We start from the raw sequence: 70,792 nt of genomic DNA on the forward strand, positions 1-70,792 counted from the left end.
CCAGCAAGGGAGTCACAAAAACACTGAACTTCAGCTAAGAGATGCCCTTCACCTTATAGACTGGAATAGGATCTTCAGTAATAGGAGCACGGATAGAAAATGGGAAATTTTCAAAACAGTCCTACATAGTCACTGTAGAAGGTCCATACCTTATGGGAATAAAAGGGCTAGGAATAGGAGGAAGCCAATGTGGCTACATAAGGACGTCAAGAGGGCAATGAAAAACAAAAAAAGGGCTTTCGGTAAACTTAAAGAAGAAGGCAGCGAGGAAGCGCTAATATCTTATAGGGAAAAAAACAAAATCTGTAAGAAACAAATAAGAATAGCAAAAGAGGAGACAGAGAGACTAATTGCCAAGGAAAGTAAAACGAATCCCAAACTGTTCTGTAACTCTATAAACAGTAAAAGGAGTAAAACTGATGGCGTTGGCCCATTGAAAAATAACCTGGGTAAAATCATAGAGGGCGATGAGGGTAAAGCGAACCTACTCAATAGCTTCTTCTCCACTGTTCTCACAAAAGAAAACTATTTATCGGAGGAAATGCAGAGTGATAAAGTAAACCCTCCGCTAAATATCACCCACCTAACCCAGGAGGAAGTTCAGAAACGCCTAAATAATATCAAAATAGACAAGTCACCAGGCCCAGATGACATACACCCCCGGGTACTAAAAGAATTAAGTAATGTGATAGACAGGCCGCTGTATCTTATATTCAAGCACTCTTTATGGACAGGGACTGTCCCACTAGACTGGCGCCAAGCAAATGTGGCACCAATATTCAAAAAGGGGTCTAAAAGTGACCCTGGGAACTATAGAGCAGTCAGCTTAACGTCTGCTGTGGGTAAATTGTTTGAAGGATTTCTTAGAGATGCTATTGTAGAATATCTTAATGATAATAACTGTCTAACTCCATATCAACATGGATTCATGAGGGATCGCTCCTGATGGCCTTCTACGAGGAGGTGAGCTCACAGCTGGACCGGGGAGAGTCAGTGGATGTTGTAGACCTTGACTTCTCCAAAGCGTTTGATACCGTGCCACACAAAAGGTTGGTCGATAAAATGAGAATGCTTGGTCTGGGGGATAATGTGTGCAAGTGGGTAAATAGCTGGCTGAGTGATAGAAAGCAGAGGGTGGTTATCAATGGAGTAAGCTCAGGGGGTGTCAGGGTTACTAGCGGGGGGCCTCAAGGGTCTGTCTTGGGCCCTATATTATTTAATATATTTATTAATGATCTAGTGGAAGGGTTACATAGTAAAATAGCAATATTTGCAGATGATACTAAACTTTGTAAAGTAGTTAATACAGATGAGGATAGGGCACAGCTACAGGAGGATTTAGATAAATTGGGGAGTTGGGCCAAAAAATGGCAAATGGGGTTCAATGCCGATAAATGTAAGGTCATGCACATGGGAAAGAAAAACAGCAGTCACCCATACATATTAAATGGGAAACCATTGGGGAAATCTGACATGGAGAAGGACCTGGGCGTCTTGGTTAATAGCAAATTAAATTGGAGTGCCCAGTGTCAGGCAGCAGCTACGAAGGCAAATAGAGTCATGGCATGCATCAGAAGAGGAATAGGGGCATATGATGAGAACATTGTTCTTCCTCTGTATAAAGCGCTGGTAAGGCCGCACTTAGAATATTGTGCACAGTTCTGGGCTCCGGGGCTCAGGAAAGACATATTGGAGCTAGAGAGGGTACAAAGGAGGGCGACTAAGGTAATAAAGGGAATGGAGGGGCTAGAATACCCAGAGAGGTTGTCAAAATTAGGCCTATTTACATTGGAAAAGAGAAGGCTTAGGGGAGACCTCCTAAACATGTATAAATACATCAGGGGGCAGTACAGAGATCTCTCCCATGACCTGTTTATACCAAGGATGGTGACAAAGACGAGGGGGCACACTATGCGTCTGGAGGAAAGGAGGTTCCTGCACCAGCATAGAAGGGGATTCTTTACGGTCAGAGCCGTGAGACTCTGGAACTCTCTGGGAGAGGAAGTGGTGATGTCCAACTCACTTAATGAGTTCAAGAGAGGCCTGGACGCCTTTCTTGAGAACAATAAAATTACATCTTATGCTTAGTGATAGTTAATTAATCCAGGGATTTAATCTTACTGCCAGATTGGTGTCGGGAAGTGAATTTTTCCTCAATGATGTAAATTGGCCTCTACCGCATGGTACAGGAATAGCGGAATAGCTGCAGTGCACAAGAAATAGGCTGAACTGGATGGACGCTTGTCTTTTTTCGGCCTTATAAACTATGTAACTATGAAGGAAGAGATGAAGACTTAGTATATAAAAGTGTACAATACAGAAATAAAACTGGTACATGGTGCAAAAGAATGAGTGGGAAAGGGGAAATTTGGAGGACAAAAACTGCTCGGGGAGAATGTGATTGATGAACCGTGGTCTTCCATATTACTATTGTCCTGTCCATCATCCAGAGCTGAGATCCCCAATACATGGTGATGTGACCTGTCATTGGGGTGCATGTGGTGGACACATTGCTATGGAGGAGTGTATGGGTGACATATGGATGGAGGGTATTGCGGTGTAGATGGGAGACCCTATTATGTGGGTGTTTGGTGGTCTCCGCAGTAATATTCGGGCTGTGCCCTGTGTTTCTGGATCCTGCAGGGAGCACAGCGTTGGTTTGTAGTTTTTGGCATTGAGGTTTGTGCACAGGAACAGACACATCTGCCGAGGGGAGGGATGTGCCCCAGGAAATTAGGAGGGGAGATGAGAAATGAAACTGAGTGCAGGCACATGTGACGGAGACAGATCCCATCATCAGCCAGAGAGGAGACCACCAGACAGAGAAGGTAAGAGACCCCACTACAGGTGGCCAAAATATGTCACCAGACCAAGAGGTTACAGTCCATCAGTTATATTACACGTCTGTATATCATAGATCAGACTCCTGTATATTACACACCTGGACAAGATTGGTGGTCCCTTCTGGTAAAGTAAGGACACCCCCACTAGTCACTGAAGTAACGGGACACTGACAGAAGTGATTGTCAATGTGACTTTCCTGACTATCAATAACCAGGATCAGACTTTGCGTTTTTGCTTTCTGACACTCGGCAGCACATTTCTCTCCAGATTGCCAGGATAGTCCTGAGATTTCATTGTACCCTGCACAGATTCAGGACCCCTGTGCCAGATGCAGCAGAGCCCCCCAGAACGTAACCATATGTGTGACCAATATTAGAGGAGAGCACCAGCTACATGTGACGCGCCCCCTGGGCCATATTCTTTAGGGGGAATATCCGGAGCCGGATCAGATGGGGGTTGTAGTCTTCCGAGTGGCTGTGACCCGGTCCGTGCCCAGGGTGTCAAACTCAGTTGTATGTGGCAGTCCTACAGATGTTATAAAGTTCTTTATTGTCGACTACGCCACCCGTTGTATTGCGGTCACTATGGCCGCCGCTGCAGCAGGGTCCACTGAGGCTGATGGTGTAGGTGCAGCTTTTGGTGGTATAACCCCCAACGGGTGGGGTATAGCCTCAGGGGGTCAGGTGCAGAGGATGGGGGTTGTGGTGGTGCAGCATAGATGTTAAAGGAAGACAGAGTCGGGTTGTGCAGTTTAGGGTATTTACTCACTGCTGATGTTCCGGTCACTCCAGCTTCAAGTGACCTCCCGAGCCGTGCTGCATCCACCAGGTCCTGGATCCAGCCAACCCCCAAGCGAGTCCGGAGCGTGACCCTGAGCTCTCCTTCTGTCCTTTCTCTGGCCGTCCCCACTATTGATCCACCCAGGTCCAGCTCCCTCGGGCCTTCTGTTGGGTGACCCTTGGCCTTGGGTTCCCTGACCCTCCACGTGGTATGCCTTCGTGGTGGATGTGGTGGGTGGCCGTGGCAGACGCTGCCCACGGCCTCCGGTCTCTGGCTGGGGTGTGTTTTTGCCCCCACCAGCTTGGGTTCCGGTACCCTAATGCCGACTCTTCACCCGGGGATTGGATTTGGGGTCTCAGAGTCCTCTCTTCTGTTTCCCCCTCTGGGTCTCTCTGGCTTTCTCCTCTCTCTCTCTCTTGGGCTGCTCTGCTCCTCTGCTTCTTACTCTGACAGACTGACCCTGTTCTTTGATGGTGCCCACCTTATATACACCCTCTATGTGTGAGCTCAGGTGACCAGCACCCAATGAGCTCCTATCTTTACCCAGGCTGCTCCCCCTATCTGCCCCTACACTACTTGGGATGTACCACCCCCCTCCCACTCCAGCCAGGAACAGACTCGGTCGTACCTGCACATTTCTAAGTGGGAGTACCGTCGGCCTGTTCCTCGGAAATGGGATGTGTGTAGTGCATGCAGCCTACCGAGCTCAGTTCCACACTCCATCCTTACCCGGGAGTGGAATATCACACCTCTGGATTGAGGTGCAATACCCCTGTAGCAGCCGAATCCTCAGGGTGCTACATTCCCCCCTGGTAAATCACAGCACGTCCTCGGGCTGTAAGACATAACATCCACAAACATACATTTTTTTTTCATAAACATAAACATAATAAAACATCATATAAAACTTTTCATATAATCATTCTCGTCGCCTCAGGCTCCTCCTCCGGTCACTGTGCAACGTGTGACCGGGTAAAGTGCGACAGTCTCTCTGGAAAACTGGTTTTCCTATAAAACCGGTAGGGGGCGCTTTAGGACGCGCAACTATATACAGGGATATGGCCGCTCTCAGTCCTCGGCCAGTGGGATTTAGGGGTTAAACGGGTAACAGTTCACACTTGCTGGTCCCAACGGGGACTATTTTTAGCAACAGCAACAGTTTCAGTTTCAGTTTATGGTGCCCCGACGGGCAACTATATACAGCTCCTGCTTCGCTGTACTTAACGACGGCGTCCTCCTGCTCTTTCTTTATTGTTACCTTTGGCTCTAGTTTCAGACCCGTCCGGGTCCTCTTGTTCTTCCTCCTCACACCGCAGCTCTTCCTCCGTCAGACGATGCACATGGAGGGCGTAGGGTCCTTTGGCACACTTGTGCCGGGTGAAGGTGACCTCGTCCCCGATGTAAAGGTCACGACCTCTGTGTCCCTCCGGTAGGTGGGACTCAACGTCTCTCCTGGTCACGAAGACGTCGCCTAGGGTGCGGTGGTCTCGGATGAAGCCCCACCCATGCTGCATATTAAACTTTATCACAGTCCCGGTGGTGCGGGGACTATGCGCTGCACGGGGGTCTCTCCTGGCCCGGCTCTTCTGCTCCGCGCTCCTTACTTGAGCTTGCTGTTCCCGGACCCGCCTCTCTCTCCGCTCCCTCTCAAAGTCCTCGAGCTGTTGGCGGCAGCACTCAGCACGCTCCGCTGCAGCTGCCCGAGTCTCTTGAGTGAACCCCATGAGATCTTCTCCGGTGGGGTCCCACTCGAACTGCGCTTCTGCTAGCGGGGGCGAGATCCTCTTTACGGGCTTTGGAGCCGGGATCAGGGGTTCATCCAGGGGTCTCTCTCTCCGGAGTCGGGGATGGTGGAACTCCGGTGGCCATATAAATGGCTGCCCATCCGGGCACGTATGCTGGGCGTACAGGTCCTCTCCCAGATGCGGCACTTTAGGTCTTATGGGCGCGGTGGTGTTAGCGCCCGGGTTGCCCGGGCCTTGCGGCCAGGCCTGGGGTATCTGGAAGGTGAAGGGCACCGTAAGGACGGCGGCGCCCTGGGCTACTTGGCCCTGCGACCAGGCCGGGGGCTCCGAGGAGGTAGGGGGCGCTGTTGGTATTGCGGCGCCCGGGGGTACTAGGCCTTGCGACCAGGCTGGTGGTACTTCCTGCTTGGTCACGCCCGGGGTCGAGGCGTGTGACGTCACAGGGGTCGCGGCTCCCGTTTGAGGCCTAGTCTGCGGCGGTGACGTTGCAGCGATGGGCACGGCAGGATAGACTTCGGGCTCTGCGACGGGGAGCTGGGGCAGGTTCGCGGTTTCCCGGTTTGGGGTATAGACGTCCCCTTTACCTGCCTCCACTCGTTCGGCTCCCTTCTCGGCGCCGTCTCCGGCCTTCAGTCCTCCCGCGCCATCCTCAGAGGCGGTCGGTCTCCTCGTCTTGGGTGGCGTGCTCCGCTGACAGGTCTCGGTCTGCTGGGCCATCTCACGGCTCCACTCCGCCAACGTCTCTCGCTGCACCCGGGCCATCCTCCTTGCGAGGCCCTCCAGAGCGGTCTGCGCACACTCCCGGTCTCGGGGGAGCTGTGCTAGGACCTCCACTAGGCCTAGTGGGGTCGTTGTTTCCAGCAGGCTCCTGACCAACGGGTCGGTGCTGCTCTGCTCTCCCTCCTCTGTTTCTAGCAGGCTCCTGGCCAACGGGCCGGTGCTGCTCTGCTTTCTCGCCATCTCCGGGTAAGCTCCTCCGATATTCTTCTCCCGGCTTCTTGCCTCCGGGTGCGCTCGCTCTAGACTGCTCCAGGCGGCACCCATCTTTGTTCTCTCCTTTCGTCTCCTCCCACCTCGAGGGCGGTCCCGGGGCCACTTGGTGATTGTCAGCTCCAGGGGCTGTTCTTTCACGCTGACAGACACCTCTAGCATCACAGTCTCTGTTGGTGGGGGCGGTTTCCACTTTTGGCGCCATTTTCGGTCCTGGCCCACGATGGGAGGTGGCCTCTCGCCACCCTCTGGCACGCCCATAATGGCGTCCGCTCTTCCAAGGCGGGAAACCTTTGGAAATGGCGGGAATCGTCTCCCAGTGGCGGGAAACTCTGCAGATGGCGGGAAAAAGCTGTTAATGGCGGACAACCGGCGGGAATCGACCTGTGATGGAGTCCGATGGCATGGACCCTCCGGAACCGACAGGAGACTTCTTTTTGAGGTAAACTCGTTCTTTTCTTCAGGCACGCAGTACCCGGGTGTTGCGGGCACGTAATCCTGCCGACTACGCCAAAGTTGACGCGCCCCCTGGGCCATATTCTTTAGGGGGAATATCCGGAGCCGGATCAGATGGGAGTTGTAGTCTTCCGAGTGGCTGTGACCCGGTCCGTGCCCAGGGTGTCAAACTCAGTTGTATGTGGCAGTCCTACAGATGTTATAAAGTTCTTTATTGTCGACTACGCCACCCGTTGTATTGCGGTCACTATGGCCGCCGCTGCAGCAGGGTCCGCTGAGGCTGATGGTGTAGGTGCAGCTTTTGGTGGTATAACCCCCAACGGGTGGGGTATAGCCTCAGGGGGTCAGGTGCAGAGGATGGGGGTTGTGGTGGTGCAGCATAGATGTTAAAGGAAGACAGAGTCGGGTTGTGCAGTTTAGGGTATTTACTCACTGCTGATGTTCCGGTCACTCCAGCTTCAAGTGACCTCCCTAGCCGTGCTGCTTCCACCAGGTCCTGGATCCAGCCAACCCCCAAACAAGTCCGGAGCGTGACCCTGAGCTCTCCTTCTGTCCTTTCTCTGGCCGTCCCCACTATTGATCCACCCAGGTCCAGCTCCCTCGGGCCTTCTGTTGGGAGACCCTTGGCCTTGGGTTCCCTGACCCTCCACGTGGTATGCCTTCGGGGTGGATGTGGTGGGTGGCCGTGGCAGACGCTGCCCACGGCCTCCGGTCTCTGGCTGGGGTGTGTTTTTGCCCCCACCAGCTTGGGTTCCGGTACCCTAATGCCGACTCTTCACCCGTGGATTGGATTTGGGGTCTCAGAGTCCTCTCTTCTGTTTCCCCCTCTGGGTCTCTCTGGCTTTCTCCTCTCTCTCTCTCTTGGGCTGCTCTGCTCCTCTGCTTCTTACTCTGACAGACTGACCCTGTTCTTTGATGGTGCCCACCTTATATACACCCTCTATGTGTGAGCTCAGGTGACCAGCACCCAATGAGCTCCTATCTTTACCCAGGCTGCTCCCCCTATCTGCCCCTACACTACTTGGGATGTACCACCCCCCTCCCACTCCAGCCAGGAACAGACTCGGTCGTACCTGCACATTTCTAAGTGGGAGTACCGTCGGCCTGTTCCTCGGAAATGGGATGTGTGTAGTGCATGCAGCCTACCGAGCTCAGTTCCACACTCCATCCTTACCCGGGAGTGGAATATCACACCTCTGGATTGAGGTGCAATACCCCTGTAGCAGCCGAATCCTCAGGGTGCTACACATGAACATTGTGTCGCAGCCGTGTGACGGCTCCTGTAATGTGCCGGCTGGTGAGTGGGATGCTGGCAGCGTTCACACCTGCAGTTCATGTATTATTTATGTGTTTTTACGTTTGTTTCCCTGTGAATCGTATATTCTATATTCATTGGTTTTCTATGGGAAGGACAATATTCTCCTGTACTTTATGTGGCTGCCGCTTGCAATAAGCTTTGCTTCTGCACATCCAATATGACTGCAGGCTGCCAAGCATGGCAGATGATCAGTATGGTTGCTGGATTCATTGTGCGCTGTTTCGCACATGTCCTTCGCCCATCCGCATGCCAAGGTTTGCCTTCGGCGTCATGGCCCACGATCTTTGGTCACTCTCCAGTGACGTTGGCGTCTTGTCGCACCAGGGAACATGCACATCGCAGCGCCCGGGATGATGTCGTGCCAAAGGGATAAGTACACACCGCTGCATTTGTGGCACCTCTGAGGGTTCGGTCGCCACAAGGGGGGATACTGCAGCCTGTCAGCAGGTGTAGTGTCTCCTCACCCAGGTAAGGACAGTGCACTGGTCAGGACCCTGAATCTACATTCAACACTACACACTCCTGACCTATGGGAGGCAAGTATGCACCATAGTGCTGCCTCAGCAGGATCACAAGTGAGGGGAACCAAAAGTTAGGGGAACCAAGTAGTGGGTGAAGGGTAGAACACAGTTTTAGTTTACACACATAGTTTAATATATAATAGCCAGCCATCTTAAGCACAAGGTTCTTGGATTGTGGTCTTTGCAGCTGGCAGTGGCCTTGTGTAGGAGCCTGCAGTGTGCTGAAGATGCACGGTCCTCGTGCTCTGACCTTGACACGAGGAGCGGGAAGGAGTTAACAGTGTCTCTACCCCGGTCAAGTTCCCTTGGTTAAGAAGGTCGGGAGCTATAGTGACAGCTCCACAAGCAAAAGGATCCCAGGGAGCACAGACGGAGCGTTGTACGCCACCTGTACTCTCCATTCTGGCCTAGTCAGAGGGATTCCTGCTGCAAGAGGGGTACCGGCCCCCGACATCTGACTTTGTTACTTCATGTCCCAGTCAGAAAAGCCCGGAGGCTTAGTGGATCCCGGGAGGGATACAGACAGAGCGGCCTATGCCACCTGTACCCCTCTACCTGCATTTATCCAGTGGGACCCGGCCTTTGCACGCACACACACAGGAGAGGTTCGAAGGGGACTGCTAGGAACACTCGGAGGGTCCTGATCGAAGTACCTGAATTCCTTGGGTGCGCTGAGCCCTCATCCCTGGTGGCCACAGTGATCCGTGAGGAGCAGGGAGAAGCCTTGCCGCTGCTTAAAAGAACTGTGAGTAAAAGACCTGGAAGACTATCCCTATGGCCTCTGATTCCTTCATTTGTGCACTGCACCACACAGCACCCGAGTGACCCAGGACTACTCTCCTCATCCTCCTGTTACATCTGCCCTGAGGCCCAGCTCCGCCTGTGGGGAGTTATAACATCGCCTGCTGCCACTACATTAAGCCTCAGAGGACTGCTAGCAGCGCTGGTGGCGCATCACCAGACACCACAGGTGGCGTAGTCGATAAATACCACTCCACCCTGAAAGCCCTTACATCCTTTTAAATGTGACGGCCCTGGGCACAGAACGGGTCTAGGCCACGACTGCATCCCTTCAACATCTGACCCAGCTCCGAGTACCCCCCATCTTCCCAGGGCAAGACTGCGAGCGTCACACATTTACATTATTTACACCATTTTGCTCATTCCCTGACCGCACCACCTGAGGAAGCGGATGCGAAACGCACATTGGAGGTGAGGAGCAGTGGTGGCGGGTACATCTATGCTCAGGACACAAGCCTCATTGCTTGGAGTAACTACTGTGACTGTTAGATTTTGGGGGGAGCAATAAACATTTGAGTATCTGTCACTGGTACAACAACGATATTTGGGTACAACCTTGAAGTCACTCTCCCTAATATTGGTTGTACTTATAAGGATTATTACTTCTCTGCACATCTGGTACATTTGTTTTTCCCCTTTTTTGATCTCATGTAATTGACGCGCCCCCTGGGCCGTGGGGTACCCGGTGCCGGGCGGGTAGATGCTGGGGGATGTCACAGTGGCGGTGACCCGGACCGTGACCCAGGGCGGTCAACAAAAAGGGGTTATTGATAGGGGATATATAGTGATTGTATAAAGTTCGGGACGCCACCTGTTGTATGCGACTAAGGGAGCCGCCGCTGCGGAGCAGTCCTCTGAAGCTGGTGTAGCACCCTGAGGATTCGGCTGCTACAGGGGTATTGCACCTCAATCCAGAGGTGTGATATTCCACTCCCGGGTAAGGATGGAGTGTGGAACTGAGCTCAGATAGACTGCATGCACTACATACATCCCATTTCAGAGGAGCAGACCGACGGTACTCCCACTTAGAAATGTGCAGGTACAACCGAGCCTGTTCCTGGCTGGAGTGGGAGGGGGGTGGTACATCCCATGTAGTGTAGGGGCAGATAGGGGGAGCAGTCTGGGTAAAGTTAGGAGCTCATTGGGTGCTGGTCACCTGAGCTCACACATAGAGGGTGTATATAAGGTGGGCACCAACTAGAATCAGGGTCAGACGCAGAGAGTCAGTCAGATGCAGAGAACAAGTCAGATGCAGAGGAGCAGACAGCAAGCAGAGAGAGGAAGTCAGCCTGCAGCAAGGGAGAAGAGAGACCCTGAGTGAGAGAGGAGCAGAGAAGGAGTACCCAGAGGGGAAAACAGAGAGGACCCAAGAACCCAAATTAAAGCACCGGGTGAGGAGTCAGCATCAGGGTACCGGAACCCAAGCTGGTGGGGGCAAAAACAATCCCTAGCCAGAGACCGGAGATCGTGGGCAGCGTTTGCCACGGTCACCCACCACATTCACCCCGAAGGCACACCACATGAAGGGTCAGGGAACCCAGGGCCAAGGGTGTCCCAACAGAAGGCCCGAGGGAGCTGGACCTAGGTGAATCACTGGTGGGGACGGCTGAAGAAAGGACAGAGGGAGAGCTCAGGGCCACGCTCCGGACTTGTTTGGGGGTTGGCTGGATCCAGGACCTGGTGGACGCAGCACGGCTCGGGTGGTCACTAGCAGCTGGAGTGACCAGTACAACATCTGCAGTAAGTAAACACCCTTAACTGCACAACCCGAGTCTGTCTTCATTGCCGGCTGCACCGCACCACCACAACCCCCATCCTCTGCGCCTGTCCCCTCTGAGGCTATACCCCTCCCGTTGGGGGTGATCCCACCAAGCTGCGCATCCACCATCAGCCTCAGCGGACCCTGCTGCAGCGGCGGCCACAGTGACCGCATCACAACGGGTGGCGTAGTCGACACAAAAGAACTTTAGTAACATCTGTAAAGCTGCCACATAACACTGAGCTTGACGCCCTGGGCACGGGACCGGGTCACAGCCGCTCGGAGACTACAACCCCCCATCTGATCCGGTGCCGGGTATTCCCCTCAAAAAGGAATATGTCCCAGGGGGCGCGTCAACTTTGGCGTAGTCGGCAGGATTACGTGCCCGCAACACCCGGGTACTGCGTGCCTGAAGAAAAGTGCAAGTTTACCTCAGAAAGAAGTCTCCCGCCGGTTCCGGAGGGTCCACGCCATCGGACTCCATCACCAGTCGTTTCCCGCCGATTGTCCGCCATTTCCAGCTTGTTCCCGCCATCTGCAGAGTTTCCCGCCACTGGGCGACGCTTCCCGCCAAAACCGCAGATTTCCTGCCTTGGAAGAGCAGCGGACGCCATTATGGGCGTGCCAAAGGAGGGCAAGAGGCCACCTCCCATCGTGGGCCGGGACAGAAAATGGCGCCAAAAGTGGAAACCGCCCCCACCAACAGAGACTGTGATGCTGGAGGTGTCTGTCAGCGTGAAAGAACTACCCCTGGAGCTGACAGTCACCGAGTTGCCCCGGGACCGCCCTCTAAGTGGGAGGAGACGAAAGAGAAGAGAAAAGATGGGTGTCGCTTGGAGCAGTCTGGAGCGAGCGCACCCGGAGGCAGGAAGCCTGGAGAGGAGCAGCAGAAAAGCTCACCCGGAGATGGAGAGAAAGCAGAACAGCACCGGCCCGCTGGCCAGGAGTCTGCTAGAGACCGAGGAAGGAGGGCAGAGCAGCACCGGCCCGCTGGCCAGGAGCCTGCCGAGAGCAGAGCAGAGCAGCACCGACCCGATGGTCAGGAGCCTGCTAGAGTCCACAACCCCGCTAGGTCTAGCGGAGATCCTTGCACAGCTCCCCCGAGACCGGGAGTGTGCGCAGACTGCCCTGGAGGGCCTCGCACGGAGGATGGCCCGGGTACAGCGGGAGATACTGGCGGAGTGGAGCCGGGAGATGGCTCAGCACGCAGAGACCAGTCAGCGGAGCACGCTACCCTGGAAGAGGAAGCAGACCGCCTCTGAGGATGGCGCGGGAGGACCCAAGGCCGGAGACGGCGCCGAGGAGGGAGCCGAACGCATGGAGGCAGGTAAAGGGGACGCCTATACCCCAAGCCGTGACACCGCTCACCTGCCCCAGCTCCCCGTCGCAGAGCCCGAAAGTCCCCCTGCTGTGCCCGTAGCCGCCACGTCACCGCAATGGACTAGGCCCCGACCGGAAGCCGCCGCAGCGACCCCTGTGACGTCACGCGCCTCGACCCGGAGCGTGACAAAGCAGGAAATACCACCAGCCTGGTCGCAAGGCCTAGTACCCCCGGGCGCCGCATCACCAACAGCGCCCCCTACCTCCGCGGAGCCTCCGGCCTGGCCGCAAGGCCAGGTAGCCCAGGGTGCCGCCGTTCTTACGGTGCCCTTCACCTTCCAGATACCCCAGGCCTGGCCGCAAGGCCCGGGCAACCCGGGCGCTAACACCACCGCGCCCATCACAAGAGGACCCGGACGGGTCTGAAGTTACCACCAGCTATAAGCAAAGAGCAGGAGGAAGACGCCGTTGAGTGCGGCAGAGCAGGAGCTGTAAATAAGTTACCCAATGGGGGTATAAAGAAACTGAAACTGTTGCTGCTAAAATAGTCCCCGTTGGGACCAGCTGTGTGAACTGTTTACCCGTTATTCCCATAATCCCACTGACCGAGGACTGAGAGCGGTCATTCCTCCCCAATACCTGGCCGAGGACTGAGAGCGGCCATACCCCTGTATATAGTAGCGCGTCCTAAAGCGCCCCCTACCGGTTTTATAGAAAACCAGATTTTCTAAGAGACTGTCGCACTTTTCCCGGACACACGGTGCACAGTGTCCGGAGGAGGAACCAGAGACAAGAGAAGTCTACGAGAATGTTTATATAAAAAAGTTTTATATATATAATGTTTTATATGTTTTATATGTTTATATGAAAAATTTTGTATGTTTTGGTGTTATTTATGTCTTTACAGCCCGAGGACGTGCTGTGATTTACCAGGGGGGAATGTAGCACCCTGAGGATTCGGCTGCTACAGGGGTATTGCACCTCAATCCAGAGGTGTGATATTCCACTCCCGGGTAAGGATGGAGTGTGGAACTGAGCTCAGATAGACTGCATGCACTACATACATCCCATTTCAGAGGAGCAGGCCGACGGTACTCCCACTTAGAAATGTGCAGGTACAACCGAGCCTGTTCCTGGCTGGAGTGGGAGGGGGGTGGTACATCCCATGTAGTGTAGGGGCAGATAGGGGGAGCAGTCTGGGTAAAGTTAGGAGCTCATTGGGTGCTGGTCACCTGAGCTCACACATAGAGGGTGTATATAAGGTGGGCACCAACTAGAATCAGGGTCAGACGCAGAGAGTCAGTCAGATGCAGAGAACAAGTCAGATGCAGAGGAGCAGACAGCAAGCAGAGAGAGGAAGTCAGCCTGCAGCAAGGGAGAAGAGAGACCCTGAGTGAGAGAGGAGCAGAGAAGGAGTACCCAGAGGGGAAAACAGAGAGGACCCAAGAACCCAAATTAAAGCACCGGGTGAGGAGTCAGCATCAGGGTACCGGAACCCAAGCTGGTGGGGGCAAAAACAATCCCTAGCCAGAGACCGGAGATCGTGGGCAGCGTTTGCCACGGTCACCCACCACATTCACCCCGAAGGCACACCACATGAAGGGTCAGGGAACCCAGGGCCAAGGGTGTCCCAACAGAAGGCCCGCGGGAGCTGGACCTAGGTGAATCACTGGTGGGGACGGCTGAAGAAAGGACAGAGGGAGAGCTCAGGGCCACGCTCCGGACTTGTTTGGGGGTTGGCTGGATCCAGGACCTGGTGGACGCAGCACGGCTCGGGTGGTCACTAGCAGCTGGAGTGACCAGTACAACATCTGCAGTAAGTAAACACCCTTAACTGCACAACCCGAGTCTGTCTTCATTGCCGGCTGCACCGCACCACCACAACCCCCATCCTCTGCGCCTGTCCCCTCTGAGGCTATACCCCTCCCGTTGGGGGTGATCCCACCAAGCTGCGCATCCACCATCAGCCTCAGCGGACCCTGCTGCAGCGGCGGCCACAGTGACCGCATCACAACGGGTGGCGTAGTCGACACAAAAGAACTTTAGTAACATCTGTAAAGCTGCCACATAACACTGAGCTTGACGCCCTGGGCACGGGACCGGGTCACAGCCGCTCGGAGACTACAACCCCCCATCTGATCCGGTGCCGGGTATTCCCCTCAAAAAGGAATATGTCCCAGGGGGCGCGTCACTGGTGTTACTGCAGCAGGGATGGTGTGGCTCTCCACAGGAAGAGCTAGCTGTAGGTGATGTTGCAGGTTGTGCTGGGCGTTGTAGTGCAGGGGTTGATGGCGCAGCAAGAAACACAGAGACAAGATAGTGCAGTCCCAGGGTCTTTACTGGTGGTGATTAGACAAGCCTGGACTAGGGTACTGGCTAGCAATGGAAGTCCGATCAGCCAGGAAGCAAGTAAAGAATCCTCCTTGTCAGGTGAAGTTGGAGGCCTTCCCTTTCCACTAATCTCTCTGGCCCTGCTGCTTGTAGCGGTGCGGTGGCCCTCGTCCCTGAGTGCAACATTTCTGTGCTCACCCGTATGTCAGGCAGCTCGGGCCTTGCTAGCGGGTCTCTCCCACGTGACGGTGCTGGGCCCTGTGGTGCTGCTGAGCCTCCGGGCGTCTGATGGGGCCAGGAGACCTGCAGTCTCCTGCCCTCTGGTTTCTGCGGCTGGGCCTTCAGTGCCCCCACAGTCTCGGACTCCGGTGTCTGGTTCTTCTGTGCGGTACTTCTGGGGTGAGCTGCCGTGCAGCTCCACTCCCCAGCTCCTCTCTCTTCGACGTCCTCGCTTCAACTCCTCACACTAAGGCTAACTAACCCCGCCCCCAGATCCCAGTTGCCAAGCAGAGGAGCTCCCCTTGCTGGTCTGGAGCCAGGAAAGTGTTGCATGTTTAGTATCCCTGACTAGGGGATCCCTGCTTGCTTCCAGGCATGGAATTACCTCTTTTGAGGGAGGCAATGCCACTGTGGCAACCGGACCCCTGGGGTGCCACATTCCCCCCTAGTTAATTTCAGTACTCCCGGACTGAGGATACCTTTTCAAAATTAACAAATAACAATAACAGTTCACATTACAAACTCGTTACGTTTTTTTACCAAAACATTATAAAACTCTTTTCACTTGTATAAACACATCTTTGACACATAAAACATTTTTCTCATAAACATTCTTCATATTAAACATTTGTTAACAGGTTACAGCATGATCTGCAACCAGGTGTCCATTCTTCAGCATGGTGCAAACTAGCAAACACGAACATGAGGTCATTGTTGTACATTTATAAAACCAATAAGGGGCACTTTAAGAAGTGCAACTATTTACAAGATCAGTTCTTTGGTTATTCACCATCCATAACCTGACAGTTTTTGTACCCTTTCCGGGTAACTGGGTAACACACTCTCTCAACTTTTCAAACTTGCAGTGTCTCTGCTGCACCCTTCCGGGCAACTATATACAGTCCACAGTCCCCTCTACTGTGCTTAGTAGTAGTGCTCCCTCCGGGGATGCTCTTGTCCACTGTAGGCTGGCTCAGCCGGGTCTTCAGCGCTGTAGGGTGAGGAACTGCTCCCTTTCCCCACCCAGTGGACATTCAGGGCATACCAGCCCCGTTCACCTCGGTGTCTTGTGTAGGTGACATAATCACCCGGATACAGGTTTCGGTCCGGGTGACCTTCTTTTAGGTGGGACTCCACGTCCCTCCGGTTCACGAAGAGGTCGGTATCGGAATGCGGGTCCTGGATGAAGCCCCAACCTCCTTCCGGGTTAAATTTTACAATGACCCCTTCCGTACGGGGACCAGATGCAGCTCTGCTGATTCTGCGGGCTCGGGCCTTCTCCTCCATGTTGCGGGCCTCCAGTTTCTCCCACCGCACCCGCCGGATGTGCAGCTCTTTCTCAAGCTGTTCCAGTTCCCTCCTACAGTGCTCCTTTCTGCGGGCCGCCGCTGCCCTGGTTTCCTGGGAAAACCCCATGAGATCTTCCCCGAGGTTGTCCCACTCATACTCCTCTAGCTCACCGCGGGAGTCGGCAGGGGGCTGGGGAGCTGGCAGGAGTGGGGGCCGCTGGTCCTCCACCTCCGCAGACCAATCCCAGGGCCGGCGTTTGCACATCCACTCGAGCGTCGGAGGAGGCGGTTCCTGCAAGGGGCCCAGGAGCGGACCGGTGTTGCTGGTGCCCGGAGCTGACTGTTCCAGAACCGGAAGGACATCTTGTGCGGGCGCGCCTGGAGACAGGTATCCGGGGAGGAGGGTCTGTAATGGATCCACGCCTCCCATGCCCCGGGGCAGAGGGCCTTGCTGGGGTGTCAGGAGCGGGACGGCATTAGTAGCGCCCGGGGATAGGTGTCCTGGGAGGAGGGTCCAGAATGGGTCCTCGCTTTCCGTGGCCGGGGGCAGAGGGCCTTGCTGGGGTGTCAGGAGCGGGCCGGTATTAGTAGCGCCCGGGGTCGGTGGTTCCACCAGGGGGCCCAGGAGCAGGTCAGCAGCTCTAGCGCTCGGGACAGGGAGACTCCTCTTACCTGCTGCTGTGGCCGCTCTTGCGCTGCACTCTGCCTCCTGGCGCTGGTCCGGATCCGCTAAGGCTGGGGCGCTGCCTGCGCTTGGCAGCGGTGCTTGCTGCCGGCTCGCCAGCCTTTCCACCATTTCTTTCTTCCAGCTGGTGATAGCATCTTGCTGGGCCCTCTCCATCCTCCGGTTCAGGTCTTCCATCCCGACGCGGAGGAACTCCGAATCCTCCTGGGACACCCTGGCAATTAACTCCTCCAGGGTGAGGGGTGCCTCCGGTGGTAACAGGCCGCTGGCAGGGATTCCGGTTTCTCTTGACTCCATCTTCCCTGCCGGGTATGGTCCGTCTGGAAGGATCCAGACCACACCCCGTCTCCTAGTTTTATTCTTTCCTCTTCCCTTTTTGGGGCGGTCCCATGTCTGCTTGTTGTCGGTCACACCTGGGGGCATCTCCTCCAGACTGATGGACAGGTTCAGGTTCATGGCCACAGTTGCAGTGGGTGGGCCGCGCTTTTGGCGCCGTTCTGGGACCTGGCCCACGATGGGAGGTGACCTTTTGTTGTTGTCTGGCTCGCACATAATGGCGCCCGTTCTTCTGGGGCGGGCGCCACATTCAGTAGTTAAACACAGTCCTTAGGCGCACAATACCTGGTGATAACGGGTGGGTTACATATCCTGTTCGTGACACCAAAGATGACGCGCCCCCTGGGTCGTGGGGTACCCGGTGCCGGGCCGGTAGATGCTGGGGGAATGTCACAGTGGCGGTGACCCGGTCCGTGACCCAGGGCAGTCAATAAAAGGGGTTATGTATAGGGGATTTAGAGAGTTTTTATAGAGTTCGTGACGCCACCTGTGGAATGCGGCTAAGGGGAGCCGCCGCTGCGGAGCAGTCATCTGGAGCTGGTGTTACTGCAGCAGGGATGGTGTGGCTCTCCACAGGAAGAGCTAGCTCCAGGGCAGTGTAGGTGATGTTGCAGGTTGTGGACTAGGGTACTGGTTAGAAGTGGAAGCCCGGGCAGCCTGGAAGCAAGTAAAGAATCCTCCTTGTCAGGTGAAGTTGGAGGCCTTCCCTTTCCACTAATCTCTCTGGCCCTGCTACTTGCAGCTGTGCTGTACCCCTCGTCCCTGAGTGCAACGTTTCTGTGCTCACCCGTATGGCTGGCAGCTTGGGCCTTGCTAGCGCGTCGCTCCCTCGTGATGGTGCTGGGCCCTGTGGTGCTGCTGAGCCTCCGGGTGTCTGATGGGGCCAGGAGACCTGCAGTCTCCTGCCCTCCGGTTTCTGCGGCGCCCAGCCGCCCAGTGCCCCACAGCCTCGGACTCCGGTGTCCGGTTCTTCTGTGCGGTACTTCTGGGGTGAGCTGCCGTGCAGCTCCAGTCCCCAGCTCCTCTCTCCTCGACGTCCTCGCTTCAACTCCTCACACTAAGACTAACTAACCCCGCCCCCAGATCCCAGTTGCCAAAGGGAGGAGCTCCCCTTGCTGGTCTAGAGCCGGGAAAGTGTTGCATGTTTAGTATACCTGATTAGGGGACCCCTGCTTGCTTCCAGGCATGGCATTACCTCTTTTGAGGGAGGCAATGCCACTGTGGCAACCAGGCCCCTGGGGTGCCACATAATTATCTCTATATTGGAGTCTTTTCGTGTTTATGTTTTTTATTGTAGCTTTTTTTAATAAATAACATTTCTGTCTGTTCTTAGAATTTATTATTTGGCCCAGATCATCCCCGACCTCCTCCATATGTCACAGCAGAGCCACCCTAGATCATCCCCGAGCTCCTCCATGTGTTACAGCAGAGCCACCCCAGATCATCCCCGAGCTCCTCCATATGTCACAGCAGAGCCACCCCAGATCATCCCCGAGCTCCTCCATGTGTTACAGCAGAGCCACTCCAGATCATCCCCGAGCTCCTCCATGTGTCACAGCAGAGCCACCCCAGATCATCCCCGAGCTCCTCCATGTGTCACAGCAGAGCCGATCCAGATCATCCCCAAGCTCCTCCATGTGTCACAGCAGAGCCGCCCCAGATCATCCCCGAGCTCCTCCATGTGTCACAGCAGAGCCGCCCCAGATCATCCCCGAGCTCCTCCATGTGTCACAGCAGAGCCGCCCCAGATCATCCCCGAGCTCCTCCATGTGTCACAGCAGAGCCGCCCCAGATCATCCCCGAGCTCCTCCATGTGTCACAGCTGAACCGCCCCAGATAATCCCGGAGCTCCTCCATGTGTCACAGGAGAGCCGCCCCAGATCATCCCCGAGCTCCTCCATGTATCACAGCAGAGCCGATCCAGATCATCCCGGAGCTCCTCCATGTGTTACAGCAGAGCCACTCCAGATCATCCCCGAGCTCCTCCATGTGTCACAGCAGAGCCACCCCAGATCATCCCCGAGCTCCTCCATGTGTCACAGCAGAGCCGATCCAGATCATCCCCAAGCTCCTCCATGTGTCACAGCAGAGCCGCCCCAGATCATCCCCGAGCTCCTCCATGTGTCACAGCAGAGCCGCCCCAGATCATCCCCGAGCTCCTCCATGTGTCACAGCAGAGCCGCCCCAGATCATCCCCGAGCTCCTCCATGTGTCACAGCAGAGCCGCCCCAGATCATCCCCGAGCTCCTCCATGTGTCACAGCTGAACCGCCCCAGATCATCCCGGAGCTCCTCCATGTGTCACAGGAGAGCCGCCCCAGATCATCCCCGAGCTCCTCCATGTATCACAGCAGAGCCGATCCAGATCATCCCGGAGCTCCTCCATGTGTCACAGCAGAGCCGCCCCAGATCATCCCGGAGCTCCTCCATGTGTCACAGCAGAGCCGCCCCAGATTATCCCCGAGCTCCTCCATGTGTCACAGCAGAGTCGCCGCAGATCATCCCTGAGCTCCTCCATGTGTCACAGCAGTGCCGCCCCAGATCATTCCCAAGTTCCTCCATGTGTCACAGCAGAGCCGCCCCAGATCATCCCCGAGCTCCTCCATGTGTCACAGCAGAGCCGCCCCAGATCATCCCCAAGTTTCTCCTTGTGTCACACCAGAGCCGCCCCAGACCATCCCCGAGCTCCTCCATGTGTCACAGCAGAGCCGCCCCTGATCATCCCCAAGCTCCACCATGTATCACAGCAGAGCCGCCCCAGGACATCCCCGAGCTACTCCATGTGTCACAGCAGAGCCGCCCCAGATCATCCCCGAGCTCCTCCATGTGTCACAGCAGAGCCGCCCCAGATCATCCCGGAGCTCCTCCATGTTTCACAGCAGAGCCGCCCCAGATCATCCCGGAGCTCCTCCATGTGTCACAGCAGAGCCGCCCCAGATCATCCCCGAGCTCCTCCATGTGTCACAGCAGAGCCACCCCAGATCATCCCCGAGCTCCTCCATGTGTCACAGCAGAGCCGATCCAGATCATCCCCGAGCTCCTCCATGTGTCACAGCAGAGCCGCCCCAGGACATCCCCGAGCTCCTCCATGTGTCACAGCGGAGCTTCCCCAGATCATCCCGGAGCTCCTCCATGTGTCACAGCAGAGCCGCCCCAGATCATCCCCGAGCTCCTCCATGTATCACAGCAGAGCCGATTCAGATCATCCCCGAGCTCCTCCATGTGTCACAGATGAACCGCCCCAGATCATCCCCGAGCTCCTCCATGTGTCACAGCAGATCCGCCCCAGATCATCCCCGAGCTCCTCCATGTATCACAGAAGAGCCACCCCAGATCATCCCCGAGCTCCTCCATGTGTCACAGCAGAGCCACCCCAGATCATCCCTGAGCTCCTCCATGTGTCACAGCAGAGCCACCCCAGATAATCCCCGAGCTCCTCCATGTGTCACAGCAGAACCGCCCCAGATCATCCCCGAGCTCCTCCATGTATCACAGCAGAACCGCCCCAGATCATCCCCGAGCTCCTCCATGTATCACAGCAGAGCCGCCCCAGATCATCCCCGACTTCCTCCATGTGTCACAGCAGAGCCACCCCAGATCATCCCCGAGCTCCTCCATGTGTCACAGCAGAACCGCCCCAGATCATCCCCGAGCTCCTCCATGTATCACAGCAGAGCCGCCCCAGATCATCCCCGACTTCCTCCATGTGTCACAGCAGAGCCACCCCAGATCATCCCCAAGCTCCACCATGTATCACAGCAGAGCCGCCCCAGATCATCCCCGAGCTCCTCCATGTGTCACAGCAGAGCCACCCCAGATCATCCCCGAGCTCCTCCATGTGTCACAGCAGAGCCACCCCAGATCATCCCCGAGCTCCTCCATGTGTCACAGCAGAGCCGCCCCAGATCATCCCCGAGCTCCTCCATGTGTCACAGCAGAGCCACCCAAGATCATCCCCGAGCTCCTCCATGTGTCACAGCAGAGCCGCCCCTGATCATCCCCAAGCTCCACCATGTATCACAGCAGAACCGCCCCAGATCATCCCCGAGCTCCTCCATGTGTCACAGCAGAGCCACCCCAGATCATCCCCGAGCTCCTCCATGTGTCACAGCAGAGCCGCCCCAGATCATCCCCGAGCTCCTCCATGTGTCACAGCAGAACTGCCCCAGATCATCCCCAAGCTCCTCCATGTCACAGCAGAGCCGCCCCAGATCATCCCCGAGCTCCTCCATGTGTCACAGCAGAGCTGCCCCAGATCATCCCCGAGCTCCTCCATGTGTCACAGCAGAACTGCCCCAGATCATCCCCAAGCTCCTCCATGTCACAGCAGAGCCGCCCCAGATCATCCCCGAGCTCCTCCATGTGTCACAGCAGAGCTGCCCCAGAACATCCCCGAGCTCCTCCATGTGTCACAGCAGAGCCGCCCCATATCATCCCCGAGCTCCTCCATGTGTCACAGCAGAGCCGCCCCAGAACATCCCCGAGCTCCACAATGTGTCACAGCAGAGCCGCCCCAGATCATCCCCGAGCTCCTCCATGTGTCACAGCAGAGCCGCCCCAGATCATCCCCGAGCTCCTCCATATGTCACAGCAGAGCCGCCCCTGAACATCCCCGAGCTCCTCCATGTGTCACAGCAGGTGGTGTTGCTACTCCCTCCCTGGGCGATGGAGTTACTCGGAGCCGGGTCTCTGTAAGGTGGTGGTGGGGATGCAGTCGTGGCCTTGACCCATTCTGTGCCCAGGGCTGTCGCATAAAAATAATGGGCTTTTAGATGTGTATGATCTATTACGCCACCTGTGGTTCCTGGTGATTGCCACCAGCGCTGCAACAGTCCTCTGAGGCGGGTGTCGTGGCAGCTTAGCTGGTACTACTCCCCACAGGCGGAGCAGAGCCTCAGGGCAGTGAGGAAGATCAGGGGAGTAGTAGTCGGTGCTGTGTCGCACTGAAATAAGTAGCCGGAGGCGGTAGATGAAGTCATCCAAGCTTTACTCACGATGTTATAGCATCAGCTGCAAAGTTTCTCTTTGCTCCTCATGGCGCGCTGCGGCCACCAGGAAGGGGGTCCAGCACTTCCCAGGTATTTCAGGAGCACCGGTCAGGACCCCGCCGGGGTGTTCCTAGTTTCTCCCACTAAGTCCTCTCCTGTCCGTAAGTGGTGTAAGGCTGGGTCTCCCACTGGTTATACACAGGTTTAAGGGTACAGGTGGCGACTCCGCTCCGTCCGCTGAGCCTCCGGGCTTTTCTGACTGAGACGTAAAGTGACAAAGTCAGATATCGGGGGCCGGTCCCCTCTTGCGGCAGGAGTCCCTCTGGCTGGGCCAGAGTGAGGTATACAGGTGGTGACTCCGCTCCGTCCGTATCCCCCTGGGATCCTTTTGCCTGTGGATCTCCTCTGCTTCTCTCCTGGGCCTTCTTGGCTGGACTTTGACCAGAGACAGAGCTGGCTGTAACTCAACTCTGCCCCAATCCCCGTCTCAAGGCCTGAAACCGGGAATCGTGGACCCTCAGCCGACCGCAGCCTTATGCTGACTCGCCTTCCTCAGGAACCACGACTAAAGACCAGGTTATAAAGATGGCCACTCTATATATATATTTTTGTTAAGTGCAAATGTAAAGTGCTTCCTCCACCCACACCCACTACATGGTTCCCGCTATCTTTGGTTCCCCCCATCTCCTCTATCCTGGGTCGGGACTGCACCCTGGTGCATTTAGGCCCCCTGCAGGTGGGAGTGGTGTAGTGTTGGGTGTAAAGCAGGGTCCTGTGAAATGCTCCATCCTTACCTGAGAGAGGAGATACCACACCTCTATCTGAGGTGCAGTACCCCTGTGGCGCCTAAACCCTCAGGGGCGCCACACAATGTTCTGTTCTTTGCTTCGTTCTTGCGTCTGTGACCAGAGCTGATGTGATACCAAAAAGCTCCAGTTTTGTCTCCTCCATCCACAATGCAAAGTAGCTTTGCGGCTCGTCATCACCTCCATCATCAGTGTGTAGTGACCGCCGGCACCTCCATCATCAGCATCTAGTGACTGCCCGTCACCTCCATCATCAGTATCTAGTGACCGCCCGTCACCTCCATCATCAGTATCTGGTAACTGCTCGTCGCCTCCCCATCATCAGTATCTGGTGACCACCCATGGCCTCCATCATCAGTATCTGGTAACAGCCCTTTGCCTCCATCATCAGTATCTGCTGACCGCCCATCTCCACCATCATCAGTATCTGCTGACCGCCCATCTCCACCATCATCAGTGTCTGGTGACCGCACTTCGCCTCCAACATCAGTATCTGGTAACTGCTCGTTGCCTCCCCATCATCAGTATCTGGTGACCACCCATGGCCTCCATCATCAGTATCTGGTAACAGCCCTTTGCCTCCATCATCAGTATCTGCTGACCGCCCATCGCCTCCATCATCAGTATCTGGTGACTGCCCGTCGCCTCCATCATCAGTATCTGGTGACCGCCAGTTGCCTCCATTATCAGTATCTGGATCTAGTAGGATAAACATGTAGGTGGGCTGCCTTGCTGAAGTAAATCAATTGTTCAGAGATGATGATGATGATGATGATGAAAAGGCTTTTTATTAACAATGCGTTTGAATGCCGCACCGGCGTCTTTTTCAAGTAAAAAAACAAATGTGTACAGCATGAGAACGGATGGGTTTTTAAAGGCCCAAAATGGATGGCAGTTACATAGGGAACACCCACAGGAACACTTACACCAATGGGAAAATTAGGAAGGGGGGGGACGTTACACTGGTAATTTCAAATAAATAAAGTTGGGTAGAAAAAAAAAAGGACCACCCTTAATACTGATACAATGTAAAGAGGTGAATAATTGCAATGTGGGAGAAGTGGGAGAAGACCCCAGGATGGGGCGGTGAATAAAAGTCAGTGAGTGAATATTTAACAGGGGAACCACCCAGGCAACTGTGGGGAAGAGGAGAAAGGAAAGGAGCCATCTGGGTGGGTGAGGGAAAGGGGATACAGGAAAGGGGGCTATACTTATATATGAATAAAAGGGCAGAAAGTGCAGTACAGACGGCAGTGTGGAGAGAGGAGAAGCCGGATATGACCTCAATATGAGCCGCTGAATGGGGGCCAGAAAGTGCCGCGGAAGACGCGGTCAGACTAATGGGGGGAAACTAACAGAAAAAAGAGTTAAAAAGGGGGGACGAAAAATGAAATGGGGATAATAATCTTCATAAATACAAAATCATGGACAAGAATAATGAAACAATAAGCAGGGGATAATTTAAAATACAAAACATTTTAGAAATGAATTTTCAAGAATGGATCAATTGGATCCAAGATCACGTGTATAGTGATTATTCAGGACAAGACACATTGTGATATAGAATGAAAATGGGAGATATTAATAGAAATGAATATTAACATAACAATCAGAAGGGGATTCAAATACATAAGAAAAGGGATCTGTGACCCTGTGCAACGACTGGGCAGAGCTAAAACAGAATCAAATAAGTAATGAAGTAAAAATCTCCGGAATTTCATGGAGTCCATAGGGTTCAGGGCTGCTGACCCTGTATGGCCAATATATAGCTTTTCTCTTCAAGGCTTCCATAGGGTTTGGGAGATGAAGGGAAATGGATTCACTGGGTGTGATAGAGACAGATTCATGAAACCTTTTACAATATTGAAGCGATGAGAGTTAAGCCTCCGGTGTAGGGTCCGGGGGGTCCTGCCCACCTACCGCAGGCCACAGCAGGGATATAATGAAGCCAGATTGACAGCTCCTATGTGACTTGGTAGTAAAAGCTTCACCTCTATGGGTAGACTCATACGTTTGGCTATTATGTTTAATGCTGTTGCAACAAAGGCATTGTCTCGAAAAGCATGTAGAGCGCCCATTTCTTTGTGAAGGTTTATTGGCGCGTGCACCCCTGGGGCTCGTGTGTTTCAGGCGGTTGGGGGCTACGATGTTTTGTAGGGGCTCGTCTGAAGGGAACCTTCAGCTGTTTAGGAATCAGAGGACACAGGATCGGACCTTTTAGAAGAATGTGACAATGTTTCTGCAATGAGTTTCGAATGGACCCAAGCGCTGAATTAAAAGTTGTGATAAAATTACAATTAAAATCATCGCCTGCACGAGCCTGTGGGGCGGTTTTGGGAGCCTGCGGGGCAGTTTTGGGAGCCTGCGGGGCAGTTTTGAGAGCCTGTGGGGCAGTTTTGGGAGCCTGCAGGGCAGTTTTGGGAGCCTGCGGGGCGGTTTTGGGAGCCTGTGGGGCAGTTTTGGGAGCCTGTGGGGCAGTTTTGGGAGCCTGCGGGGCAGTTTTGGGAGCCTGCGGGACGGTTTTGGGAGCCTGTGGGGCAGTTTTGGGAGCCTGTGGGGCAGTTTTGGGAGCCTGCGGGGCAGTTTTGGGAGCCTGCGGGACGGTTTTGGGAGCCTGCGGGGCGGTTTTGGGAGCCTGCGGGACGGTTTTGGGAGCCTGCGGGACGGTTTTGGGAGCCTGCGGGGCGGTTTTGGGAGCGTGCGGGGCGGTTTTGGGAGCCTGCGGGGCGGTTTTGGGAGCCTGCGGGGCGGTTTTGGGAGCCTGCGGGGCGGTTTTGGGAGCCTGCGGGGCGGTTTTGGGAGCCTGCGGGACGGTTTTGGGAGCCTGCGGGGCAGTTTTGGGAGCCTGCGGGGCAGTTTTGGGAGCCTGCGGGGCGGTTTTGGGAGCCTGCGGGGCGGTTTTGGGAGCCTGCGGGGCGGTTTTGGGAGCCTGCGGGGCGATTTTGGGAGCCTGCAGGCCAGTTTTGGGAGCCAGCGGGGCGGTTTTGGGAGCCTGCGGGGCAGTTTTGGGAGCCTGCGGGGCAGTTTTGAGAGACTGCGGGGCAGTTTTGAGAGACTGTGGGGCAGTTTTGAGAGCCTGTGGGGCAGTTTTGGGAGCCTGCGGGGCAGTTTTGGGAGCCTGCGGGGCAGTTTTGGGAGCCAGCGGGGCGGTTTTGGGAGCCTGCGGGGCGGTTTTGGGAGCCTGCGGGGCGGTTTTGGGAGCCTGCGGGGCGGTTTTGGGAGCCTGCGGGGCAGTTTTGGGAGCCTGCGGGGCAGTTTTGGGAGCCTGCGGGACAGTTTTGGGAGCCTGCGGGGCAGTTTTGGGAGCCTGCGGGGCGGTTTTGGGAGCCTGTGGGGCAGTTTTGGGAGCCTGTGGGGCAGTTTTGAGAGCCTGTGGGGCGGTTTTGGGAGCCTGCGGGGCAGTTTTGAGAGCCTGTGGGGCAGTTTTGGGAGCCTGCGGGGCAGTTTTGGGAGCCTGCGGGGCAGTTTTGGGAGCCTGCGGGACGGTTTTGGGAGCCTGTGGGGCAGTTTTGGGAGCCTGTGGGGCAGTTTTGGGAGCCTGCGGGACGGTTTTGGGAGCCTGCGGGGCGGTTTTGGGAGCCTGCGGGACGGTTTTGGGAGCCTGCGGGACGGTTTTGGGAGCCTGCGGGGCGGTTTTGGGAGCGTGCGGGGCGGTTTTGGGAGCCTGCGGGGCGGTTTTGGGAGCCTGCGGGGCGGTTTTGGGAGCCTGCGGGACGGTTTTGGGAGCCTGCGGGGCAGTTTTGGGAGCCTGCGGGGCGGTTTTGGGAGCCTGCGGGGCGGTTTTGGGAGCCTGCGGGGCGGTTTTGGGAGCCTGCGGGGCGATTTTGGGAGCCTGCAGGCCAGTTTTGGGAGCCAGCGGGGCGGTTTTGGGAGCCTGCGGGGCAGTTTTGGGAGCCTGCGGGGCAGTTTTGAGAGACTGCGGGGCAGTTTTGAGAGACTGTGGGGCAGTTTTGAGAGCCTGTGGGGCAGTTTTGGGAGCCTGCGGGGCAGTTTTGGGAGCCTGCGGGGCAGTTTTGGGAGCCAGCGGGGCGGTTTTGGGAGCCTGCGGGGCGGTTTTGGGAGCCTGCGGGGCGGTTTTGGGAGCCTGCGGGGCGGTTTTGGGAGCCTGCGGGACGGTTTTGGGAGCCTGCGGGGCAGTTTTGGGAGCCTGCGGGGCAGTTTTGGGAGCCTGCGGGACAGTTTTGGGAGCCTGCGGGGCGGTTTTGGGAGCCTGCGGGGCGGTTTTGGGAGCCTGCGGGGCGATTTTGGGAGCCTGCGGGCCAGTTTTGGGAGCCAGCGGGGCGGTTTTGGGAGCCTGCGGGGCAGTTTTGGGAGCCTGCGGGGCAGTTTTGAGAGACTGCGGGGCAGTTTTGAGAGACTGTGGGGCAGTTTTGAGAGCCTGCGGGGCAGTTTTGGGAGCCTGCGGGGCAGTTTTGGGAGCCTGCGGGGCAGTTTTGGGAGCCTGCGGGGCGGTTTTGGGAGCCTGTGGGGCAGTTTTGGGAGCCTGTGGGGCAGTTTTGAGAGCCTGTGGGGCGGTTTTGGGAGCCTGCGGGGCGGTTTTGGGAGCCTGCGGGACAGTTTTGGGAGCCTGCGGGGCGGTTTTGGGAGCCTGCGGGGCGGTTTTGGGAGCCTGCGGGGCGGTTTTGGGAGCGTGCGGGGCGGTTTTGGGAGCCTGCGGGGCGGTTTTGGGAGCCTGCGGGGCGGTTTTGGGAGCCTGCGGGGCGGTTTGGGGAGCCTGCGGGGCGGTTTTGGGAGCCAGCGGGGCAGTTTTGAGAGCCTGTGGGGCGGTTTTTAGAGCCTGTGGGGTGGTTTTGGGAGCCTGCGGGGCAGTTTTGGGAGCCTGCGGGGCGGTTTTGGGAGCCTGTGGGGTGGTTTTGGGAGCCTGCGGGGCAGTTTTGGGAGCCTGCGGGGCGGTTTTGGGAGCCTGCGGGGCGGTTTTGGGAGCCTGCGGGGCGGTTTTGGGAGCCTGTGGGGCGGTTTTTAGAGCCTGTGGGGTGGTTTTGGGAGCCTGCGGGGCGGTTTTGGGAGCCTGCGGGGCAGTTTTGGGAGCCTGCGGGGCAGTTTTGAGAGCCTGTGGGGCAGTTTTGAGAGCCTGTGGGGCAGTTTTGGGAGTCTGCGGGGCGGTTTTGGGAGCCTGCGGGGCGGTTTTGGGAGCCTGTGGGGCGGTTTTGGGAGCGTGCGGGGCGGTTTTGGGAGCCTGCGGGGCGGTTTTGGGAGCGTGCGGGGCGGTTTTGGGAGCCTGCGGGGCGGTTTTGGGAGCCAGCGGGGCAGTTTTGGGCTGGGTGCCCTGTTTTTGTGATAGGTTCCTAGTTTTCTGATAAGGGCTCTGGATAAGCCCTTTGGGGTAACTTTGCCTATGAGAACGCTCACGCTGGATATTGGGTTGTGATTTGGAATCAACCTCATTGCCGCAGTTACGTTTTTTTGTATTTTAAATTATCCCCTGCTTATTGTTTCATTATTCTTGTCCATGATTTTGTATTTATGAAGATTATTATCCCCATTTCATTTTTCGTCCCCCTTTTTAACTCTTTTTTCTGTTAGTTTCCCCCCATTAGTCTGACCACGTCTTCCGCGGCACTTTCTGGCCCCCATTCAGCGGCTCATATTGAGGTCATATCCGGCTTCTCCTCTCTCCACACTGCCGTCTGTACTGCACTTTCTGCCCTTTTTATTCATATATAAGTATAGCCCCCTTTCCCTCGTCCACCTAGATGGCTCCTCTGTTACACGTCGCCCTTCTGACGTCCATCCACGGCCAAATCCCAGGATCTGATCTCATTTCTCCTACACTGCAATCGCTTCTCCTCAACAATTTGTCTTTTATTTATGTGCTGCCATCATCAGTATCTGGTGACCGTCCCTCACCTCCATCATCAGAATCTGGTGACCGTCCCTCACCTCCATCATCAGAATCTGGTGACCGTCCCTCACCTCCATCATCAGTATCTGGTGACCGCCTTTCTTCTTCATCATCAGAATCTGGTGTCCGTCCCTCACCTCCATCATCAGAATCTGGTGACCGTCCCTCACCTCCATCATCAGTATCTGGTGACCGTCCCTCACCTCCATCATCAGAATCTGGTGACCGTCCCTCACCTCCATCATCAGAATCTGGTGACCGTCCCTCACCTCCATCATCAGTATCTGGTGACCGTCCCTCACCTCCATCATCAGAATCTGGTGACCGTCCCTCACCTCCATCATCAGAATCTGGTGACCGTCCCTCACCTCCATCATTAGTATCTGGTGACCGTCCCTCACCTCCATCATCAGAATCTGGTGACCGTCCCTCACCTCCATCATCAGAATCTGGTGACCGTCCCTCACCTCCATCATCAGCATCTGGTGACCGCCCGTCACCTCCATCATCAGTATCTGGTGACCGTCCGTCACCTCCATCATCAGTATCTGGTGACCGTCCGTCACCTCCATCATCAGTATCTGGTGACCGTCCGTCACCTCCATCATCAGTATCTGCTATCCTTTTGACCAAGCCCCTGGCCACACCCCAACTCATTCCCATTACCATTTCTTTCTCCCCTGGCAGGAGGAGTTGTCAGAGGGGCGCTGGTAATGAGGGGCATTCAGAAGACGTCCGTGACAGAATGTAGGTTGTAGACCCAAATCCAGGACTGTCCGCTGTATCTGGAACAGTTGGGACTAGAAATGGGTGGATGGATTCCCGGGTCTCTGGTCCAGCCTCCAGGTCAGCGTTACCCGGCGGCTGGACAGGAGGCCGTGAATCTCTAATATTCCGGCGTCCCCGGCGGCTTTTGTTCACCCAGGGCAACGCGACATCATCTGTGCGTCCTGCTCATCTCTAGTTGGGACCTGTGGATTTTTTGTTCCTTCATTCACAGTCGGAGCCGCCAGAACTTTCTCATCTTTATCTTTTCTTTTTTGCGTTTGTAAGGCCGTGTTCACATGTCCCAATCCTGGTATGCATGGCCCCCTCATCCCCAATCCTGGTATGCATGGCCCCCTCATCCTCAATCCTGGTATGCATAGCCCCCTCATCCTCAATCCTGGTATGCATGGCCCCCTCATCCTCAATCCTGGTATGCATGGCCCCCTCATCCCCAATCCTGGTATGCATGGCCCCCTCATCCCCAATCCTTGTATGCATGGCCCCCTCATCCCCAATTCTGGTATGCATGGCTCCCTCATCCCCAATCCTGGTATGCATGGCAACCTCATCCCCAATTCTGGTATGCATGGCCCCCTCATCACCAATCCTGGTATGCATGGCCCCCTCATCCCCAATCCTGGTATGTATGGCCCCATCATCCTCAATCCTGGTATGCATGCCCCCCTCATTCCCAATCCTGGTATGCATGGCCCCCTCATCCCCAATCCTGGTATGTATGGCCCCCTCATCCCCAATTCTGGTATGCCTGGCCCCCTCATCCCCAATCCTGGTATGCCTGGCCCCCTCATCCCCAATCCTGGTATGCATGGCCCCCCTCATCCCCAATCCTGGTATGCATGGCCCCCCTCATCCCCAATCCTGGTATGCATGGCCCCCCTCATCTCCAATCCTGGTATGCATGGTCCCCCTCATCCCCAATCCTGGTATGCATGGGCCCCCTCATCCCCAATCCTGGTATGCATGGCCCCCCTCATCCCCAATCCTGGTATGCATGGCCCTCCTCATCCCCAATCCTGGTATGCATGGCCCCTTCATCCCAAATCCTGGTATGCATGGCCCCTCATCCCCAATCCTGATATGCATGGTCCCCCTATCCTGGTATACATGGCCCCCCATCACTTGCACACATGAAAAAAACACTTCTACTCACCTTTCTTTCCTCTGCTCCAGTGCTGCATCCTTTTCTGCCAAAAACAGCTCTCCTCAGCAGTGTCTGGTGACCACCCATCTCCTCCATCATTAGTATCTGGTGACCGCCCGTCTCCTCCATCATCAGTGTCTAGTGACCGCCCGTCTCCTCCATCATCAGTGTCTGGTGACCGCCCATCTCCTCCTTCATCAGTGTCTGGTGACCGCCCATCTCCTCCTTCATCAGTGTCTGGTGACCGCCCGCCTCCTCCATCATCAGTGTCTGGTGACCACCTATCTCCTCCATCATCAGTGTCTGGTGACCGCCCGTCTTCTCCATCATCAGTGTCTGGTGACCGCCCGTCTCCTCCATCATCAGTGTCTGGTGACTGCCCGTCTCCTCCATCATCAGTGTCTGGTGACCACCTATCTCCTCCATCATCAGTGTCTGGTGACCGCCCGTCTCCTCCATCATCAGTGTCTGGTGACTGCCCGTCTCCTCCATCATCAGTGTCTGGTGACCGCCCGTCTCCTCCATCATCAGTGTCTGGTGACCGCCCCTCTCCTCCATCATTAGTGTCTCGTGACCGCCCATCTCCTGCATCCTTGCACAATGATTAGACAGCCCCCCCAGAAGATGCGTCCTCTACACTAACGTATGAATGGGTAGGTTATTGTCAGGGCTCCGACCTCTGCAGCTTTCGTAATTGTCAGGGCTCCGACCTCCACAGCTTCCGTTATTGTCAGGGCTCCAACCTCCGCAGCTTCCATTATTGTCAGGGCTCCAACCTCCGCAGCTTCCGTTATTGTCAGGGCTCCAACCTCCGCAGGTTCTGTTATTGTCAGGGCTCCGACCTCCACAGCTTCCGTTATTGTCAGGGCTACGACCTCCACAGCTTCCGTTATTGTCAGGGCTCCGACCTCCACAGCTTCCGTCCTTGTCAGGGCTCCAACCTCCGCAGCTTCCGTCATTGTCAGGGCTCCGATCTCCGCAGCTTCCGTTATTGTCAGGGCTCCAACCTCCGCAGCTTCCGTTATTGTCAGGGCTCCGACCTCCGCAGGTTCCGTTATTGTCAGGGCTCCAACCTCCGCAGCTTCCGTTATTGTCAGGGCTCCGACCTCCGCAGGTTCCGTTATTGTCAGGGCTCCAACCTCCGCAGCTTCCGTTATTGTCAGGGCTCCGACCTCCACAGCTTCCGTTATTGTCAGGGCTCCGACCTCCACAGCTTCCGTAATTGTCAGGGCTCCGACCTCCGCAGCTTCCGTTATTGTCAGGGTTCCAACCTCCGCAGCTTCCGTTATTGTCAGGGCTCCAACCTCCGCAGCTTCCGTTATTGTCAGGGCTCCGACCTCCGCAGCTTCCGTTATTGTCAGGGCTCCGACCTCCACAGCATCCGTTCTTGTCAGGGCTCCAACCTCCGCAGCTTCCGTTATTGTCAGGGCTCCGACCTCCGCAGCTTCCGTTATTGTCAGGGCTCCAACCTCCGCAGCTTCCGTTATTGTCAGGGCTCCGACCTCCGCAGGTTCCGTTATTGTCAGGGCTCCAACCTCCGCAGCTTCCGTTATTGTCAGGGCTCCGACCTCCACAGCTTCCGTTATTGTCAGGGCTCCGACCTCCACAGCTTCCGTTATTGTCAGGGCTCCAACCTCCGCAGCTTCCGTTATTGTCAGGGCTCCGACCTCCGCAGCTTCCGTTATTGTCAGGGCTCCGACCTCTGCAGGTTCCGTTATTGTCAGGGCTCCGACCTCCGCAGGTTCCGTTATTGTCAGGGCTCCGACCTCCGCAGCTTCCGCTGTACTTAGATTTGGTTTCTTGTCACTAAGTTTTGTTTCTTCGTCGTCTCCTCGGATTCTTGGCTTCAGGCATTTCTGGGGAAAAAGGTCTCCATGTGTCCTGTACCCCCAAATCTCATCACCCCCGACCTCACTGTATAAAGACCCCACGTGTCCTGTACCCCCAAATCTCATCACCCCCGACCTCACTGTATAAAGACCCCACATGTCCTGTACCCCCAAATCTCATCACCCCGACCTCACTGTATAAAGACCCCACGTGTCCTGTACCCCCAAATCTCATCACCCCCGAACTCACTGTATAAAGACCCCACGTGTCCTGTACCCCCAAATCTCATCACCCCCAACCTCACTGTATAAAGACCCCACGTGTCCTGTACCCCCAAATCTCATCACCCCCGACCTCACTGTATAAAGACCCCACGTGTCCTGTACCCCCAAATCTCATCACCCCTGACCTCACTGTATAAAGACCCCACGTGTCCTGTACTCCCAAATCTCATCACCCCCGACCTCACTGTATAAAGACCCCACGTGTCCTGCACCCCCAAATCTCATCACCCCCGGCCTCACTGTATAAAGACCTCACGTGTCCTGTACCCCAAATCTCATCACCCCCGACCTCACTGTATAAAGACCCCACGTGTCCTGCACCCCCAAATCTCATCACCCCCGACCTCACTGTATAAAGACCCCACGTGTCCTGCACCCCCAAATCTCATCACCCCCGACCTCACTGTATAAAGACCCCACATGTCCTGTACCCCAAAATCTTATCACCCCCGACCTCACTGTATAAAGACCCCACGTGTCCTGCACCCCCAAATCTCATCACCCCGACCTCACTGTATAAAGACCCCACGTGTCCTGTACCCCAAATCTCATCACCCCCGACCTCACTTTATAAAGACCCCACGTGTCCTGCAACCCCAAATCTCATCACCCCCGACCTCACTGTATAAAGACCCCACGTGTCCTGCACCCCCAAATCTCATCACCCCCGACCTCACTGTATAAAGACCCCACGTGTCCTGCACCCTTAAATCTCATCACCCCCGACTTCACTGTATAAATACCCCACGTGTCCTGTACCCCAAATTTCATCACCCCCGACCTCACTGTATAAAGACCCCACGTGTCCTGCACCCCCAAATCTCATCACCCCCGACCTCACTGTATAAAGACCCCACGTGTCCTGCACCCCCAAATCTCATCACCCCCGACCTCACTGTATAAAGACCTCACGTGTCCTGTACCCCAAATCTCATCATCCCCGACCTCACTGTATAAAGACCCCACGTGTCCTGCACCCCCAAATCTCATCACCCCCGACCTCACTGTATAAAGACCCCATGTGTCCTGAACCCCCAAATCTCATCACCCCAGACCTCACTCTATAAAGACCTCACGTGTCCTGTACCCCCAAATCTCACCACCCCCGACCTCACTGTATAAAGAGCCCACGTGTCCTGTACCCCAAATCTCGTCATCCCCGACCTCACTGTATAAAGACCCCACGTGTCCTGTACCCCCAAATCTCATCACCCCCGACCTCACTGTATAAAGACCCCACGTGTCCTGAACCCCCAAATCTCATCACCCCAGACCTCACTCTATAAAGACCCCACGTGTCCTGTACCCCAAATCTCATCACACCTGACCTCACTGTATTAAGACCCCACGTGTCCTGTACCCCAAATCTCATCACCCCCAACCTCACAGTATAAAGACCCCACGTGTCCTGTACCCCAAATCTCATCACCCCCGACCTCACTGTATAAAGACCCCACGTGTCCTGCAACCCCAAATCTCATCACCCCAAACCTCACTGTCCACTAAATACACACAATACCCCTCATCACATCAGATTTACCCCCTAAACCCAGGCCGCAGAGCCCTCAGCATTGGGCACCTTGTTGGGGTTGGGTCTCGGTGTCCTTGCTATGATCAGATGTCTTCCACCTCGGACAGACTTGGCACAATCCACTCCGTCTGGCAGATCCCAGAGGATCCCGACTTCACCTTTTATTCTCTGGTCTTATAATGGGGTCCACTGGATTGCTGGCACAGAAGGGCTGCTGGCTGGTGGAGCAAACCAGAGGCAAGAGAGGTCGTCAGGGACAAAATCAGGAGGCAAGCTGAGGTCAGAGAACAGGAAACACAGAATGGCAAAAGAAGAGAGTGACCAGGTCTAGCTGATCCAATAACCGGCAGCCAGAGAGTGTCTGCTGGGAGTATACAGGAGGACAAGAAAGGACAACAAGTCTCAGCAATCGAAAGCTAATCTGCCCCACTGCATCCAGCAGTAGTAGTGCGACGCCACCTGGCGACCAGGGCAGGAGTTACAGCAGCAGGTTTAGACATGGATGTCACATGGTTGGATCTGGAATCTCTTTCATAGATCCTTTCTTATCACTGTGCAGGGGAGCTGCGTACCCGGTGTCTCTGCTCAGCCGGTCAGGCTCAGTGGCAGCATGTGCCCTGGTGTCAAGTGTGGGACATGCGCCAGACTGTGCTGTTCTGCGGCTCCGTGAAGGGGTTAATAAAGTGCTGGTGATGGTCAGGTCACCTATGGTGGACGGCTTTCTGCTGGTCTGTCTGTGGAGTCAACATCTTCATGTCTGACCCGCTGTTCATCTATCCAGGTAACAGATGGAGGCCATCATCTCTCAGCCGGGAGTCATCACCACGCAGACCGTGACCGTATCACAGAGCCCACGCTGGGGCAGCGACCTGTGCGACTGCTGTGACGACTGTGGAATATGTGAGTGCAACCGACCTCTGACCCTACAGCCCCCATCCTCTGACCTCGAAACCCCCAACCTCCGACCCTGCAGCACCAAAAATCTGACCCCACAAGACCCTCACCTCTGACTCCGAAACCTCCAACCTCTGACCCTACAGCACCCAACATCTGACCCCACAGACCCTCACCTCTGAACCTGAAACCCCCAACCTCTGACCCTACAGCACCAAAAATCTGACCCCACAGACCCTTACCTCTGACCCCGAAACCTCCAACCTCTGACCCTACAGCACCAAAAATCTGACCCCACAGACCCTCACCTCTGACCCTGAAACCTCCAACCTCTGACCCTACAGCATCCAACATCTGACCCCACAGACCCTCACCTCTGACCCTGAAACCCCCAACCTCTGACCCTACAGCATCCAACATCTGACCCAACAGCCCCAGACCTCTGACCCCGAAACCCCCAACCTTTGACCCTACAGCAGCCAACATCAAACCCCACATCCCCAGACCTCTGACCCTGAAACCTCTGACCCTACAGCATCCAACATCTGACCCCACAGCCCCAGACCTCTGACCCTGAAACCCCCAACCTCTGAGCCTACAGCACCCAACATCTGACCCCACAGTTCCCAACCTCTGACCCTGAAACCTCCAACCTCTGACCCTACAGCATCCAACATCTGACCCTACAGCCCCCGACCTCTGACCATGAAACCTCTGACCCTACAGCGCCCAACATCTGACCCCACAACCTCAATCTCTGATCCTGAAACTTCCAACCTCTGACCCTACAGCACCCAACATCAGACTCCACAGCCCCCCACCTCAGCAGCACCCAGCATCAGACCCCACAGACCCCCACCTCTGACCCTGAAACTTCCAACCTCTGACCCTATAGCATCCAACATCTGACCCCACAACCTCTGACCCTGCAAACCCCAACCTCTGACCCTACAGCACCAAAAATCTGACCCTACAGTCCCCCGACCTCTGACCCTACAGCGTGTAACATCTGACCCCACAACCCCCGACCTCTGACCCTACAACCCCTGACCTATCACCCTACAGCCCCCCTGAACTCATACATATTGTCTCACTGGACTGTTCACATGGAGTTTTTTTAGGTCTATTTTTCTGGCTGAGTTTTTTACGCCGGTTTTATGCATGGGAGGTTTTTTCTGCTTCTTTTTGTTCGGTCGTCACATTTGGAGTTTTGTATCAGAGATTTCTGGAGATCTGAGCACGTGCAGCATCAGAGGAGAACAGGGAGATCCTTCCTCAAGGCTTCGAAGCGTCGTCTCATCTGGATTGTACAGCAAAATCTGCTCCAAAATCCACACAAAATCCTCAGTGTGCACAGTCTGCACCACAACATGTCTGCCATCCCCCCAACATGTCTGCCATTCCCGCGACAACATGTCTGCCATGCCCCGCGACAACAGGTCTGCCATCCCCCGCGACAACAGGTCTGCCATCCCCCGCGACAACAGGTCTGCCATCCCCTGCAACAACATGTCTGCCATCCCCTGCGACAACATGTCTGCCATCCCCAGCGACAACATGTCTGCCATCCCACGTGACATGTCTGCCATCCCCCCAACATGTCTGCCATCCCCCGCGACAACATATCTGCCATCCCAGGGACAACATGTCTGCCATCCCCCGCGACAACATGTCTGCCATCCCCCGCGACAACATGTCTGCCATCCCCCCAACATGTCTGCCATTCCCGCGACAACATGTCTGCCATGCCCCGCGACAACATGTCTGCCATCCCCCGCGACAACATGTCTGCCATCCCCGCGACAACATGTCTGCCATCCCCCGCGACAACAGGTCTGCCATCCCCCGCGACAACAGGTCTGCCATCCCCCGCAACTACATGTCTGCCATCCCCTGCGACAACATGTCTGCCATCCCCCGCGACAACATGTCTGCCATCCCACGTGACATGTCTGCCATCCCCCCAACATGTCTGCCATCCCCCGCGACAACATATCTGCCATCCCAGGGACAACATGTCTGCCATCCCCCGCGACAACATGTCTGCCATCCCCCGCGACAACATGTCTGCCATCCCCCGCGACAACAGGTCTGCCATCCCCCGCGAAAACAGGTCTGCCATTCCCCGCAACAACATGTCTGCCATCCCACATGACATGTCTGCCATCCCCCCAACATGTCGGCCATCCCCCGCGACAACATATCTGCCATCCCAGGGACAACATGTCTGCCATCCCCCGCGACAACATGTCTGCCATCCCCCGCGACAACATGTCTGCTATCCCCCGCAACAACATATCTGCCATCCCCCGCGACAACATATCTGCCATCCCCCGCGACAACATGTCTGCCATCCCCCGCGACAACATGTCTGCCATCCCCCGCGACATGTCTGCCATCCCCCGCGACAACATGTCTGCCATCCCCCGCGACAACATGTCTGCCATCCCCCGCAACAACATGTCTGCCATCCCCCGCAACAACATGTCTGCCATCCCCCGCGACAACATGTCTGCCATCCCCGCAACAACATGTCTGCCATCCCCCGCGACAACATGTCAGCCATCCCCCGCGACATGTCTGCCATCCCACGCGACAACATGTCTGTCATCCCCCACGACAACATATCTGCCATCCCCCGCGACAACATGTCTGCCATCCCCCGCGACATGTCTGCCATCCCCCGCGACAACATGTCTGCCATCCCCCACGACAACATGTCTGCCATCCCCCATGACAACATATCTGCCATCCCCCGCGACAACATGACTGCCATCCCCCGCGACAACATGTCTGCCAACCCCCACGACAACATGTCTGCCATCCCCCGCGACAACATGGCTGCCATCCCCCGCGACAACATGGCTGCGATCCCCCGCAACAACAAGGCTGCCATCCCCCGCGACAACATGGCTGCCATTCCCCGGGACAACATGTCTGCCATCCCCCGCGACAACATGTCTGTCATCCCCGGGACAACATGTCTGCCATCCCCCGCGACAACATGTCTGCCATACCCCGGGGCAACATGTCTGCCATCCCCCACGACAACATGTCTACCATCCCCCGCGACAACATGTCTGCCATCCCCCGCAACAACATGTCTGCCATCCCCCGCGACAACATGTCTGCCATCCCCCGCGACAACATGTCTGCCATCCCACGTGACATGTCTGCCATCCCCCCAACATGTCTGCCATCCCCCGCGACAACATATCTGCCATCCCAGGGACAACATGTCTGCCATCCCCCGCGACAACATGTCTGCTATCCCCCGCGACAACATGTCTGCCATCCCCCGCGACAACATGTCTGCCATCCCCCGCGACAACATGTCTGCCATCCCCCGCGACAACATGTCTGCCATCCCCCGCGACATGTCTGCCATCCCCCACGACAACATATCTGCCATCCCCCGCGACAACATGTCTGCCATCCCCCGCGACAACATGTCTGCCATCCCTGCGAAAACATGTCTGCCATCCCCCGCGACAACATGTCTGCCATCCCCCGCGACAACATGTCTGCCATCCCCCGCGACAACATGTCTGCCATCCCCCGCGACAACATGTCTGCCATCCCCCGCGACAACATGTCTGCCATCCCCCGCGACATGTCTGCCATCCCCCACGACAACATATCTGCCATCCCCCGCGACAACATGTCTGCCATCCCCCGCGACAACATGTCTGCCATCCCTGCGAAAACATGTCTGCCATCCCCCGCGACAACATGTCTGCCATCCCCCGCGACAACATGTCTGCCATCCCCCGCGACAACATGTCTGACATCCCCGCGACAACATGTCTGCCATCCCCCGCGACAACATGTCTGACATCCGCGCGACAACATGTCTGCCATCCCCCGCGACATGTCTGCCATCCCCCGCGACAACATGTCTGCCATCCCCGCGACAACATGTTTGCCAACCCCCGCGACAACATGTCTGCCATCCCCTGCGACAACATGGCTCCCATCCCTCGCGCCAACATGGCTGCCATTCCCCGCGACAACATGTCTGCCATCCCCGGGACAACATGTCTGCCATCGCCCGCGTCAACATGTCTGCCATCCCCCGCGACAACATGTCTGCCATCCCCCGCGACAACATGTCTGCCATCCCCGCGACAACATGTCTGCCATCCCTCGCGACAACATGTCTGCCATCCCTCGCGACAACATGTCTGCCATCCCTGTGACAACATGTCAGCCATCCCCCGCGACAACATGTCTGCCATCCCTCTCGGCAACATGTCTGCCATCCCCCACGACAACATGTCTGCCATCCCCCGCGAAAACATGTCTACCGTCCCCTGCGAAAACATGTCTGCTATCCCCCGCGACAACATGTCTGCCATCCCCACTACAACATGTCTGCCATCCCCCGCGACAACATGTCTGCCATCCCTGCGACAACATGTCTGCCATCCCCCGCGACAACATGTCTGCCATCACCCGCGACAACATGTCTGCCATCCCCCACGACAACATGTCTGCCATCCCCGCGACAACATGTCTGCCAAACCCCGCGACAACATGTCTGCCATCCCCCGTGACAACATGTCTGCCATCCCCCGCGACAACATGTCTGCCATCCCCCACGACAACAGGTCTGCCATCCCCAGGACAACATGTCTGCCATCCCCCACGACAACATGTCTGCCATCCCCCGCGACAACATGTCTGCCATCCCCCGCGACAACATGTCTGCCATCCCCCGCGACAACATGTCTGCCATACCCCGGGACAAAATGTCTGCCATCCCCCGCGACAACATGTCTACCATCCCCCTAGACAACATGTCTACCATCCCCCGCGACAACATGTCTACCATCCCCCACGACAACATGTCTACCATCCCCCACGACAACATGTCTGCAATCCCCGCGACAATAAACACTACCGCACTACGGCCGATGCATTGTGTTAGAGAGGCTCCTACTGGTCATGGCTGGGACTGCACATTATCCGAGGGCGCAAACCCCCTATATTACCCTACAGTGGGCAGTGGAGGGTAATAAGTGCAGCGTCTCCTCTCCGGGCTGCTGTATATTATGGGGTGGAGGGTAATAAGTGCAGCGTCTCCTCTCCGGGCTGCTGTGTATTATGGGGTGGAGGGTAATAAGTGCAGCGTCTCCTCTCCGGGCTGCTGTGTATTATGGGGTGGAGGGTAATAAGTGCAGCGTCTCCTCTCCGGGCTGCTGTGTATTATGGGGTGGAGGGTAATAAGTGCAGCGTCTCCTCTCCGGGCTGCTGTGTATTATGGGGTGGAGGGTAATAAGTGCAGCGTCTCCTCTCCGGGCTGCTGTGTATTATGGGGTGGAGGGTAATAAGTGCAGCGTCTCTTCTCCGGGCTGCTGTGTATTATGGGGTGGAGGTAATAAGTGCAGCGTCTCCTCTCCGGGCTGCTGTATATTATGGGGTGGAGGGTAATAAGTGCAGCGTCTCCTCTCCGGGCTGCTGTGTATTATGGGGTGGAGGTAATAAGTGCAGCGTCTCCTCTCCGGGCTGCTGTGTATTATGGGGTGGAGGGTAATAAGTGCAGCGTCTCCTCTCCAGGCTGCTGTGTATTATGGGGTGGAGGTAATAAGTGCAGCGTCTCCTCTCCAGGCTGCTGTGTATTATGGGGTGGAGGGTAATAAGTGCAGCGTCTCCTCTCCAGGCTGCTGTGTATTATGGGGTGGAGGTAATAAGTGCAGCGTCTCCTCTCCGGGCTGCTGTATATTATGGGGTGGATGGTAATAAGTGCAGCGTCTCCTCTCCGGGCTGCTGTGTATTATGGGGTGGAGGGTAATAAGTGCAGCGTCTCCTCTCCGGGCTGCTGTGTATTACGGGGTGGAGGGTAATAAGTGCAGCGTCTCCTCTCCGGGCTGCTGTGTATTATGGGGTGGAGGGTAATAAGTGCAGCGTCTCCTCTCTGGGCTGCTGTATATTATGGGATGGAGGGTAATAAGTGCAGCGACTCCTCTCCAGGCTGCTGTATATTACGGGGTGGAGGGGAATAAGTGCAGCGTCTCCTCTCTGGGCTGCTGTGTATTACGGGGTGGAGGGTAATAAGTGCAGCGTCTCCTCTCCGGGCTGCTGTGTATTATGGGGTGGATGGTAATAAGTGCAGCGTCTCCTCTCCGGGCTGCTGTATATTATGGGGTGGAGGTAATAAGTGCAGCGTCTCCTCTCCGGGCTGCTGTGTATTACGGGGTGGAGGGTAATAAGTGCAGCGTCTCCTCTCTGGGCTGCTGTGTATTATGGGGTGGAGGGTAATAAGTGCAGCGTCTCCTCTCTGGGCTGCTGTGTATTATGGGGTGGAGGGTAATAAGTGCAGCGTCTCCTCTCCAGGCTGCTGTATATTACGGGGTGGAGGGTAATAAGTGCAGCGTCTCCTCTCTGGGCTGCTGTGTATTACGGGGTGGAGGGTAATAAGTGCAGCGTCTCCTCTCCGGGCTGCTGTATATTATGGGGTGGAGGGTAATAAGTGCAGCGTCTCCTCTCCGGGCTGCTGTGTATTACGGGGTGGAGGGTAATAAGTGCAGCGTCTCCTCTCCAGGCTGCTGTATATTATGGGGTGGAGGGTAATAAGTGCAGCGTCTCCTCTCCGGGCTGCTGTATATTATGGGGTGGAGGGTAATAAGTGCAGCGTCTCCTCTCCAGGCTGCTGTGTATTATGTGGTGGATGGTAATAAGTGCAGCGTCTCCTCTCCAGGCTGCTGTATATTATGGGGTGGAGGGTAATAAGTGCAGCGTCTCCTCTCCGGGCTGCTGTATATTATGGGGTGGAGGGTAATAAGTGCAGCGTCTCCTCTCCGGGCTGCTGTGTATTACGGGGTGGAGGGTAATAAGTGCAGCGTCTCCTCTCTGGGCTGCTGTGTATTATGGGGTGGAGGGTAATAAGTGCAGCGTCTCCTCTCCGGGCTGCTGTGTATTATGGGGTGGATGGTAATAAGTGCAGCGTCTCCTCTCCGGGCTGCTGTGTATTATGGGGTGGATGGTAATAAGTGCAGCGTCTCCTCTCTGGGCTGCTGTATATTATGGGGTGGAGGGTAATAAGTGCAGTGTCTCCTCTCCGGGCTGCTGTGTATTACGGGGTGGATGGTAATAAGTGCAGCGTCTCCTCTCCAGGCTGCTGTATATTATGGGGTGGAGGGTAATAAGTGCAGCGTCTCCTCTCCAGGCTGCTGTGTATTATGGGGTGGATGGTAATAAGTGCAGCGTCTCCTCTCCAGGCTGCTGTGTATTACGGGGTGGATGGTAATAAGTGCAGCGTCTCCTCTCCGGGCTGCTGTATATTATGGGGTGGAGGGTAATAAGTGCAGCGTCTCCTCTCCGGGCTGCTGTGTATTACGGGGTGGATGGTAATAAGTGCAGCGTCTCCTCTCCGGGCTGCTGTATATTATGGGGTGGAGGGTAATAAGTGCAGCGTCTCCTCTCCGGGCTGCTGTATATTATGGGGTGGAGGGTAATAAGTGCAGCGTCTCCTCTCCGGGCTGCTGTATATTATGGGGTGGAGGGTAATAAGTGCAGCGTCTCCTCTCCGGGCTGCTGTGTATTACGGGGTGGAGGGTAATAAGTGCAGCGTCTCCTCTCTGGGCTGCTGTATATTATGGGGTGGATGGTAATAAGTGCAGCGTCTCCTCTCTGGGCTGCTGTATATTATGGGGTGGATGGTAATAAGTGCAGCGTCTCCTCTCCGGGCTGCTGTATATTATGGGGTGGATGGTAATAAGTGCAGCGTCTCCTCTCTGGGCTGCTGTATATTATGGGGTGGATGGTAATAAGTGCAGCGTCTCCTCTCCGGGCTGCTGTATATTATGGGGTGGAGGGTAATAAGTGCAGCGTCTCCTCTCTGGGCTGCTGTATATTATGGGGTGGATGGTAATAAGTGCAGCGTCTCCTCTCTGGGCTGCTGTATATTATGGGGTGGATGGTAATAAGTGCAGCGTCTCCTCTCTGGGCTGCTGTATATTATGGGGTGGATGGTAATAAGTGCAGCGTCTCCTCTCCGGGCTGCTGTATATTATGGGGTGGAGGGTAATAAGTGCAGCGTCTCCTCTCCAGGCTGCTGTGTATTATGGGATGGAGGGTAATAAGTGCAGCGTCTCCTCTCCGGGCTGCTGTGTATTATGGGGTGGAGGGTAATAAGTGCAGCGTCTCCTCTCCGGGCTGCTGTGTATTATGGGGTGGAGGGTAATAAGTGCAGCGTCTCCTCTCCGGGCTGCTGTGTATTATGGGATGGAGGGTAATAAGTGCAGCGTCTCCTCTCCGGGCTGCTGTGTATTATGGGGTGGAGGGTAATAAGTGCAGCGTCTCCTCTCCGGGCTGCTGTATATTATGGGGTGGAGGGTAATAAGTGCAGCGTCTCCTCTCCGGGCTGCTGTGTATTACGGGGTGGAGGGTAATAAATGCAGCGTTTCCTCTCCGGGCTGCTGTATATTATGGGGTGGATGGTAATAAGTGCAGCGTCTCCTCTCCGGGCTGCTGTATATTATGGGGTGGATGGTAATAAGTGCAGCGTCTCCTCTCCGGGCTGCTGTATATTATGGGGTGGAGGGTAATAAGTGCAGCGTCTCCTCTCCGGGCTGCTGTATATTATGGGGTGGAGGGTAATAAGTGCAGCGTCTCCTCTCCGGGCTGCTGTATATTATGGGGTGGAGGGTAATAAGTGCAGCGTCTCCTCTCCAGGCTGCTGTATATTATGGGGTGGAGGGTAATAAGTGCAGCGTCTCCTCTCCAGGCTGCTGTGTATTATGGGGTGGAGGGTAATAAGTGCAGCGTCTCCTCTCTGGGCTGCTGTGTATTACGGGGTGGAGGGTAATAAGTGCAGCGTCTCCTCTCCGGGCTGCTGTGTATTATGGGGTGGATGGTAATAAGTGCAGCGTCTCCTCTCCAGGCTGCTGTGTATTATGGGGTGGATGGTAATAAGTGCAGCGTCTCCTCTCCAGGCTGCTGTGTATTATGGGGTGGAGGGTAATAAGTGCAGCGTCTCCTCTCCGGGCTGCTGTATATTATGGGGTGGAGGGTAATAAGTGCAGCGTCTCCTCTCCGGGCTGCTGTGTATTATGGGGTGGATGGTAATAAGTGCAGCGTCTCCTCTCTGGGCTGCTGTGTATTATGGGGTGGAGGGTAATAAGTGCAGCGTCTCCTCTCCGGGCTGCTGTGTATTATGGGGTGGAGGGTAATAAGTGCAGCGTCTCCTCTCCAGGCTGCTGTGTATTATGGGGTGGAGGGTAATAAGTGCAGCGTCTCCTCTCTGGGCTGCTGTGTATTATGGGGTGGAGGGTAATAAGTGCAGCGTCTCCTCTCCGGGCTGCTGTGTATTATGGGGTGGAGGGTAATAAGTGCAGCATCTCCTCTCCGGGCTGCTGTGTATTATGGGGTGGAGGGTAATAAGTGTAGCGTCTCCTCTCCGGGCTGCTGTGTATTATGGGGTGGATGGTAATAAGTGCAGCGTCTCCTCTCCGGGCTGCTGTATATTATGGGGTGGAGGGTAATAAGTGCAGCGTCTCCTCTCCGGGCTGCTGTGTATTACGGGGTGGAGGGTAATAAGTGCAGCGTCTCCTCTCCGGGCTGCTGTGTATTACGGGGTGGAGGGTAATAAGTGCAGCGTCTCCTCTCCAGGCTGCTGTGTATTATGGGGTGGAGGGTAATAAGTGCAGCGTCTCCTCTCCGGGCTGCTGTGTATTACGGGGTGGAGGGTAATAAGTGCAGCGTCTCCTCTCCGGGCTGCTGTGTATTAAGGGGTGGAGGGTAATAAGTGCAGCGTCTCCTCTCCGGGCTGCTGTGTATTACGGGGTGGAGGGTAATAAGTGCAGCGTCTCCTCTCCGGGCTGCTGTGTATTATGGGGTGGAGGGTAATAAATGCAGCGTTTCCTCTCCGGGCTGCTGTATATTATGGGGTGGATGGTAATAAGTGCAGCGTCTCCTCTCCGGGCTGCTGTATATTATGGGGTGGATGGTAATAAGTGCAGCGTCTCCTCTCCAGGCTGCTGTATATTATGGGGTGGAGGGTAATAAGTGCAGCGTCTCCTCTCCAGGCTGCTGTGTATTATGGGGTGGAGGGTAATAAGTGCAGCGTCTCCTCTCTGGGCTGCTGTGTATTACGGGGTGGATGGTAATAAGTGCAGCGTCTCCTCTCCAGGCTGCTGTATATTATGGGGTGGAGGGTAATAAGTGCAGCGTCTCCTCTCCAGGCTGCTGTATATTATGGGGTGGAGGGTAATAAGTGCAGCGTCTCCTCTCCAGGCTGCTGTGTATTATGGGGTGGAGGGTAATAAGTGCAGCGTCTCCTCTCCGGGCTGCTGTATATTATGGGGTGGATGGTAATAAGTGCAGCGTCTCCTCTCCGGGCTGCTGTATATTATGGGGTGGAGGGTAATAAGTGCAGCGTCTCCTCTCCGGGCTGCTGTATATTATGGGGTGGAGGGTAATAAGTGCAGCGTCTCCTCTCCGGGCTGCTGTATATTATGGGGTGGATGGTAATAAGTGCAGCGTCTCCTCTCCGGGCTGCTGTATATTATGGGGTGGATGGTAATAAGTGCAGCGTCTCCTCTCCGGGCTGCTGTATATTATGGGGTGGAGGGTAATAAGTGCAGCGTCTCCTCTCCTGGCTGCTGTGTATTATGGGGTGGAGGGTAATAAGTGCAGCGTCTCCTCTACTGGCTGCTGTATATTACGGGGTGGAGGGTAATAAGTGCAGCGTCTCCTCTCCGGGCTGCTGTATATTACGGGGTGGAGGGTAATAAGTGCAGCGTCTCCTCTCCGGGCTGCTGTATATTACGGGGTGGAGGGTAATAAGTGCAGCGTCTCCTCTCCGGGCTGCTGTATATTATGGGGTGGAGGGTAATAAGTGCAGCGTCTCCTCTCCGGGCTGCTGTATATTATGGGGTGGATGGTAATAAGTGCAGCGTCTCCTCTCCGGGCTGCTGTATATTATGGGGTGGATGGTAATAAGTGCAGCGTCTCCTCTCCAGGCTGCTGTGTATTATGGGGTGGAGGGTAATAAGTGCAGCGTCTCCTCTCCTGGCTGCTGTGTATTATGGGGTGGAGGGTAATAAGTGCAGCGTCTCCTCTCTGGGCTGCTGTGTATTACGGGGTGGAGGGTAATAAGTGCAGCGTCTCCTCTCCGGGCTGCTGTGTATTATGGGGTGGAGGGTAATAAGTGCAGCGTCTCCTCTCCAGGCTGCTGTATATTATGGGGTGGATGGTAACAAGTGCAGCGTCTCCTCTCCGGGCTGCTGTATATTATGGGGTGGAGGGTAATAAGTGCAGCGTCTCCTCTCCAGGCTGCTGTATATTATGGGGTGGAGGGTAATAAGTGCAGCGTCTCCTCTCTGGGCTGCTGTGTATTACGGGGTGGATGGTAATAAGTGCAGCGTCTCCTCTCCGGGCTGCTGTATATTATGGGGTGGAGGGTAATAAGTGCAGCGTCTCCTCTCCGGGCTGCTGTGTATTATGGGGTGGAGGGTAATAAGTGCAGCGTCTCCTCTCCGGGCTGCTGTGTATTACGGGGTGGAGGGTAATAAGTGCAGTGTCTCCTCTCCGGGCTGCTGTGTATTACGGGGTGGAGGGTAATAAGTGCAGCGTCTCCTCTCCGGGCTGCTGTGTATTACGGGGTGGAGGGTAATAAGTGCAGTGTCTCCTCTCCAGGCTGCTGTATATTATGGGGTGGAGGGTAATAAGTGCAGCGTCTCCTCTCCGGGCTGCTGTATATTATGGGGTGGAGGGTAATAAGTGCAGCGTCTCCTCTCCGGGCTGCTGTATATTATGGGGTGGAGGGTAATAAGTGCAGCGTCTCCTCTCCGGGCTGCTGTGTATTATGGGGTGGAGGGTAATAAGTGCAGCGTCTCCTCTCCGGGCTGCTGTGTATTACGGGGTGGAGGGTAATAAGTGCAGCGTCTCCTCTCCGGGCTGCTGTATATTATGGGGTGGAGGGTAATAAGTGCAGCGTCTCCTCTCCGGGCTGCTGTGTATTATGGGGTGGAGGGTAATAAGTGCAGCGTCTCCTCTCCGGGCTGCTGTGTATTACGGGGTGGAGGGTAATAAGTGCAGCGTCTCCTCTCCGGGCTGCTGTATATTACGGGGTGGAGGGTAATAAGTGCAGTGTCTCCTCTCCAGGCTGCTGTATATTATGGGGTGGAAGGTAATAAGTGCAGCGTCTCCTCTCCGGGCTGCTGTATATTATGGGGTGGATGGTAATAAGTGCAGCGTCTCCTCTCCGGGCTGCTGTATATTATGGGGTGGATGGTAATAAGTGCAGCGTCTCCTCTCCGGGCTGCTGTATATTATGGGGTGGATGGTAATAAGTGCAGCGTCTCCTCTCCAGGCTGCTGTGTATTATGGGGTGGAGGGTAATAAGTGCAGCGTCTCCTCTCCGGGCTGCTGTATATTATGGGGTGGATGGTAATAATTGCAGCGTCTCCTCTCCGGGCTGCTGTATATTATGGGGTGGAGGGTAATAAGTGCAGCGTCTCCTCTCCGGGCTGCTGTATATTATGGGGTGGATGGTAATAAGTGCAGCGTCTCCTCTCCGGGCTGCTGTATATTATGGGGTGGAGGGTAATAAGTGCAGCGTCTCCTCTCTGGGCTGCTGTGTATTATGGGGTGGAGGGTAATAAGTGCAGCGTCTCCTCTCCGGGCTGCTGTATATTATGGGGTGGATGGTAATAAGTGCAGCGTCTCCTCTCCAGGCTGCTGTATATTATGGGGTGGATGGTAATAAGTGCAGCGTCTCCTCTCCAGGCTGCTGTGTATTATGGGGTGGAGGGTAATAAGTGCAGCGTCTCCTCTCCGGGCTGCTGTGTATTATGGGGTGGAGGGTAATAAGTGCAGCGTCTCCTCTCCGGGCTGCTGTGTATTACGGGGTGGAGGGTAATAAGTGCAGCGTCTCCTCTCCGGGCTGCTGTATATTACGGGGTGGAGGGTAATAAGTGCAGCGTCTCCTCTCCAGGCTGCTGTGTATTATGGGGTGGAGGGTAATAAGTGCAGCGTCTCCTCTCCGGGCTGCTGTATATTATGGGGTGGATGGTAATAAGTGCAGCGTCTCCTCTCCAGGCTGCTGTGTATTATGGGGTGGATGGTAATAAGTGCAGCGTCTCCTCTCCGGGCTGCTGTGTATTATGGGGTGGATGGTAATAAGTGCAGCGTCTCCTCTCCAGGCTGCTGTATATTATGGGGTGGATGGTAATAAGTGCAGCGTCTCCTCTCCGGGCTGCTGTATATTATGGGGTGGATGGTAATAAGTGCAGCGTCTCCTCTCCGGGCTGCTGTATATTATGGGGTGGAGGGTAATAAGTGCAGCGTCTCCTCTCCGGGCTGCTGTATATTATGGGGTGGATGGTAATAAGTGCAGCGTCTCCTCTCCGGGCTGCTGTATATTATGGGGTGGATGGTAATAAGTGCAGCGTCTCCTCTCCGGGCTGCTGTATATTATGGGGTGGATGGTAATAAGTGCAGCGTCTCCTCTCCGGGCTGCTGTATATTATGGGGTGGAGGGTAATAAGTGCAGCGTCTCCTCTCCGGGCTGCTGTGTATTATGGGGTGGAGGGTAATAAGTGCAGCGTCTCCTCTCCGGGCTGCTGTATATTATGGGGTGGAGGGTAATAAGTGCAGCGTCTCCTCTCCGGGCTGCTGTGTATTATGGGGTGGAGGCTAATAAGTGCAGCGTCTCCTCTCCGGGCTGCTGTATATTATGGGGTGGATGGTAATAAGTGCAGCGTCTCCTCTCCGGGCTGCTGTGTATTACGGGGTGGAGGGTAATAAGTGCAGCGTCTCCTCTCCAGGCTGCTGTGTATTATGGGGTGGAGGGTAATAAGTGCAGCGTCTCCTCTCTGGGCTGCTGTGTATTATGGGGTGGAGGGTAATAAGTGCAGCGTCTCCTCTCCGGGCTGCTGTGTATTATGGGGTGGATGGTAATAAGTGCAGCGTCTCCTCTCCGGGCTGCTGTGTATTACGGGGTGGAGGGTAATAAGTGCAGCGTCTCCTCTCCAGGCTGCTGTATATTATGGGGTGGAGGGTAATAAGTGCAGCGTCTCCTCTCCGGGCTGCTGTGTATTATGGGGTGGAGGGTAATAAGTGCAGCGTCTCCTCTCCGGGCTGCTGTATATTATGGGGTGGAGGGTAATAAGTGCAGCGTCTCCTCTCTGGGCTGCTGTATATTATGGGGTGGATGGTAATAAGTGCAGCGTCTCCTCTCCGGGCTGCTGTATATTATGGGGTGGAGGGTAATAAGTGCAGCGTCTCCTCTCCGGGCTGCTGTGTATTATGGGGTGGAGGGTAATAAGTGCAGCGTCTCCTCTCCAGGCTGCTGTGTATTATGGGGTGGAGGGTAATAAGTGCAGCGTCTCCTCTCCAGGCTCCTGTATATTATGGGGTGGAGGGTAATAAGTGCAGCGTCTCCTCTCCGGGCTGCTGTATATTATGGGGTGGATGGTAATAAGTGCAGCGTCTCCTCTCCGGGCTGCTGTATATTATGGGGTGGAGGGTAATAAGTGCAGCGTCTCCTCTCCAGGCTCCTGTATATTATGGGGTGGAGGGTAATAAGTGCAGCGTCTCCTCTCCAGGCTGCTGTGTATTATGGGGTGGAGGGTAATAAGTGCAGCGTCTCCTCTCCGGGCTGCTGTATATTATGGGGTGGAGGGTAATAAGTGCAGCGTCTCCTCTCCGGGCTGCTGTGTATTATGGGGTGGAGGGTAATAAGTGCAGCGTCTCCTCTCCGTGCTGCTGTGTATTATGGGGTGGAGGGTAATAAGTGCAGCGTCTCCTCTCCGGGCTGCTGTGTATTACGGGGTGGAGGGTAATAAGTGCAGCGTCTCCTCTCCGGGCTGCTGTGTATTACGGGGTGGAGGGTAATAAGTGCAGCGTCTCCTCTCCGGGCTGCTGTGTATTACGGGGTGGAGGGTAATAAGTGCAGCGTCTCCTCTCTGGGCTGCTGTATATTATGGGGTGGATGGTAATAAGTGCAGCGTCTCCTCTCCGGGCTGCTGTGTATTACGGGGTGGAGGGTAATAAGTGCAGCGTCTCCTCTCCGGGCTGCTGTATATTATGGGGTGGATGGTAATAAGTGCAGCGTCTCCTCTCCGGGCTGCTGTATATTATGGGGTGGAGGGTAATAAGTGCAGCGTCTCCTCTCCAGGCTGCTGTATATTATGGGGTGGAGGGTAATAAGTGCAGTGTCTCCTCTCCGGGCTGCTGTATATTATGGGGTGGAGGGTAATAAGTGCAGCGTCTCCTCTCCGGGCTGCTGTATATTACGGGGTGGAGGGTAATAAGTGCAGCGTCTCCTCTCCGGGCTGCTGTATATTATGGGGTGGAGGGTAATAAGTGCAGCGTCTCCTCTCCAGGCTGCTGTATATTATGGGGTGGAGGGTAATAAGTGCAGCGTCTCCTCTCCGTGCTGCTGTGTATTACGGGGTGGAGGGTAATAAGTGCAGCGTCTCCTCTCCGGGCTGCTGTGTATTACGGGGTGGAGGGTAATAAGTGCAGCGTCTCCTCTCCGGGCTGCTGTGTATTACGGGGTGGAGGGTAATAAGTGCAGCGTCTCCTCTCCGGGCTGCTGTGTATTATGGGGTGGAGGGTAATAAGTGCAGCGTCTCCTCTCCAGGCTGCTGTATATTATGGGGTGGAGGGTAATAAGTGCAGTGTCTCCTCTCCGGGCTGCTGTATATTACGGGGTGGAGGGTAATAAGTGCAGCGTCTCCTCTCCGGGCTGCTGTATATTATGGGGTGGAGGGTAATAAGTGCAGCGTCTCCTCTCCGGGCTGCTGTATATTATGGGGTGGATGGTAATAAGTGCAGCGTCTCCTCTCCAGGCTGCTGTGTATTATGGGGTGGAGGGTAATAAGTGCAGCGTCTCCTCTCCTGGCTGCTGTGTATTATGGGGTGGATGGTAATAAGTGCAGCGTCTCCTCTCCGGGCTGCTGTGTATTATGGGGTGGATGGTAATAAGTGCAGCGTCTCCTCTCCGGGCTGCTGTGTATTATGGGGTGGAGGGTAATAAGTGCAGCGTCTCCTCTCCGGGCTGCTGTATATTATGGGGTGGATGGTAATAAGTGCAGCGTCTCCTCTCCAGGCTGCTGTGTATTATGGGGTGGATGGTAATAAGTGCAGCGTCTCCTCTCCGGGCTGCTGTGTATTATGGGGTGGAGGGTAATAAGTGCAGCGTCTCCTCTCCGGGCTGCTGTATATTACGGGGTGGAGGGTAATAAGTGCAGCGTCTCCTCTCCGGGCTGCTGTATATTATGGGGTGGAGGGTAATAAGTGCAGCGTCTCCTCTCCAGGCTGCTGTGTATTATGGGGTGGATGGTAATAAGTGCAGCGTCTCCTCTCTGGGCTGCTGTATATTATGGGGTGGATGGTAATAAGTGCAGCGTCTCCTCTCCGGGCTGCTGTGTATTATGGGATGGAGGGTAATAAGTGCAGCGTCTCCTCTCCGGGCTGCTGTGTATTATGGGGTGGAGGGTAATAAGTGCAGCGTCTCCTCTCCAGGCTGCTGTATATTATGGGGTGGATGGTAATAAGTGCAGCGTCTCCTCTCCGGGCTGCTGTGTATTATGGGGTGGAGGGTAATAAGTGCAGCGTCTCCTCTCCAGGCTGCTGTGTATTATGGGGTGGAGGGTAATAAGTGCAGCGTCTCCTCTCCGGGCTGCTGTGTATTATGGGGTGGAGGGTAATAAGTGCAGCGTCTCCTCTCCGGGCTGCTGTATATTATGGGGTGGAGGGTAATAAGTGCAGCGTCTCCTCTCCGGTCTGCTGTGTATTATGGGGTGGATGGTAATAAGTGCAGCGTCTCCTCTCCAGGCTGCTGTATATTATGGGATGGAGGGTAATAAGTGCAGCGTCTCCTCTCCGGGCTGCTGTGTATTATGGGATGGAGGGTAATAAGTGCAGCGTCTCCTCTCCGGGCTGCTGTATATTATGGGGTGGAGGGTAATAAGTGCAGCGTCTCCTCTCCAGGCTGCTGTGTATTATGGGGTGGAGGGTAATAAGTGCAGCGTCTCCTCTCCGGGCTGCTGTGTATTATGGGGTGGATGGTAATAAGTGCAGCGTCTCCTCTCCAGGCTGCTGTATATTATGGGGTGGAGGGTAATAAGTGCAGCGTCTCCTCTCCAGGCTGCTGTATATTATGGGGTGGATGGTAATAAGTGCAGCGTCTCCTCTCCGGGCTGCTGTATATTATGGGATGGAGGGTAATAAGTGCAGCGTCTCCTCTCCAGGCTGCTGTATATTATGGGATGGAGGGTAATAAGTGCAGCGTCTCCTCTCCGGGCTGCTGTGTATTATGGGATGGAGGGTAATAAGTGCAGCGTCTCCTCTCCGGGCTGCTGTATATTACGGGGTGGAGGGTGTTAAGTGCAGCGTCTCCTCTCCAGGCTGCTGTGTATTATGGGGTGGAGGGTAATAAGTGCAGCGTCTCCTCTCCAGGCTGCTGTATATTATGGGATGGAGGGTAATAAGTGCAGCGTCTCCTCTCCAGGCTGCTGTATATTACGGGGTGGATGGTAATAAGTGCAGCGTCTCCTCTCCAGGCTGCTGTGTACTATGGGGTGGAGGATAATAAGTGCAGCGTCTCCTCTCCGGGCTGCTGTATATTATGGGGTGGATGGTAATAAGTGCAGCGTCTCCTCTCCGGGCTGCTGTATATTATGGGGTGGAGGGTAATAAGTGCAGCGTCTCCTCTCCGGGCTGCTGTATATTATGGGGTGGATGGTAATAAGTGCACCGTCTCCTCTCCGGGCTGCTGTGTATTATGGGATGGAGGGTAATAAGTGCAGCGTCTCCTCTCCGGGCTGCTGTGTATTATGGGGTGGAGGGTAATAAGTGCAGCGTCTCCTCTCCGGGCTGCTGTATATTATGGGGTGGAAGGTAATAAGTGCAGCGTCTCCTCTCCGGGCTGCTGTATATTATGGGGTGGATGGTAATAAGTGCAGCGTCTCCTCTCCGGGCTGCTGTATATTATGGGGTGGATGGTAATAAGTGCAGCGTCTCCTCTCCGGGCTGCTGTGTATTATGGGGTGGAGGGTAATAAGTGCAGCATCTCCTCTCCAGGCTGCTGTATATTATGGGATGGAGGGTAATAAGTGCAGCGTCTCCTCTCCGGGCTGCTGTGTATTATGGGATGGAGGGTAATAAGTGCAGCATCTCCTCTCCAGGCTGCTGTATATTACGGGGTGGAGGGTAATAAGTGCAGCGTCTCCTCTCCAGGCTGCTGTATATTATGGGGTGGAGGGTAATAAGTGCAGCGTCTCCTCTCCGGGCTGCTGTATATTATGGGGTGGAAGGTAATAAGTGCAGCGTCTCCTCTCCGGGCTGCTGTGTATTATGGGGTGGAGGGTAATAAGTGCAGCATCTCCTCTCCAGGCTGCTGTATATTACGGGGTGGAGGGTAATAAGTGCAGCGTCTCCTCTCCAGGCTGCTGTATATTATGGGGTGGAGGGTAATAAGTGCAGCGTCTCCTCTCCGGGCTGCTGTATATTATGGGGTGGAAGGTAATAAGTGCAGCGTCTCCTCTCCGGGCTGCTGTATATTATGGGGTGGATGGTAATAAGTGCAGCGTCTCCTCTCCGGGCTGCTGTGTATTACGGGGTGGAGGGTAATAAGTGCAGCGTCTCCTCTCCGGGCTGCTGTATATTATGGGGTGGAAGGTAATAAGTGCAGCGTCTCCTCTCCGGGCTGCTGTATATTATGGGGTGGATGGTAATAAGTGCAGCGTCTCCTCTCCGGGCTGCTGTATATTATGGGGTGGATGGTAATAAGTGCAGCGTCTCCTCTCCGGGCTGCTGTGTATTATGGGGTGGAGGGTAATAAGTGCAGCGTCTCCTCTCCAGGCTGCTGTGTATTATGGGGTGGAGGGTAATAAGTGCAGCGTCTCCTCTCCGGGCTGCTGTATATTATGGGGTGGAGGGTAATAAGTGCAGCGTCTCCTCTCCAGGCTGCTGTATATTATGGGGTGGAGGGTAATAAATGCAGCGTCTCCTCTCCGGGCTGCTGTATATTATGGGGTGGATGGTAATAAGTGCAGCGTCTCCTCTCCGGGCTGCTGTATATTATGGGGTGGAGGGTAATAAGTGCAGCGTCTCCTCTCCGGGCTGCTGTGTATTATGGGGTGGATGGTAATAAGTGCAGCGTCTCCTCTCCAGGCTGCTGTATATTATGGGGTGGAGGGTAATAAGTGCAGCGTCTCCTCTCCGGGCTGCTGTGTATTATGGGGTGGAGGGTAATAAGTGCAGCGTCTCCTCTCCAGGCTGCTGTATATTATGGGGTGGATGGTAATAAGTGCAGCGTCTCCTCTCCGGGCTGCTGTATATTATGGGGTGGAGGGTAATAAGTGCAGCGTCTCCTCTCTGGGCTGCTGTGTATTACGGGGTGGAGGGTAATAAGTGCAGCGTCTCCTCTCCAGGCTGCTGTATATTATGGGGTGGAGGGTAATAAGTGCAGCGTCTCCTCTCTGGGCTGCTGTGTATTACGGGGTGGAGGGTAATAAGTGCAGCGTCTCCTCTCCGGGCTGCTGTATATTATGGGGTGGAGGGTAATAAGTGCAGCGTCTCCTCTCCGGGCTGCTGTGTATTATGGGGTGGAGGTAATAAGTGCAGCGTCTCCTCTCCAGGCTGCTGTATATTATGGGGTGGAGGGTAATAAGTGCAGCGTCTCCTCTCCGGGCTGCTGTATATTATGGGGTGGAGGGTAATAAGTGCAGCGTCTCCTCTCCGGGCTGCTGTGTATTATGGGGTGGATGGTAATAAGTGCAGCGTCTCCTCTCCGGGCTGCTGTATATTATGGGGTGGAGGGTAATAAGTGCAGCGTCTCCTCTCCGGGCTGCTGTGTATTATGGGGTGGAGGTAATAAGTGCAGCGTCTCCTCTCCAGGCTGCTGTGTATTATGGGGTGGATGGTAATAAGTGCAGCGTCTCCTCTCCGGGCTGCTGTATATTATGGGGTGGAGGGTAATAAGTGCAGCGTCTCCTCTCCAGGCTGCTGTATATTATGGGGTGGAGGGTAATAAGTGCAGCGTCTCCTCTCCGGGCTGCTGTATATTATGGGGTGGAGGGTAATAAGTGCAGCGTCTCCTCTCCGGGCTGCTGTATATTATGGGGTGGAGGGTAATAAGTGCAGCGTCTCCTCTCCAGGCTGCTGTGTATTATGGGGTGGAGGGTAATAAGTGCAGCGTCTCCTCTCCAGGCTGCTGTGTATTATGGGGTGGAGGGTAGTAAGTGCAGCGTCTCCTCTCCGGGCTGCTGTGTATTATGGGGTGGAGGGTAATAAGAGCAGCGTCTCCTCTCCGGGCTGCTGTGTATTATGGGTTGGAGGGTAATAAGTGCAGCGTCTCCTCTCCGGGCTGCTGTATATTATGGGGTGGATGGTAATAAGTGCAGCGTCTCCTCTCCGGGCTGCTGTATATTATGGGGTGGAGGGTAATAAGTGCAGCGTCTCCTCCCCGGGCTGCTGTGTATTATGGGGTGGAGGGTAATAAGAGCAGCGTCTCCTCTCCAGGCTGCTGTATATTATGGGTTGGAGGGTAATAAGTGCAGCGTCTCCTCTCCGGGCTGCTGTATATTATGGGTTGGAGGGTAATAAGTGCAGCGTCTCCTCTCCGGGCTGCTGTATATTATGGGTTGGAGGGTAATAAGTGCAGCGTCTCCTCTCCGGGCTGCTGTGTATTATGGGGTGGAGGGTAATAAGTGCAGCGTCTCCTCTCTAGGCTGCTGTGTATTATGGGGTGGAGGGTAATAAGTGCAGCGTCTCCTCTCCAGGCTGCTGTATATTATGGGTTGGAGGGTAATAAGTGCAGCGTCTCCTCTCCGGGCTGCTGTATATTATGGGTTGGAGGGTAATAAGTGCAGCGTCTCCTCTCCGGGCTGCTGTGTATTATGGGGTGGAGGGTAATAAGTGCAGCGTCTCCTCTCCAGGCTGCTGTATATTACGGGGTGGAGGGTAATAAGTGCAGCGTCTCCTCTCCAGGCTGCTGTATATTATGGGTTGGAGGGTAATAAGTGCAGCGTCTCCTCTCCGGGATGCTATGTATTATGGGGTGGAGGGTAATAAGTGCAGCGTCTCCTCTCCGGGCTGCTGTGTATTATGGGGTGGAGGGTAATAAGTGCAGCGTCTCCTCTCCGGGCTGCTGTATATTATGGGTTGGAGGGTAATAAGTGCAGCGTCTCCTCTCCGGGCTGCTGTGTATTATGGGGTGGAGGGTAATAAGAGCAGCGTCTCCTCTCCAGGCTGCTGTGTATTATGGGTTGGAGGGTAATAAGTGCAGCGTCTCCTCTCCGGGCTGCTGTATATTATGGGGTGGAGGGTAATAAGTGCAGCGTCTCCTCTCCGGGCTGCTGTATATTATGGGTTGGAGGGTAATAAGTGCAGCGTCTCCTCTCCGGGCTGCTGTGTATTATGGGTTGGAGGGTAATAAGTGCAGCGTCTCCTCTCCGGGCTGCTGTATATTATGGGGTGGAGGGTAATAAGTGCAGCGTCTCCTCTCCGGGCTGCTGTATATTATGGGTTGGAGGGTAATAAGTGCAGCGTCTCCTCTCCGGGCTGCTGTATATTATGGGTTGGATGGTAATAAGTGCAGCGTCTCCTCTCCAAGCTCCTGTATATTACGGGGTGGATGGTAATAAGTGCAGCGTCTCCTCTCCAGGCTGCTGTATATTATGGGGTGGATGGTAATAAGTGCAGCGTCTCCTCTCCGGGCTGCTGTATATTATGGGGTGGAGGGTAATAAGTGCAGCGTCTCCTCTCCAGGCTGCTGTATATTATGGGGTGGAGGGTAATAAGTGCAGCGTCTCCTCTCCGGGCTGCTGTGTATTATGGGATGGAGGGTAATAAGTGCAGCGTCTCCTCTCCGGGCTGCTGTATATTATGGGGTGGATGGTAATAAGTGCAGCGTCTCCTCTCCGGGCTGCTGTATATTATGGGGTGGATGGTAATAAGTGCAGCGTCTCCTCTCCGGGCTGCTGTATATTATGGGGTGGAGGGTAATAAGTGCAGCGTCTCCTCTCCGGGCTGCTGTATATTATGGGGTGGATGGTAATAAGTGCAGCGTCTCCTCTCCGGGCTGCTGTATATTATGGGGTGGATGGTAATAAGTGCAGCGTCTCCTCTCCGGGCTGCTGTATATTATGGGGTGGAGGGTAATAAGTGCAGCGTCTCCTCTCCAGGCTGCTGTATATTATGGGGTGGATGGTAATAAGTGCAGCGTCTCCTCTCCGGGCTGCTGTATATTATGGGGTGGAGGGTAATAAGTGCAGCGTCTCCTCTCCGGGCTGCTGTATATTATGGGGTGGATGGTAATAAGTGCAGCGTCTCCTCTCCGGGCTGCTGTATATTATGGGGTGGAGGGTAATAAGTGCAGCGTCTCCTCTCCGGGCTGCTGTATATTATGGGGTGGAGGGTAATAAGTGCAGCGTCTCCTCTCCAGGCTGCTGTATATTATGGGGTGGAGGGTAATAAGTGCAGCGTCTCCTCTCCGGGCTGCTGTGTATTATGGGATGGAGGGTAATAAGTGCAGCGTCTCCTCTCCGGGCTGCTGTGTATTATGGGGTGGAGGGTAATAAGTGCAGCGTCTCCTCTCCGGGCTGCTGTGTATTATGGGGTGGAGGGTAATAAGTGCAGCGTCTCCTCTCCGGGCTGCTGTGTATTATGGGGTGGAGGGTAATAAGTGCAGCGTCTCCTCTCCGGGCTGCTGTATATTATGGGGTGGAGGGTAATAAGTGCAGCGTCTCCTCTCCGGGCTGCTGTGTATTATGGGGTGGAGGGTAATAAGTGCAGCGTCTCCTCTCCGGGCTGCTGTGTATTATGGGGTGGAGGGTAATAAGTGCAGCGTCTCCTCTCCGGGCTGCTGTATATTATGGGGTGGATGGTAATAAGTGCAGCGTCTCCTCTCTGGGCTGCTGTATATTATGGGGTGGAGGGTAATAAGTGCAGCGTCTCCTCTCCGGGCTGCTGTATATTATGGGGTGGAGGGTAATAAGTGCAGCGTCTCCTCTCCGGGATGCTATGTATTACGGGGTGGAGGGTAATAAGTGCAGCGTCTCCTCTCCGGGCTGCTGTATATTATGGGGTGGAGGGTAATAAGTGCAGCGTCTCCTCTCCAGGCTGCTGTATATTATGGTGTGGAGGGTAATAAGTGCAGCGTCTCCTCTCCGGGCTGCTGTATATTATGGGGTGGAGGGTAATAAGTGCAGCGTCTCCTCTCCAGGCTGCTGTATATTATGGGGTGGAGGGTAATAAGTGCAGCGTCTCCTCTCCGGGCTGCTGTGTATTATGGGATGGAGGGTAATAAGTGCAGCGTCTCCTCTCCAGGCTGCTGTGTATTACGGGGTGGAGGGTAATAAGTGCAGCGTCTCCTCTCCGGGCTGCTGTGTATTATGGGGTGGATGGTAATAAGTGCAGCGTCTCCTCTCCGGGCTGCTGTATATTACGGGGTGGAGGGTAATAAGTGCAGCGTCTCCTCTCCGGGCTGCTGTGTATTATGGGGTGGAGGGTAATAAGTGCAGCGTCTCCTCTCTGGGCTGCTGTATATTATGGGGTGGAGGGTAATAAGTGCAGCGTCTCCTCTCCAGGCTGCTGTGTATTACGGGGTGGAGGGTAATAAGTGCAGCGTCTCCTCTCCGGGCTGCTGTATATTACGGGGTGGAGGGTAATAAGTGCAGCGTCTCCTCTCCGGGCTGCTGTGTATTACGGGGTGGAGGGTAATAAGTGCAGCGTCTCCTCTCCGGGCTGCTGTATATTACGGGGTGGAGGGTAATAAGTGCAGCGTCTCCTCTCCGGGCTGCTGTGTATTATGGGGTGGAGGGTAATAAGTGCAGCGTCTCCTCTTCGGGCTGCTGTATATTATGGGGTGGATGGTAATAAGTGCAGCGTCTCCTCTCCAGGCTGCTGTATATTATGGGGTGGAGGGTAATAAGTGCAGCGTCTCCTCTTCGGGCTGCTGTATATTATGGGGTGGATGGTAATAAGTGCAGCGTCTCCTCTCCTGGCTGCTGTGTATTATGGGGTGGATGGTAATAAGTGCAGCGTCTCCTCTCCAGGCTGCTGTATATTATGGGGTGGAGGGTAATAAGTGCAGCGTCTCCTCTCCAGGCTGCTGTATATTATGGGGTGGAGGGTAATAAGTGCAGTGTCTCCTCTCCAGGCTGCTGTGTATTATGGGGTGGATGGTAATAAGTGCAGCGTCTCCTCTTCGGGCTGCTGTATATTATGGGGTGGAGGGTAATAAGTGCAGCGTCTCCTCTCCGGGCTGCTGTGTACTATGGATTGGAGGGTAATAAGCGCGTTATCTCCCCGCAGGCTGCTGCGCCTTGTGGTGCTTCCCTTGCATGCAGTGTGAGACGGCGAGTGATTTCGGAGAGTGCCTCTGTCTTCCGTTGTTGGATATGCGTTTGATGGGATACTTGTGGTGTTGCGGCGTCTGCCCCCCTATAACCATTGCGATGAGGGCTGCGATCCGGGAGAGATATAAGATTCCGGTAAGTGGAACATCAAGGTCTCTTGGGTTGGGGGGTTCACCTTACACCAGGATAACCTCAATTCTCCTCTTTCAGGGGTCCATATGCAATGACTGCGTCCACTCCTGCTGCTGCTACACCTGCACCTGGTGTCAGATCGCCCGTGAGATCAAACTCTGAAGCCAATCCTCTACCATAACCACGGCCCACACCACCCTGATAAGCAATGCCCCCATTATACCTCAGGCCCATGGCTACGCTCCCATCGTGGAGTATTAACCTAGTCTCCGAGACCACATCACCCCCAACACCTGCTTTACCTCTTGCCCTCACATCCACACCTGTAGTGGAGTCATCAGATAATAAAGGAAATATTCTACCAGTTCTGGTGGTCGATGCTCCGCGCTGTCGACTGCTCATGACCCCACCGAAAAGGAGGCCGGAGGGCCAAGTACTGGAGGAGGGGAAGAGGAAGATGGCGGAGGGTCACAACATCAACATTTCACAGTACTAGTATCACTGAGACAAAAAAGAGGCGTCAGAGTAATGGAGGAGGGCGGTGGGAGGAGAGGGAAGCACCCGAAAGAGATCAACGGGGTGGGGAGAAAGATGTCTGGAGGAGGGCGACAAGGAGAAGGGAGAAATACCCATTGGAGGGCGATGGTGTAAGGGAGTGGGACACCAAGAGAAGGGCAATGGGGGGGGAGACACCTGGAGGAGGACAAAAGAGGTAGGGGTGAGACCCCTGGAGGACGGAAACGAGGTGAAGGGAGAGACGCCCAGAGAACAGCAATAGAGGGGAAGGACAGACACCCTGAAAAGAGCAACTGGGGGAAAGGAGAGATGCCTGAAGAGAGCGACAGGGAGAAGTGAGAGACACCCAGAGGAGGGCGAAGGGGGAAGGGAGTGAGACAACCAGAAAAAGGCAACGGGATAGAAGGGAGAGATGCTCGAAGAAGGACAAAGATGGAGTAAGGGGCGAGATCCATGGAGGACGGCAACGAGGTGAAGGAATATATGCCCAGAGAAGGGCAATGGGGGGAGGAGAGACACCCTAAAGAGGGCAAACAGGGGAAAGGAGAAGGAGGGAAATGGGGGAAGGGAGAGACGCTCTGGGCGGTGGGGGGGGGGAGGGAGCGAGACGCTCAGAGGAGGTTAGCGGGAGAGAGAGAGACCCGGGGGATGGTGATGTGGGAAGGGAGGAACACCTGCAAGAGGGCGACACAGGGAGAAAGTGGTATTGCCTCTGGGTAACGGGTGGCATAATCTACGACCACCAGTATGTGTTGATGGCCACGAGTTGACTTTACAGTGGATCCCACCAAATCCATCGCCATCCATTCAAAAGTTACCTCTATAACCGGCAGAGGTACCAATGGGCTATGGAAGCTTGCGGTGGGTGTGGTCAGCTGACATTCCAGGCAAGACTCACAATACCTCTGTACCTCAGCGTCAATCCCAGGCCAAAAGAACCGCTGCAAGATGCTTTCTTGCATTTTTTTAACCCCTAGGACTTTCCGTCCACTGGGGTTGTCCCCGGCAACCAGTAACCCATGGACCAGAGTCACTAGTCCAATTGAGCCTCCGTTCTTTTACCCGTTGACCAGTACCTAGCACAGTTGGGGTTCTCTGCATGCAGTGTCTGCAGTTGCAGTGCAGACTGTCTGGGCATACATAGAGACCCTGCGCATAAACCCGCAGTCCATAAGTTCAGCCGTCGGTGGCCAGTTAGCAGCCACATGTCCTGGCCCTTGGAATCGTCAGCACCTGATAGTGGAGGCACCGTTAGTCTTTGAGACCAGTTTAAGGGAAACTGGTCTCCTGCCATTCTCACTCTGGGATACCCCCTCAGTATGGGCTCGGTGCTGACTGTCCCCAGCAGAGGGATGCGACCCTTTTCCCGAATCCTGGGCTTGCAGGGTCCGGCGTGACAGCCGCAATGGGGCAAAGTCCCGTATGAAGTCCTGAGTGGGCGTGTACCGCTCGATCAGGCCAACCACCTGGTCTAGAGTACCTGGGTCCCCTTGCCCCACCCAACACTGTATAGCAGCTGACAGAGTTCTCACCAGCCGGTCGACCACCACCCTCTTCACCATCTGGGTCAGTCAAGGTCTCAGGCTGGAGCCACCTTTTAACTAGCTGCAGCAAGTCATATGCCTGAGACCTGGCGGGTCGGTCCTCCACAAAGGTCCATGAAAACACCTCACATATGTTTTGACCCCCAGTCGGGTAAGGATCTCACCTTTCAGCTTCCCATAGTCCTGGGCATCCTCCCGACTGAGGTCAAAGTAGGCCTTCTGCGAGTCACCCATCAGGAACGGAGCCACCACTTCAGCCCACTGGGAAGTTGGTAGGTTCTCTCGCTTCGCTGTGCACTCATAGATGGTGAGGAAGGCTTCCACGTCGTCCTCTGGACTCAGCTTCCTCAATGCGGTCTCGGGCCTTACGACGTTCCGGGGTCGGTGATCGGGGCTTCTCTCGCAGAGCCGCAATCTGCTGCACAACCAGTTAATTGGTGCGCTGCTGCTGCTAGAGCTGCGCCTGCTGTTGCCGCTGATTGAGGACCAATTGCCTTAGCAGTTCCTCCATTTTGTCTGCCGGCCTGGGCTGCAATGTGGCAGGCCTAATAGCAGACATGCAGCTGGCATTGGGGTATGCCTCAGTTCACACTGCTCGCATTCTCCACCATATTGTAGTGCGGCGGTGTTCACACTGTGCGGTAATGAGGCAGTGACCCAGGAAACGTTCAAATCAAATGTCTTTATTCTCCAGAAACTCACAAAGCAACAGTAATTGTCATCCTCCGGATCGCATCAAAGCCGTCAAAGTACAGTCCGTTTCCAGACACGTTGCCATGGGCGAATGCACCGCCGTATCACTCTAAAGTGCGTCAGAGTTTTGCCTTCTTGGGTTCTATGTTCAGGTCACACAGGCCAGGATTGCAGAGCCTCCTAGCAAACACAAAACTGACACACCCAAACTTTTGCTGCAGGTTTTTAAATGAAAACTGTGGACATGAGACCCGGCTGGAGGGAGTGAACTTCCCCACTGCCATCCTGTAGTCCACTCCAAGAATAAAAGCCCATGCCGGGTTTTACTAAATCTGCCTTGGTCAAATAGCTTGACCAAGTCCAAACTTACTTTTATTCTGCAATGCAACTGTGGCGCCCCTGAGGGTTCGGTCGCTACAGAGGTACTGCATCTCACCCAGAGGTGTGGTATCTCACTCTCAGGTAAGGAAGGAGTACGGCTCGGGACCCTAACACCTGCATCCAACACATTCCCGCAGTGGGGGTAGGGCGAGATTGCTCCTAAGGGAGAGCACAGTCCCGGGTCCCTAGCTGGGGGGCAGGAACTATGTAGTGGGTGTGGGTGGAGGAAGTAGCTAAGGGGAGCACATGAGAGGAAGGTATAAATAGAGAAGCCATCTTCTTTAGTGAGATTAGAACAGTGGGCAGAGAGAGAGAGAACAGTCTACAGTGAGAGGAGTGGAGCAGGGCTCTGTAGAGCTCTGCTCAGGCAGAGGGCCTGAGAAGAGGCACAGGACTGAAGAAAGAGGAGAGGGAGCAGGAAGGGCTCCAGGAACGGAAGAAGGGACCCCAGGGGTATGGGCAGTGCTGGAGGCCACCCGTACGCCCGAATCTACCGGGAGGTGGAGGGGTCAGGCCACACAAAGGGGACCGGTCCCTCAACTAGCAGAGAACTTTATGACTCAACTAGAAACCGGAGGCTGCAGTATTTCAAGTCCTGCAGCCAACAGTCCATATCAGTCTCACCAAGAAGGTAGCTATATAGGACCCAGGGGACGGATCAGACGTCGCCTGACAAGGCCCGCAGGTACAGGATTGGGACACTTGGTATGAGGTGCAGGGAGACGGCCAGAGAAAGGACACAGAAGGGGGTCCCGTTAAGTACTCCGGAGATATCTGAGGGTGGACTGAACCCCTCCCTGAGTAAGCGCAGCACGACGAGGGAGGTTACTTTGGTACCTGTAACTTGGACTGCAACAACCGTGAGTAAAGACCCTGAAGACTGCACTCCACTGTCTCTGTGATTATTGCTGCGCCATCAACCCCTGCACTACAACGCCCAGCATAACCTATTACATCTACACTGCTCTGGAGCTGAGCTCTACCTGTGGAGAGTCACACCATCCCTGCTGCAGTAACATCAGCTCCAGAGGACCTGCTCCGCAGCGGCGGCTCCCTTATCCGCATACCACAAGTGGCGTCACGAACTTTATACATAAATCCCCTGTAAAAATTCCCCTATTGAATGACCGCCCTGGGTCACGGACCGGGTCACCGCCACTGTGACATTTCCCCGAGTAACGACCGGCCCGGCTCCGGGTACCCCACGGCCCAGGGGACGCGTCACAACCACAGCTGTGTCTGTGATTGTAATCCACTCCAGCGGGTTCAATATGCTTCTATGCGCATCCTGGGGGATACATACCATCCCTCGCATATAATTCCCCTCACTGCCTCACAGTTGTTTCTGAGGGAAGTAGGTTGTTGGCCAAAATCTCGCGAAGCATGACCTCATCCATCCACCCTTCAATACGGTGCAGTCGTCCTGTCCCCTTTGCAGAAAAGCACCCCCAAAGTATGATGATTCCCCCCACCATGCTTCATGGTTTGGACGGTGTTCTTGGGGTTGTACTCATCCTTCTTCCGCCAAACACAGCAAGTGGAGTTGATACCAATAAGTTCTATTTTTGTCTCATCTGACTCATGACCTTCTCCCATGCCCCCTCAGGATCATCCAGATGGTCATTGGTGGACTTCAAATGAGCTTGGACATGTGCTGGTGTGAGCTTGTAGGATTTTAATCCATGTGTTACTAACAGTAATGTTTGAGACTGTGGTCCCAGCTCTCTTCAGGTCATAGACCAGGTCCTCCCGTGTAGTTCTGGGCTGATTCTTGACCTTCCTCAGAATCATCCTTACCCCACGAGGCGACATCTTGCATGGAGCCCCAGACCGAGGAAGATTGGCAGTCATCTTGTGTTTCTTCTATTTTCTAATAATTGTGCCAACAGTTGTTCTCATCTCACCAAGCTGCTTGCCTATTGACCTGTAGCCCATGACAGCCTTGTGCAGGTCTACAATTTTATCTCTGGTGTCCTTAGACAGCTCTTTAGTCTTGGCCATGGTGGAGAGGTTGAAGTGTGATTGAATGAGTGTGTGGACAGGTGTCTTTTATACAGGTAACTGTTATGATCTGCAACATGTACTAAGGAAAGATAGGGGAAAGCTGTCCCTACAGTAAGACTAAGCTGAATCCCTACGATGTAGCGGGCTGCCTGTTCCTAGCGAACAGAGCCGCCTTAGTCCTCAGCTAGTCTGAACGAAGACCTATAGAATTAAGGGGAGGGGTCCCTAAAAGAACTAAGGACTGGAACAAAAATGGGACACCTCCTAAACAGAGAAGTTGTTGCAGAACACAAAAAGACAAACTGACAAAAAGGTACTAGAGGTCCCAGAAGGACCAAACGAACTGACAGAGATAGGCACCGAAGCACCAGGCTAGAGAAACAGTCAAACACTGAAGTCCAGCACAGCCAGAAGGGCGGAGCTGGAATATAAAGACAGGTGGTCACGTGACCACAAAACACAAGATGGGAAAAACAAACAGGAGGGTTCTAACAGTACCCCCTCTTTTATGAGGATCCGCCGGATCCTCCAGGCCCAGGCCTATCCGGAAACCTCTTGTGGAAAGCTTTAACAAGCCTAGGAGCAGAGACATTATCCGTCCTTACCCAGGAGTTATCTTCGGGACCGAAACCCTTCGAGGAGACAAGATACTGTAATCTCCCTCTATGCCATCTAGAATTCAGGATACGAGAAATTTCATATTCGCCGTCTTCCACCCCAGGAGGAACTGTGACAGTGACGTCCCTATCAGAAACATCAGCCTTTTTCAACAAGGAAACATGAAACACCGGATTAATCTTCCAGGAAGTAGGGACATCCAACCTAACAGCAGACGGGTTAACAACCTGAAGCACTTTAAATGGACCCACAAACTTAGGACCCAGTTTTTTTAGAGGGAATCCTCAACCGCAGGTTCTTCGAGGACAACCAAACCATGTCACCCACAGTAAACAAAACCTCCTTACGTTTCCTGTCAAAATACTTCTTGGACTTCTTGTTAGCCTCTTGAAGGTTGCAACGTACATTAGTCCAAACTCTCTCCAAATCACCGGAAAAATTCTCCTCCTCCAGCACCGCCGACCCCAATTTGGAGAACGAACCAAAAGACGGATGTCTCCCAGTACAACAAAAAAAGGAGAACACCCAGCAGAGGAGGATGTATGACTGTTAAGAGCAAATTCTGCGAGAGGCAGAAACTCAGACCACCCCTCTTGATTGTCCGCCACAAAACAACGCAAAAACTGTTCAACATCCTGGTTCTTTCTTTCAGTCTGTCCATTAGACTCAGGATGATACCCAGACGAAAATGACAAATGAACTCCCAACCTGTCACAAAAAGCACACCAAAAACGAGCCACAAACTGAGGTCCCCTATCAGAAACAATATCCGTGGGAACGCCATGGAGCTTGACAATCTCCTTAACAAACGCCTTAGCGAGTGTCTTGGCGCAGGGAAACTTAATGAATGGAACCAAATGACACATCTTACTAAAACGGTCCACGACCACCCAGATGACAGTAAACCCTCGGACACAGGAAGATCAGTAATAAAATCCATTGTGAGATGCGTCCAAGACGCACTAGGAACCTCCAGAGGGCAAATGTGGCGCCCCTACGGGTTCAGTCGCCACAGAGGTACTGCACCTCACCCAGAGGTGTGGAATCTCACTCTCCGGTAAGGAAGGAGTGCTGCCTAGGACCCTAACACCTGCATCCAACACTACACTACTCCAGACCGGCAGGAGGGGCAAGATGCGCTGCTCCTCTGCTGAGCCCTGTCCCTGGCTGGAGTGGGGGGAACCAAAGTAGGGGGAACCATGTAGTGGATGTGGGTGGAGGAAGAAGTTCAGGGGAGCTCAGTAAGAAGTGATATAAAAAGGGATGGAACCATCTAGAAGGGTTCCAGTAAGAAGAAGAAGTCAGTTCCAGTCAGAAGAAGAAGTCAGTTCCAGTCAGAGGAAGAGTTGGGAACAGGAGCTCTGCAGGAGCTCTGCTCAAGGAAGCACGGGCCTGAGTGAGGAGGCCCAGGAGAAGGAGAGGAGGAAGGAACGGGAGCAGAGAGAAGGCTCCAGAAGTGAAGAAAGGATCCCGGGGGTACGGGTAGTGCTGGAGGTCACCCGTACGCCCGAATCTACCAGGCGGTGGAGGGATCGGTTGCAGAGGGGACTGGCCCCTAACTAGTGAGAATTGCAGTATTCAACTAGGTAACCGGAGGGTGCAGCATTTCAGGTGCTGCAGCCACATCTAACTCACCGAAAAGGTGGCCATAGAGGACCCAGGGGACAGAGAAGACGTCGCCCGACAAGGTCCGCGGTCACTGGATTGGGACACTGGGTGTGAGGTGCAGGGAGACGGCCAGAAGGAACACACAGAAGGGGGCCCCGTTACGCACTCCGGAGGTACCTGAGGGTTTGCTGAACCCCTCCCTGAGTAAGCGCAGGATGACGAGGGAAGTTATGATCTGCAGTTGTAACCAGGAGCAAAGTGAGAACTGTGTGTTAATCCGGAAGATTGCACCCCACTGTCTCTGTGAATTATTACTGCTGCGCCATCATCCCCTGCACTACACTGCACAGCAACATCTATACCATCACCATTTCCTGCCCTGGAGCTAAGCTCTACCTGTGGAGAGCTAAACCAACTCTGCTGCATTAACAACAGCTCCAGAGGATCTGCTCCACAGCAGCAGCTCCCTTTAGCCGCATACCACAGGTGGCGTCACAAACTGTATATAAGAACTTTAATTCCCCTGTAAATATCCCCTTTTATTGACCGCCCTGGGTCACGGACCGGGTCACCGCCACTGTGACATCCCCTGCACCGACCGGCCCGGCACCGAGAACCCCACGGCCCAGAGGGCGCGTCACAAAGCAACCCCGCAGCAGGAGTATGTGAAGCCTTTGACCTAGCACACACAGTACATTGACGCACCCACTTGATGACTTCCTTCTGCCATCCAGGCCACCAAAAACTGCGACTGATAAGTTTCTTAGTCTCCGAAATTCCTGGATGACCTGCCAACCGAGACTCATGACACTCAACAAACAAATCTCTCCTAAAGGTTCTAGGCACGAACAACCTCCCATGGGGAGTGTTAGATGGAGCATCATCCTTATGCAGCCTGATGAGACCAAGCCTTTTTTGGTGGAGGTCGATGCTTCATCGGTGGGGGTCGGAGCAGTTTTGTCTCAGGAGAACAGGGATGGAGTACATCCTTGTGCCTTCTTTTCGAAAAAAAATTTCAGAAACCGAATTGAATTATGATGTTGGAAATCGGGAGTTGCTGCTATTAAACTCGCGTTTGAACATTGGCGTCATTTTTTGGAAGGCGCTAGATTTCCTATTCAGGTTTTCACAGATCAGTAGAATTTGATCTATCTGGATGCTGCCAAGCGCTTGAATGCCCGTCAAGCTAGGTGGGCACTTTTTTTTTCTCGGTTTCATTTTTCTGTTACCTATATCCCTGGTACTAAAAATGTTAAAGCCGATGATTTATCTCGCAGCTTCTCTCCTACGGTCGGTGCCAAGGAGGAGGAGAGCATTTTACAGAAAGGAGTTGTGGTGGCGGCATTGGACTCCGTTTTGGAGAATGGGATTCTGAAAGCTCAAGATGATGCCCCATCTAACACTCCCCATGGGTGGTTGTTCGTGCCTAGAGCCTTTAGGAGAGATTTGTTTGTGGAGTGTCATGAGTCTCGGTTGGCAGGTCATCCAGGAATTTCGGAGACTAAGAGACTTATCAGTCGCAGTTTTTGGTGGCCTGGATGGCAGAAGGAAGTCATCAAGTGGGTGCGTCAATGTACGGTGTGTGCTAGGTCAAAGGCTTCACATACTCCTGCTGCGGGGTTTCTTTGCCCTCTGGAGGTTCCTAGTGCACCTTGGACGCATCTCACAATGGATTTTATTACTGATCTTCCTGTGTCCGAGGGTTTTACTGTCATCTGGGTGGTCGTGGACCATTTTAGTAAGATGTGTCATTTGGTTCCATTCATTAAGTTGCCCTGCGCCAAGACACTCACTAAGGCGTTTGTTAAGGAGATTGTCAAGCTTCATGGCATTCCTACAGATATTGTTTCTGATAGGGGACCTCAGTTTGTGGCTCGCTTTTGGCGTGCTTTTTGAGACAGGTTGGGAGTCCATTTGTCATTTTCATCTGGATATCATCCTGAGTCTAATGGCCAGACAGAAAGAAAGAACCAGGATGTTGAGCAGTTTTTGCGTTGTTTTGTGGTGGACAATCAAGAGGTGTGGTCTGAATTTTCTGCCTCTTGCAGAATTTGCTCTTAACAATCATACATCCTCCTCTGCTGGGTGTTCTCCTTTTTTTTGTTGTACTGGGAGACATCCGTTTTTTGGTTCGTTCTCCAAATTGGGGTCGGCGGTGCCGGAGGAGGAGAATTTTTCCGGTGATTTGGAGAGAGTTTGGACTAATGTACGTTGCAACCTTCAAGAGGCTAACAAGAAGTCCAAGAAGTATTTTGACAGGAAAAGTAAGGAGGTTTTGTTTACTGTGGGTGACATGGTTTGGTTGTCTTCGAAGAACCTGCGGTTGAGGATTCCCTCTAAAAAACTGGGTGCTAAGTTTGTGGGTCCATTTAAGGTGCTTCAGGTTGTTAACCCGTCTGCTGTTAGGTTGGATGTCCCTACTTCCTGGAAGATTAATCCTGTGTTTCATGTTTCTATGTTGAAAAAGGCTGACGTATCTGATAGGGACGTCACTGTCACAGTGCCTCCTGTGGTGGAAGACGGCAAATATGAAATTTCTCGTATTTTGAATTCTAGATGGCATAGAGGGAGATTACAGTATCTTGTCTCCTGGAAGGGTTTCGGTCCCGAAGACAACTCCTGGGTAAGGACGGATGATGTCTCTGCTCCTAGGCTTGTTAACGCTTTCCACAAGAGGTTTCCGGATAGGCCTGGAGGATCCGGCGGATCCTCATAAAAGAGGGGGTACTGTTAGAACCCTCCTATTTGTTTTTTCTATCTTGTGGCTTGCGGTCACGTGACCATCTGCCTTTATATTTTAGCTCCGCCCTTCTGGCTGTGCTGGACTTCAGTGTTTTACTGTTTCTCTAGCCTGGTGCTTCTGTGCCTTTCTCTGTCAAGTTCGCTTGGTCCTCTGGGACCTCTAGTACATTCTGTCAGTTTGTCTCTTGGTGTTCTGCAACAACTTCTGTTTAGGAGGTGTCCCATTTTTGTCCCAGTCCTTAGTTCTTTTAGGGACCCCTCTCTTAATTCTATAGGTCTTCGTTCAGACTAGCAGAGGACTAAGGAGGGTCTGTTCGCTAGGAACAGGCAGCCCTCTACATCGTAGGGATTCAGCTTAGTCTTACTGTAGGGACAGCTTTCCCCTATCTTTCCTTGTTGCAGATCATAACAGTCAGGAATTAACGGCAATGGGTAGGAATTGCGTACGGTAATCTCATTGATTTCACGAAAATCCAGACATGGACGTAAACCCCCGTCCTTTTTTTTAACAAAGAAAAATCCAACTGCCACAGGCGACTTAGAAGGTCTAATGTGACCAGCAGCCAAGCTCGTCTGTATGTATTCCTCCAAGGCCTTTCTTTCCGGGATAGTCAGATTAAACAAGCGACTCTTGGAAAGAGTAGCACCCGGAACAAACTCAATGGCGCAATCATAGTCCCTATGAGGAGGTAAAACTTGCGACTCCTCCTCCGAAAAAACCCTCCAAAAATCTTGAATA

The 70,792-nt window shown here is 54.6% G+C and overlaps 1 protein-coding gene across 1 annotated transcript; it reads left to right on the top strand.

Moving 5' to 3' along the window:
• Nucleotides 1–2,680: 2,680 nt before the first annotated feature.
• Nucleotides 2,681–60,311, top strand: LOC141165481 (placenta-specific gene 8 protein-like). The gene is made up of 4 exons (XM_073651085.1): nucleotides 2,681–2,828; nucleotides 35,386–35,504; nucleotides 59,772–59,950; nucleotides 60,026–60,311. Exons 2-4 carry the CDS (start codon nucleotides 35,393–35,395, stop codon nucleotides 60,107–60,109), a joined length of 375 nt encoding a protein of 124 aa, XP_073507186.1. The 5' UTR covers nucleotides 2,681–2,828; nucleotides 35,386–35,392; the 3' UTR covers nucleotides 60,110–60,311.
• The last annotated feature ends 10,481 nt before the right edge of the window (nucleotides 60,312–70,792 follow it).

This window comes from Phyllobates terribilis, unplaced genomic scaffold (genome assembly GCF_046119375.1).
Source record: "Phyllobates terribilis strain yellow unplaced genomic scaffold, ASM4611937v1 Scaffold_11__3_contigs__length_659146591, whole genome shotgun sequence".
Classification (NCBI taxonomy): domain Eukaryota; kingdom Metazoa; phylum Chordata; class Amphibia; order Anura; family Dendrobatidae; genus Phyllobates; species Phyllobates terribilis.

What these genes read in the sequence shown, in the direction of transcription:
- LOC141165481 (XM_073651085.1), top strand. Translation starts at nt 35,393, where the DNA reads ATGGAGGCCATCATCTCTCAGCCGGGAGTCATCACCACGCAGACCGTG. An exon ending in CTGTGACGACTGTGGAATAT is followed by an intron (nt 35,505 to 59,771) that starts GTGAGTGCAACC and finishes ATCTCCCCGCAG; the next exon opens with GCTGCTGCGCCTTGTGGTGC. An exon ending in GGGAGAGATATAAGATTCCG is followed by an intron (nt 59,951 to 60,025) that starts GTAAGTGGAACA and finishes CTCCTCTTTCAG; the next exon opens with GGGTCCATATGCAATGACTG.